We start from the raw sequence: 72089 nt of genomic DNA, 5'->3' as shown, positions 1-72089 counted from the left end.
ATACTAAGAGCTTGTAGGGCTTTGGAGTGTGATATTCCAGAAGGCAAACGAGCTTGTATATAACCAAGAATTTAACAAAATTGAACATCCTCTTTCAGGTGAAAAAATGGATTTTCAATGAAACAGGGGACCTTTCAAACTTTCCTGTTGAAATGACCAGAGCTGAATAGAAAGTTTGATCTTCAAGTACAGGACTCAGTTGAAGCATAGAGAGGGTGGAGGAGAAGGGCTAATTATGAGGGATTTAATGATGCTGAACTACATGAATTCCTATATGGGAAGAAAATACTGGTAAACTCATATGAACCTTCTCATTTATAAGAACAGTTAGAAGGAGCATATATAGATAGGGCATGGGAGGTAGCTGAATATAATGGTATAATATAGTATAAAGATGGAGTCCATGGGTGAAAAAAGGAATGTACTGAAAGGGAAAGGAAAGGTAGAATGGGCTAAGATATTTCACATAAAAAAAGTCAAGAAAAAGTTTTTTTCAATTGATGGGGGGGGAAGTAAGGGGTAATGATTGAGCCTTCATTCTCATCAGAAATGTCTCAGAGAGGAAATAACATACACACTCAATGGGGTATAGAAATCAATGGGGTACAGAGGGAGGGAAGGGAGAGGGTGTAGGTGATAGAAGAGAGGGAAGATCATGGGAGAGGGTAGTCAGATACAATGCACTTCTGAGGAGGGACAGGGTGAAAGGAGAGAGAGAATCAAATAAGTGGGAATGGGGAGGAATAGAATGGAGGGAAATACAGGTAACACTAGCAACCATGGGAAAAAAATATTGAAACAACTTTTCTGATGGACTTATGATAACGGATGCAACCCATTTTAGATACAGAGCAGAAGGTATTGGAACATAGATTTGGTTTTTTTTTTTAGGCTTTTTATTTTTTGCAAGGCAAACGGGGTTAAGTGGCTTGCCCAAGGCCACACAGCTAGGTAATTATTAAGTGTCTGAGACCGGATTTGAACCCAAGTACTCCTGACTCCAGGGCCGGTGCTTTATCCACTACACCACCTAGCCACCCATGGAACATAGATTTAAGTACACTTTTTTTTCCCTCTCACTTCATTTCTCTGGAGATTTCTCTATCTTTTGGGCAGGGAGGGAGGTTTATGAGTACTTTCACAACAAGATTATTATAGAAATGTGAAAAATAATTAATTAATTAAAGAATAAGACAAAAAGAATATTCAAACACACTGGAGCAAATTAAGCAAAAAATATATATTTCATATTTGAAATAAAAAATATTGTATGTAAACACATAAAGAAGAAGAGGGAAAATTCAGTAAACTAATGAACACATTAAAAAAATCAGAAGATACATGTGATGTTCTATAGTACTGGATCTCCTGCCTTAGCAAAGATGCTGGGGGAGTTTCTCATATCTCTTCTCTAGGGCATGTTTTTCTATATTTATGCGAAGCTTTAGATAGTTTTGTGTTTGTTCTTTCTACTTACATTGTTATGATGTTGTGTGGTTCCTTGGCTCTGTCTGTTGCTTTTTGTATCAGTTCATATAAATCTTCTCATGATTCTTTATATTCATTATATTTGTTGTTTCTTATAGCACAGTAATATTCCATCATTTATGTACCATAATTAAGTCAGTAGATTGGAATCTACTTGGTTTCCATGTCTCTGCCGACTTAAAAAGAAATGTTGCTATAAATTTTTTGAAATCGCTGGGGGACTTATTAACGAGCTCCTTGGAATTTCTACCTAGAGGAACCCCTAGATTTTTTTCTGACTCTAAACCTTAATTTAGCCATTAGCACTCCAAATATGAGATCCCCTGTCTAATATTTATTTAGTACCTATGGTGTAGCATATCTTACATTAGGTGCTGGAGATACAGGAAAAATAATAAGGTAATAGATTAATATGTACAAAATAAAAAAAAATACATCTAAAGAGACCTACAAGTAGATATACAACTTGAAAAACAAGCATATCAAGCTCCATGTAAAAATAATCTAGGAGAAGGAAGTTGCAGCCGATTGTAAAACAACTAGCACAAATGCTCTAATTCCAGAAACCATTCCATCAATAAATTCCATTGGCTCATGTTACTTCTAGGAGCAAATATAAAATCCTTTATTTTGCTTTTAAAGCCTTTCATAGCCTGACCTCTTCCTGTCTTTCCAATCTTTTTCATACTTTATTTCCCTTTGTGTAATTTGCAGCTCAAATACATTGGCTTTCTTGCTTCTCCTAGCATGACATTTCATCTCCTGACTCTGGGCATTTTCTCTGACTGTCCCCTCACCTAGAATACTATCCCCCTCATCTTTCCTATTTGTTTCTCTGGCATCTTTCAAGCCAAAGCTAAAATCCCTTCTTCAATAGCCTTTTCTGATCTCCCTTAATTCTAATGCTTTTTCTCTGTTGATTGCCTGCAATTTTTCCTGTCTATAGCTTGTTAGTACATAGTTGTTTGAATGTTGTCTCTTCCATTACACTGAGAACTGTTTAAGAGCAGGGGTTAGTTTTTGCCTTTGTTTATCCTAGAGCTTAGCACAATGACTGGCACATTGTAGATGCTTGGTTGTCTTGATGGTGGCAGAGTTAGGTTTCCAACTGAGATGATCTGACTCCAAATCTACTACTCTAACTTCTGCACCAAATTGTTCCTCACCTTCCCCACCATCACCAAAAAAAAAAAAAAAAAAAAAGGAAAAAGAAAAAGAAAGGAAAAATAAAAGAAAAAGAATGAAAACTTCTGGAAAGATCAATTTCATTTTTGTTGTTTTTGCATCTCCAGTGCTCGGGACTTAGTAGGTATTTCATAAATGTTTATTTTATATTATAGTGCTTGTAATCTTTATCTCCAATAGATTGTGAGCTTCTTGAGAGCAAAAGTCCTATCTCATCCATACTTCGTTTCTCTTCCATTGTTAACTCAATATTTTTTCCAAAATAATGGACTAAAAAATATTTCTTGTTGCTGACACAGAGACATGGAAAGTGGAATGGGTGGGGTAGGAGGGGGGAGGTAGACCACAAGAGGTGATAAAAAGCACCAGCTTCCTGACTTTTTTTTCCTTTTGCTTTCTTTTTTTTTTTTTAAAAGAATAACAGCTCTTGTGGTTTCCCTGAGGCTACCTGGAAGGGAAAATTTGCCCAACCAGCTGCATAGGCAAGAAGTCAAGATTGTTCTTTTCTGGAAGGATTCAGCTATCCCTAGGGAAGGGCCTAGCTGTGCCAGGTTCAGTGTTGAGGGCAGATCATGGGCAAGGGGCCAACATGGGACCGTTGGCCCCAGCAACATGTCCTGATGCAAAGTGTTGCCAGATGTGGTAGATGAGGTTTCTTTGGTTTTATTTTTCTGCAGTCACTTCGGGCCTCTTACCTCACTCCCGGAGACAGAGAAGCAAAATCCGTTTCTACTTATCCACCAACCCACCCAGAGACAAGTGCATAACTCTCTTGGACTGGTCAATCTCAAGTTCAGGATGGAGGTTCAGCAGAAGGACTAAGGGGTCTGATTCCCTCCTGCCTCTGTTGTTTTTCAAAAGATAAAGTCAATCACCTTCCTATTTGTCCATGAAAATCCCCTACACACCCTTCAAGAACACTTCTCTCCATCCCCCTCTCAGTGTATTCAACTTTGAAATGATACTGGTAGGAGAGAACCTTTTAGTCTGGGGAAAGAGTCAAAGCAGCATTATCCAGGGTCTGACTGTGTATCTGGGGAAACAGGACTCCCTTGTCTAAATGGATGATTATTATGAAGAAGTTATAAATTGTGTACCACAAATAGCAAGTGGGAGGATTTAAGAGAAAGCTGCTGAGGTAGTCAGGGAAGACTTTCTGGAGAAAGAGAACATTGAGCTAGGTCTTAAAGAATGCCATGGACCAGAGAAGCAATGAAGAAATTATGTCTGGGAGAAGGGAAAGGGGAGAAGAGGTGGATGGAGTTCCTTGGGTGCAAAGAATATTTTATATGTGGTTCAGACAAGTTTTACATGATTATTCTACTCTTTAGAATCTGGGGTAGAGAAGATGGCGGGGGTGGGCCTTAGGAAAAAACGTTGGAACAAGGCCTGTATGAATAGTCTCTAGTCTTTGAATGCAAGCAGAACCTCGGAATGTTAAGATCTTGAAAGGGACTTTTAGAGACCCTCCAACAGAATCAAATGCTTTGAAGGTAGATACTCTTATTTTTTGGTCTTTGTATCCCCAGCATCTGCAATAGGAATACACAATAGGCAACTATTTAATTGAACCTAGTCCAAACCCTTTATTTTATAGAAGTGGAAACTAACGAATGAGCAGGGAAGAAGAAGCTTGTCCACATTCACACATCTGTTAGGTCAGCGTTGAGACACCAACTTGGGCATTCTGACCATCTCAAAACTTTGATTCAATTACAAATAGCAGTTATTTTATCCACTTAGGCAAAGTTCCTAGAACATTTTATATATATGTATATAAAACAATAACATGATATTTAATTGTACCAAGGCTATTTCTATCTAGACCTAATAGCAAAAAGATAAAGCAAGATGAATAACAATAAAAGAACAGACAAAAAATGGTCATACTATAAATTCAGACCTCAAATTATGATGATGATGGTCTTTTGTTCTCAAAATAGACCGTGACATCAGGGAGGTGATGAAATGGCAAGCACATGAATTGGATTTGAGTGAGGGGAGTCTGTGCTAAGCTACCAGCCTCACTTTCTCCTTTTGAGTCAACTGGATCCAGTGGTCAGATATGAATTAGGACAACTGGAGAAATGCCTTGGATGTGAGACAATCAGGGTTATATGACAATATCACATAGTGTGTCAACTGTCTGAGGTTGGATTTGAACTCCTGTCCACCTGACTCCAAGGCCAGTGTTCTATCCACTGCCTCATCTAACTGCCTTAAATGGAAAAAAAAACTACATCAGCTGTGTTACAACAGGAGAATGATCTCTCAGTCAAACATCCAGATGGAAGGAACACCATTTCATAAACACTTTAGAGTAAAATTTTAATTGATTCTGCCAAACTAAATACTTCTCTTTTTTCTTAGCATTATTTAAAAACATTTTTATAATTACACGCAAAAGTAGTTTTCAACATTCATCCATTTACAAGTTTATGAGTTCCACAATCTTTCTACTACCCTCCCTTCCTTCTCTCCTCCCCATGGCATTGAACTATCTGGTGTCAGTGTAATAATAATAATAATAATAATAATAATAACAACAATAATAATAATAATAATAAGTTTTTACAACCATATATTCCTGGTCAAAGGTTGATTTTCTTGCTATTATTTCCTCCTTTAGACTTTGAAAGGAAGACTTTGTCCTGCCCTCCTTAATCCAGGAAAGAACTGTGTTCCCTTTTAGATTTGGAAAGGAGTATTTGTCCTATCCTCCTGGTATTTAACCTCATAAAAATAATGTAACCTCCCTCAGGCAAGATAGCCTCATAGAAAGATGATTCTCTTTGATATCAAATGATAAAATGAACTTCAGGGAAGTTTAAGGTTTTATCTACTCTTGTTATGTATATTCTGTCTCCCTCTCCCTTGCTGCTGTATAAGTATTCTGATCTCAAAAAAAAAAAAAGGTATTCTATCTCCCTCAACCTGGCCATTAGAATGGCCTCCACCTATAGACTAATGGGAAATCCCAGAGAATAAACTTCATGTCTAACTTATATTTTCTGTCATTTAATTTTAACCCTTTTTAAAGGTTTGCAGTTTTTAGGGTTCAACAATACCTTCATTCAGTTACAAAAAAACAGTTACTTTATCCTTCTATGTAATAGCCTAAAGAACATTTAACATAAAAGAATATTGTTATTGTATAGTCTTCTCTGACTCTTTGTACCCTCATTTGAGGTTTTCTGGGCAAAGATACTGGAGTGGTTTTACCATTTCCTTCTCTAGCTCATTTTCAGGTTAGGAAATTGCACTGGGCCAATACTCTAGTACTAGCAATTAATTTGACTTGGACCTATTATGGATTTCTTGTCATTCTAGATTTCACTTGTTCTTGTATCAAAGGAAGAAGGTACAAATAAGGTATATCTCATTATAGACAAAAGTTTACCTAATAAACTATGTACTTCTAGGTGTTCTGAGAGAAAAGATCCCAAGTCCTCTCTACCACCACCAGCCCATAGCTATTCATCCTCCTCATTTGAAAACAATGCTAGGCGGTATAGTAGATAGAGCATTGAATCTTGGGTCAGAAGGATCTGAGTTCAAATCCAGTCTCAGACACTAACTGCATGACCCTGGTCAAGTCATTTAACCCTGATTGTCTCACACACACAAAAAAAAACAACTCTCAAAAACAACCAGAATGGAAAAAAAAAACAGTTTCCCCTCTGGAGTTTTTTATATGCATTTTCATTTGAAACATAGCAACCAACAACAAGATCTCTCCTTCACGCAGAAAGCAGATAGGAAACAGTCATATAATCCATGTGCATGCTCTGAAGTGGAGAACAGGAACCCTCTTTTATATATGGCTGGGTGTCAGTTCATCCAGCATCCATAAAGATTGCCTCTTCATTTTCTAATGACTAGGTTGTCGTTGGTCTTTTTAAAGTCCTCATTACAAGAATAGCTAGTCAGTAGGTGACTCACCCCAGGACTGGTTTTTTTTTTCCGGAACTACACCAAATAAAATGAGAATGGAACACAATAGCAGTTTTTATTTATAAAGGATTTAAAAATTTACAAAGTATATCACCATACACACACACACACACACACACACACACACACACACACACACGTGTGTGTGTGTGTTCTTGAATTTGCTTGTAAGTAGACTGTGATGTTTGTGAGATAATGTATGACAGAAAAGGGGATTCACTCTTGTCTTCTTTGTATCTTCAGTACTTAGTCCAGTAGATAGAGCTCAATAATGGACTGCACAGGTGGCATAATGGATAGAGTGCCATCTTCTTGAGTTCAAATCTGACCTCAGACACTTATTAATTATGTGATCCTAGGCAAATCACTTAACCCTTTTGACTCAGTTTCCTCATTTGTAAAATGAACTGGAGAAGGAAATAGCAAACTATTGTAATATCTTTGCCAGGAAAACCCCAAATGGGGTCATAGAGAATTGGATATGACTGAAATGATTGACCCACAACAAAGAACTTAATAAATGCTTAGGGTGGATAGAGCACCAGTCCTGGAACCAAGAGCACCTGGGTGCAAATCCAGTCTCGAACACTTAATTACTTAACTGTATGACTTTGGGCAAGTCATTTAACCCTACTGCCTTGCAAAAAAAATCAAAAAAAGATTAAAAAAAGAGAAAGAAAAAATGCCCATGGACAGACTCTTTAAGAGTAAAAGGGTGGGAGTTGAGATGGGGGACAATTTCTCTAGGTCACTTTCTCAGAGGACAGACACATGGCTACAGTGCCAAAGGGTCTGGACTGGTAGTATAGGGGGATTGCAGTTCTAACTTTGATACCAACTGACTTTCTGATCTTAAGGGAGTCCCTTTCCCTTTCTAGGCTTCAGGCTTCCTCCTGTGTAGAATAAGGGGACTGGATGAACTCTTTTCTGATATTCTGAGAAGCTAAGATTTGTCACTCACAGGCTTAGGCTGGGGTGTATGTGTGTGGGGGGGTGTCACTCTCAAAGCTGCTGCAGCTGCCACCTGGTGGCTATAAAATACATAGCCAGTAGGAAGCCTTCAGAATCCAAAGGTCAGATTTACAAGTTTTAGAAGTAACCTTAAAGATCATTTTACTTCAACTCCCTCTTTTTTACAGGTAAGGAAACTGAGGATCAAAGACATTAAGTAACTTCTCCATGGCTTCACAGCTACTAAGCCTCTGAGAGGAAAATTGAACCCATGTGTCTTGAAACCAAGTTAAATAGTCTATTAAACTAGTTTGCTTTTTTATTCTATTTGCCTCATGAAAGTGGACTTTTGGAAAATCAAATTGGAACTACCTCTTCTCTCTAACTTCTATATTATTTCATGTCTACATCTTATTCCACCACCATCCCTTCCTCTTGTGTATACATATGTATGTATTATTTGTAAGACTTAAAAATTTAGGTTTAAAATAAAATGCCCCCAAATATAGGTTAGACATGAAGATTTTTCCATGAAATCTATAAGTGGAGGAGAGAAAATAATATTTATCTATAAACAAAAGATATAGAAATCATTAACCTACTTTTAGACCTGGCTATTAAGTTGCACAATTTTACATTTAACAATTGCTCATCAAAGATATCATCCTTGTACAATGTCATCTGATGAATTGTTATTTCTTCCTGGATTTGTAGTATAAGGAGGGCTGGACAAGTTTTCTAGCTTCCTATTTAATTGTCTTCCCGAGTTTATAATTTACCTATGGGGAGATAACATTCCATTTATTCCAACAGAAAGAAATCAGGTTTTTTTTTTTTAACCAGGAATATAATGATTTGAAATACTCATTAAAATTTCTCACTATGGGGGTGGCTAGGTGGTGCAGTGGATAGAGCACTGGTCCTGGAGTCAGTTCAAATCTGACCTCTGAGTTCAGTCTGAGTTCAAATCTGACCTCAGACACTTAATAATTACCCGGCTATGTGGCCTTGGGCAAGTCACTTAACCCCATTGCCTTGCAAAAAAAAACTTAAAAAAAAGTTTTTTCTCACTATGTATGCATGTATGCATGGATACACACAAACATTATAAATATTCATTTCTGGTAGAACCTTTTCTCCTCTGTGGTTTACTCTTAAAATTATAAATTAGAGATATCAATTGATTCTGTATTCCAGGACATTCCCTCCTCTTCATTTCTTTTTTCCTATTTATCCACAGCCTCCCCATCTCATAATGAGAAATTACTGTTTCTTCTTCTGCCACTCATGGACAGGGTTAGGGTTTATCTCCAGCTCTTACCTGACCATTGTCTTCTCTCTCTCCACTCCTAGGACTATGCTCTATAGCACAGAGCTATATTGCACTATCCTGTCCATGAAAAAAATTGACTGAAAAATTGACCATGAAATATTAATTTATCAGCTTCTTTTTCATCCCCTTTGCTGATGAATCTATAGCCCCTTTGGGTTTCCTCATTTCTTTTACTCCCTCAGTTCATGTTCTTTTCTTTTTCATAAATAAGCCTAGAGATGTCATTGTTTTGACTTAAAAAAATTATTTAAGGTAATGGGGTCAAGTGATTTGCCCAAGGTCATACAGCTAGGTAATTATTAAGTGTCTGAGGCTGAATTGGAACTCAGATCCTCCTGACTCTGGGGCCAGTGCTCTATCTACTGTGCCACCTGGCTGCCCCTGTTTTAACTTTTCTTAACAATTATGCTTACTTTTTTTTTAATGTTTCTCTTGTGTGAGGTGTTTATAAATTGAAAGTCTTACTCTCCATTGAGTTTTGGTTTTTTTGTTGTTTCTTTGCAGAAATGCTTCAAAGGCCTCTTTTGTGGGAAGGTTCTATATTTTCATTGGTGATTAAGTTCAGCCTTGCAGAATATGCAATTTGGGATTGCAGCTTGAACTCCTGGGTCTTTTGAGACTATCTATCCCATCCTTGGCAACTAGGTGATTTGATGGAAAGAACACTGACCCTGGAGTCAAGAGGACTTGAGTTTAAATCCTCACCCCACACCTATTAACTATGTGACCTGTGTAAGTCACTTAAACTCCTATTGAGTCCAAAAAATAAAAATTAAACTTTTTTTTAAATGAGACTTTCCATTCAATTCTTTTTTTCCTGATTCTTAGGAAAATGAGTTTTTTGAATCAATGTTCCTTCAGAAACAAGTCAAGTCAATAAGTCTCTGCTATGTATCAGGAACTGTTCTGCACACCGGGAACATAAAAGCAACTAGTTCTGTATTTTTGAGTTTCAGATCTGTTGTTTTTTTTTTTTTCAGAGCCTCTACTTCTTTGGAAAGATTCTCCAGTGCTTGTTTTAAATTCTCTACCCTATTGTTTATTTCAATTAATTCTAATTTTTTGCCTAATTTCCAAGAGAATGTCTTTTAAAAGTTTTTGTTTTTCTTTTGAACCATTCTTGAGTTTTTTGCTCTTTTGGGGAGACTAGAAGATTTTTTTTTTTCAATTAATTGTACTTTATTTTTAGTTCCAGATTTTCTCCCTGCTCCTCACTTCTCCCTCATCCATTGAGAAGGCAAGAAATATAAAGCCTATTATGAATATGAAATCATGAAAAATTCTCAATTTCATTGGGATTTTTTTCATTTTCCTTTATCTATATTATATATTCAATGTGTTAGGGTCTTTTGGAGGAATTTTTATAAATTTATCTTTCTGTCTTTATGAATCTCACCATTAGTTTGTCTGGGAACTAGGCTTATATTTAGCCTTTTTCTCTTGGAGTTGTTAATCTTTCAGCTTTTATCTTGTATTTCTAATTTTTATTTCTAGCTTCCCATCTCTTGCTTCCTGCTTCCATTCCTCCCATTTCCATTGCTTCACAGAATCTTGAAGTTGGGTTGTCTTTGACTTCCTTGCTAGAGGCAGAGAGAGTAGATAATTCAAGCTTGATTGGATCCTCTCTTGAAATAGACTTGATGGGTAGAGGACTGATCCTAGATGGAATTCTATCCTTTTCCATGATAGGAATAATCAAGTTCCTATAGCCTGTTAATAGGAAAATGTAGGAAGAATTAGTGGCTAATAGAACCCCCCCCCCCCAAAAGAAGCCTCTTTCAGCCTTTATTAGATGGATAGGTATGGCAGGAAAAAAAGAACACTGAGGAGAGACAGGGAAGTGATGAAGAAAGTTGGTAGAAAATGAGGGAAATGATACTGAACAGAAAGGGGAGCCACTGTAAATGAGAGGGCAAATACTGGGGGGAGGGAAGGAGGAACCCTGACAGAAATGAGAGACAACACTGGATTTCTTGCTTCCTAAAAACACTGTCAAATAACAACAAAACTTGAATTCAAATTAGTGTCATTTGATTAGGAAATGAATCAATTCATTACAATGTAAGAATATAGTGGAATAATATTGTGTTGCATAACCAGGGGATGTATCTATGGAGTAAAGTTTGACTGGGTCCTTGCTATATTTCTTTCTCTCAGGAATTTGGGAGGATCTAATTCCTGCCTGAACACATTCTTCTCCTCTTACTCTGTAGTCCAAGAGACAGATAGAATCTTTCTATTGGTCCATACCTCTACCCCTTTCTCCTTCAGGGATAGGAGGCTTGTCTGAGGCAACCAAAATCTCAGTCAATTAATCTAGTTATAATAATGTTTCACTTTCTTTTAGCATTTTTCCTTTTCTAACACATATAGACCTCTTTCAGCTATTTTGTGGAATAAAAATTTTTAAAAAGAAAAAAAGGAATTTAAAAAAACAATCACCATATTCTTAGAGTTTTAAGGAAGTGACTAAAATATTTGGACAGAGATTTAAATCTTTGACCTGATTTAATCCTGTGTATTTTCAACTATTCATCAGCATCATCCTTTCCCTAACATGGAATAAATGTACAAATGTGTAATATCAAACAATCATAATTTACCACACATTCTATGCTAAGGGAAAACATTTTAAAAATACAAATTAAATCAGAGGTGATGACTAGACTTAAAGAGCAGAAAAATTTTGTATTAAATGTTTGCCATTTTCAGAAAATAATGCAGAAGAAGAGCATAAGTTAAAACATATTACTGGTTTACTCAGCTTTTTGGAGAGACATGATTCAACAAGACCTCTTGGGGAATTGGAAACTCATTCACAAGAGAGGAGACTGCATGGAACAGAGTTCAATTTTAAATTTTTTCACCCTTGTCACTGCAGCACTGCTGCCACAAATTCTTTTCTTCTAAAATAAAAGCAAAAAGTCCTTCTTCCCTTCTGATGGGAGGTTCTTCAGTTTGCTAATTCCCATTGGCATGAGGCAACAATTTAAGACCCAATCCTTCTTCTGTTCATAATGCAGATCACAGAAGCCTGACCCAACTTTCAGGCTTTCTCAACAGCAATAGTTCCAGGTGGTTTCCATAATTATTTTCCTTTGGTAGAATTTGTGTTGGGTGATACACTAAATAGCTAAACACAGATACTAATACTAAATACTAAATAGCTAATACACTGATAGCTAAACAAGGCAAAGAAGACGAGAAATTCAGAGAAACATGGGAAAATGTCTATGACAATGTAGAATGAAGAAACCAAAACCAGTAGGAAAACATACATTGAATACAGTAACATGTATTTTGAGACAACTCAAAAACAATTCTGAACTTGAATTACTTGAATGACCAAACTTTATTCTGGAGAAGAGAGATGCTTGCAATACACTTAGGGTCATAGATCTAGAGCTAGGAGAGACCCCAGAAGTTATCTGGTCCAATCTCTTCATTTATCAGTTGAGAAAGCTGAGGACCAGCACGATTAAGTCACCTGCCAAGGGTCTGAAAGGTACTAAGTGTCAGAGGTGGGATTTGAACCCAAATCCTCTGATTTCAGAGTGGTGCTATTTATTTCTTCTGCATGTTTTTTTTTATTTTATTTTTTCTGCATAGTTCTACTTCCTCCATTGTACCTTTCCTCTGGAGAGATGAGGGATTGTAAGAACAGAAAATTGTGTGAGAGATTTTTCAGGCAAGTTACCTTTCAATTAACTTCATGAGCTTTTAGAATAGTAAGACTTTTGTCTAGGACTTCCTTGTCTTGATGGGTATGGGGATACAGACATAATTATCAGCATCTTGTTAAGACAAAAGAGTAAGTTTCAGTGACTGGAGGTTCTTTCAGTGACTAGGACTTAACCCACATTGAAATGATTAGCTTGGACTCCCTGGAGGAGAGACTTGTTGCAAAAGCCTATAAAAACAACCTTCACTGAGAATTCTGGCTTCCTTTTCCCTCTTTCCCTTCTGCTTCTCTTTTGCAGAAGGTGATGCAGGAGCTTAAGAGAAATTAATAGATACTTTGGTACTGTAGCTCATTGAGTTAACTATGGTTGTCCAGTCTACCGGAGGAGAGAGCTCCTAATTGATTGTCTTTCTTTTTTCCTTCCTGAGTGCAGATAAGAAACCTGGAGATCTGATATAGATTATCCTAACTCAAGAGTCAGCATTTATTAATCACTATTGTACCACTATCCTAAGTGCTGGAAATTAAAAAAAAAAAACAGATAGAAAGATAGTCCCTATCCTCAAGTTGCTTAAACCTTAAAATGGGAGACATTGAAAAGGCAGCTAAAAAGCTGAAGGGTGGGGGCAATCCCTGGGTAGAATAAATAGATTTAAAAAGAAGAAATGGTAGGAAAGCTCTCAGGAGTATATCTGTAGAGGAATATATATTTAACTGCCCTGGGTATCTTCCTTAGAATGGAAGTTTGGGACAAAGAGACCTTAGAGGCAGATGATATTTCCAGTGTCAGAATTTCAGAGTGAATTTCCAGAATGAAGAGATTTGAGTAGCAAAGTAAAGGAAGTCTAGGGAGTAAGCAGGACAGCCTGTAGAGGAGCAGTGTTAAGGTGCACTAGAAAGGTACATAGGGGCTACCAGTACACTGTCACAAAGCCTGAAATGAGAAGTTTGTGGTCAGTGTCTTCCTGAATCCCTGCCTCCTATCTGGAGGAGATAATACTGGGGATACTCAAGGCTGCATGATCCCAGACTCTAGCCTTCTCCCCTGAGGAGGTAAATTTCCCAAGCAGGTGTTCTATTTTTTCCCCCAATTACATATTGTAAAATTTTCACATTCATTTTTACAAGATTTTGAGTTCCAAATTTTTCTTCCTCTCTTCTTTCCCTCCTGAAAATAGTATATATTATTTATGTTCAAAGTAAGATGATAAATCTGGACTGGAGAAGATTCCATGTAAAAACTCATTTAAGGAACAAAGAATGACTCACTTTGGAAATAAAAAGATATACTAGGGTATTTATAACTGTCTTTTAAATATTTGAAAGACATATGGAAGAGTGAATTTTTATTTTATTCTACTTGGATTTATTCTACTTGGCCCTAATAAGCAAAACTGCATAAGATGTATAATTTTCAGAGAAATAAATATAGTCTATTTTAAAATGAAAAAAAGAATTTGCATAAATAAAATACTGAAGCAAATAATTTAAAATAATTTAAATAAAATAATTTAAAAAACAGACTAGGCTGGGGGGTGGGGGGAGGGAAGTAAGAATAGGGGTAAATTTGTAAAACCCAAAATAAATAAAATCTTTCATCAAGAATAAAAAAAAATCAGACATGCAAAAATTAACTGAAGAGAAGAAATCTTTAAAAAGCAGAAGTGACCCAATGGAAAAAGAGATACAAAAATTCACCAGAGGAAAAACTCTTTAAAAAAGTAGGATTGGTCAAATGGAAAAGGAGATACGAAAACTCATTGAAGAAAATAATTTCTTAAAAATTTGAGTTGAGTAAGTAGAATCTAATGATTCCATGAGACATCAAGGAAAAATAAAATAAAATCAAACGAATGAAATTCCGGAGCTTCCAGGTTAAAGATTTAGCAACTACTATATTAAAGGAGTGGAACACTTGCAATATGATATTCTGGAGGGCAAAGGAGATAAGATTGCAGCCAAGAATAACGTACCTAGCAAAATTATGTAGAATCCTTTAGGGTAAAAATAGATATTCAATGATATAGAGGACTGTTTAAGTATTCCTGTTGAAAATATCAGAGTTGAGTAGAAATTTTAACTTTAAATACAAGAGTCAAGAGAAGTATAAAAAGATAAACAGTTAAGAGAAATCAAAATGGATTCAATAAGGATAAAAACTATTTACATTTTTATGTTGGAAGATGATACTTGTAACTTCGAAGAACTTTCTCATTATTAGGGCAGTTAGAAGCAGTATACTGAAGGGTTAATACCCATTCTGATCCTGGTCAAGGCCAAATGCTGGTTCCCCCACCCAAGGCCCCCCATCACCTTTGCATGAACTTGGTTGGTTCTGAATGTGCCAGATACTCCCTCTATGAACTAGCCATTCCTGGAGGTTGAATCCTGGGAGGGTTGGCTACCTGCCCAGAGGTTCAACGTTTAATTAATTTCAGAACCTTGGCCGCAAGTCTTCCCAGGTCATGCATGTACTCTTCACATGGTCATGCGCGTACTCTTCGCATGTCCTGGTTAAGTTCCAAAAAAGCATATATAAACCTATTGGCAGTGTGCCACCTTTGTTTGGGACCCCTTAAAATTCCCTAGCATTGAGCAGCCCCTTGGAGTTTCACCCATGGAAAGGATGCTTTGCCTGGGATGTTTTTCCAATCGGGACTCTGAAGGTTGTACCCCCTGTAACTACCCAGCTGCTGTTGATTCAGACGTTGGTGCTCTCCTGATTGGTGATGTTTTCTCTTTCTTTTTCCTCTATACTTATGGTTATCTTAATTATCATAGTGGGATTATGCTGTGCTTTTAGAAAGTGTTCTATCCCATGTATGTTATGATATTGCTTCAGTGTCTTTAATAAATTCATTATTGATCATTTAAATTGGTGAGCATATCATTTTGTGGGAGTGAATACTGAATCCTTAATCAAACATATACATAGAGGACACCAGTGTGAGCTGGTGGGGCAATATCTAAAAAAAAAATGAAATTAAAAGTTGAGAAGTAATACACTAGGAGAAAGGAAAAGGAAAAGGCACAAAAGAGGCACAAAACAGCTTTTTCAGTGAAGGAGAATATGGAGGAGGAGGGGTTAGTACTTGAACCTTATTGTCAACTTTCTCTCATTGACTTTTGATGATAGAGAGGGTAAAAGGAGAGAGAATAGGATACATGGGTTGGGGGGAGGAGAAATGGGATAGAGGGAAATATGCAGTATAAGCATAAGTGTGAAAAAGATTTTATAGTAAGTTTCTATGAAAATGCCTTATTTCTCAAATACATGGAGAACTCTATTAAATTAGTAAAAAATAAAGGTTGTGCCCCAATTGACAGTTATCATAGAATATTGTCATAAGAAAAAATACTCTATATCATTATTGATTAGAGAAATGCAAATTAAAACAGTTCTGAGGTATCTTCCTACAAACATACCTGTTTGTATTGATTGACTAATATGAAAGAAAAGGAAAATGACAAATCTTGGAGGGGATGTGGAAAAATTGTGTCATGAATGCATTGTTGTGAACTGATATAACCCTTTTGTAGGGCAATTTAGAACTGTACACATAGGGTTATAAAAGCTACATTTTTCTTGTCTTTTTTAGTCCTTGTTTTTTCCCCTTACAAAATGACTTATAAGGAAATATATTTTGCATGACTGAACATGTAATAACTATATTAAATTGCTAGGCTTTGCAATGGGGAAAAATGGAGAAAGGGAAGAAAAAAATTGGAACTCAGAATTTTTAAAAAATGAATGCTGTAATTATTTTTCATGTTATTGGGGAAATAAAATATTAAATGAAGATTTGCATGATTTTATTAGTAACCTTATTTTCAATTTTGGATTAGAAACTGATTGTTTTCATGGTAGTAGAGAAAAAATGAGAAGCATGTTAAGTGCAAATTTGTGGCGTGATTGGTATGCTAGGTACTTCACTGGCCTTGTTTACCTTACAATTTTAGAGTAAAGAACTCCTTATGCATTCATAGCATATTTTCTCTGTTTGCCTTTAAAATTCAAGTTTTGTGTTTCAATTATACTCCTAAAGTATAGTGCAAATCCTCTGGGCTCTGAGCCCAAGTATACTAAAGTCAGTAATGTAGCTTCATGAGAATGTAAAGGTAAAAGATATAGCTTGTGCTGGAATATCTGCAGTTGCAAGCTTTGTGTATATTAATCTGTGCATGAAGTAGATATCCCTGAGAGATTATTTCAAGTTAGTGCATCCTTCACAATCTCCAGCTGTGAAGGACAGAATGTCAGAAGTGATGTAAAGATCTCTCCAGTTTTGGCTCTTCCAACAGCGACAACTAAAATTCTAGCAACTAAAATCCCCTTGGTTTTCAGAAGGCAGACAAGGTTGAGATGTTTATATCTGTATGTCCCATGGGTGTTGTGGTCCACTCTGGGCAGCCGGGTCTCAGTCTCTTCAGGGAGCTCCGCCGGACATGTCCTGCATGTTCAATGATGAAAGTCAGCCAGTGAGAGATAAGCAAGGAGTTTATTGCAGGTATATGCTACATCTCTAACTCACATAGTTGAAATAAGGGTATATATAAGTCTAGTCCCCTTGTATCAGCATTCCTCATCTCCAGGCCTGTGAAAGTATAACAGGCATGCCACAAAAGGTCTGTATCCTGGAAAAATGTGGAATCTTCAACAAGATAAAGATGAAAGGTGGAGAGATAAGGACCAGAACTCCTTCCTGGGACACTTGAACAAGATGAGGATGAAAGGCAGAGGGATAAGGACAAAAGGTCCTTCCTGAGAATATTCAACAAGATAAGGATGAAAGGCAGGAGAACAAAGAGAGAGAAGGGCCAGAGCTCCTTCCTGAGTTCAGAGCACTCTGGTATGGACATTCCTGTTGTCCCAGGTCTCAGTGACTCTCAGGATGAACTCCTCATGGCCACATACTCTATTATCCCCTTTCACATGGGTGTCAAGTTATCTTAGGGCCACATTAAAATAAAATAATTATTCAAGGTCCACACCTAGAATAAAAAGTACAGTATACTAAAATAATAGTTAATTTGCAGTCTTACCTTTGTTAGATTTAGCAAGTGCTACAAAAGTCATGATACTTTTAACTTATTAGAAAGTGAGGGAATGTGAGTCATCAAAAAAGACAGGCAAAAGCACAAAGTGTGAAAACAAACACAAAACAACAAAGTGACAACATAACAGTATAACAGACCAGAGGTTCAACATTTAATTGATTTCATACTGACTAATCTGCATTGCATAGACAGAATGCATCCCACAGATTGATTGAAAATTCCATGTGATATGTTCTGTTCATAATACTGCTTAAAAATACCCATGAAAATTAACATCAACCAGATTATTTATTAGTGATGGAATTTTAAAAATTTAATTCATACAAGTCATTAATATTTTTTAATTTTTCACTTGTGAAAATTAAAACCCACAGGTGGGCCACATAAAATCACACCATGGGCCACAGGTAACCCAGGGAACATATTTTGGACAGTCCTGGTGTGCAATATAGTGTCCTTACAACATCATCTAACACAGTGAATGGTTAAGATTCAGGTTAAAAAATGCTTAGTTTTAAGAATTTTATTTGCTATATAGTATTTATGACATTGTAGATTTCATGTTTTATGAAAGTCTGAAATAAATTTTTAAAAATTGAGGTCCTAGAATTCAAGGGAATTACTAACAAAGAAAAATGTTTTGCATATTATTAGAGTTATTTTATAGGTGTTAGGAAAAGTGCATATTATCAGAATTAATGTTTTATTATATGGAATTGTATGCATGGGAGTGCATTTTCAGCAATCTCTAGAAAAAGATTACAGTTTTGGTGGTCACCAGAACTTAACTCCCCATTTCCCATGAGTTCAATATATCGACATTAGCATTTCACTTTCACTCTTTTTTTCTACGGACATTATCCCTTCAAAACTGGAGGATTGATTGTATTTTTTGTGGTCACTCTCAAGAATGACTGAGTTTATATAGCCCAGAGCTTGATACCCACAGGACACAGGTTACAATTGCCTATCATAGAGGTTGCATATTGCATAAAATGAGGTCACATTTGTAAAGCACTTGGAAAAATTTTAAATGCTATCTTAAAGACTAACAATTATGACAATGATGTCAGTTTTACTTGGTTGTTCTTATTTTTTAAAATTTATTCCAGTTATAAGAAAAGTTCAATTAGTGATGTAGGTGGGGAGGTTATATTATATTTTGGGAGTGTTTAAAAATGAAAATATCAATACAACTTTAAAAATAATTAATAAAAATAACTGACATTTACATATCACTTTGCACTTTGTAAAACACTTTACCTAAATGACCCTCTTTGAGTTTCCCAAATTTTCTGTTAAGTACCTTTTGAAGGTAGTACTGCTCCTTCTGGTTGCCCATGATGTAGACCTTGGAATCTTTTTGACTCATTCCTCTTTTCAGTACTCAAATCCACAGCCTTTTGGGCTTATTGATTATATTTCGATAACAATTCTTGTATTTGCTCCTTCTCTACATATAGATCTTCTGTATTAGTTTGGGATCTCATTCTCTGTTACCTACCTGGACAATTGTAAAAGGCTCCTGCTTGATCTCCTTTTCTCCAATCCTTTCCTTCTCTCCAATATATCTTCCACACAGCTGTCAAATTGATATTCCTAAAATAAAAGTTGGCATGTCAACCACACACTCGAATATCTTCAGTGGTCTCTCTATTGCTTCTAGCAGGGGGAAAGCAAAATATCCAGCCTACCATCTACAATCTGGCTCCTACCTGCCTTTCCATTCTTGTTCAATTGATCAGTCAGTTGGCATTTAATAAGCACTATGAGCCAGACTGCACTGTTATTTACTGGGAATATAATGAAAACAGTCCCAGCCCTCAAGATGCTTACACCCAAATACATGCCACAAGAATTGGAAATTGAGGGGATAGTCATCAATTGGAGAATGACTGAACAAAATGTGGTATACGAATGTTATGGAGTACTATTGTTCTATAAGAAACAATGAATGGGCTAACTTTAGAGAAGAATGGAAAGAATTCTACAAACATGCCTACTGAAGGGAGCAGAACAAAGAGAACATTGTATACATTAACAGCAACATTGTGAATTAATCAACTATGGTAGATGCATTATCCTCTCAGCAGTTCAAAGATCTAGAAAACCCTAGGAAACCTGTTATGGACAACTCATCCACATCCTGAGGTAAAAAACAACAGAAAAAGAAATAAAAAAAACCTCCCCATACACTAATATATTGTTTGTGGAGCTGTGAAGTCATCCAACCTTACTGGAGCACAATCTGGAATTATGCCCAAAAGGCAATAAAAGTGTGCATACCCTTTGATCCAGTAATACCACTCCTCAGTCTATACCCTGAAGAGATGATGAAAAAGGGTAAAAACATCACTTGTACAAAAATACTTACAGCAGCCCTGTTTGTAGTAGCAAAGAACTGGAAATCAAGTGACTGTCATCAACTGGGGAATGGCTGAACAAATTGTGGTAGATGTATGTTATGGAACACTATTGTTCTATTAGAAACCAGGAGGGATGGGAATTCAGAGGAGTCTGGAAAGACCTGCATGAACTGATGCTGAGCAATGAGCAGAACCAGAAGAATGTTGTACACCCTAACAGCAACTTGGTGGTGATGATCAATGTTAATGGACTTGTTCATTCCATCAATGCAACAATCAGGGACAATTTTAGAGCATCTGCGAGGAGAATACCATGTGGGAGAATACCCAGAGAAAGAACTGTGGAGTTTAAACAAAGACCAAAGTCTATTACCTTCAATTTTTTAAAGTGTCTTATGTACTACATAATTTTACTATCTCTAATATTTTATTTTCTCCTCAAGGATATGATTTCTCTCCCAACACATTCAATTTAAATCAATGTATAGCATGGAAACAATATAAAGATTAACAGACTGCTTTCTGTAGGGAGATGGTGGGGGGGAAAGGGAGGATGAGAGAAAAATTGTACGATCCATAACCTTACAGAAAATGATAGGTCGAAACTACTATTGTATATAATTGGAAAACAAATAAAATATTAATTTAAAAAATCTCCCCATAGAATCTGAATGGACACTCTTCATTTTTTTAAACTTTTCTTATGTTTTTTTCTTCCTATCCCATGGTTTTCTTTCTTTTCCCTTGGTCCTAATTCCTCATACACAAAATGACTAATATGTGGGCATGTTGAACATGAGTGTGTAAGTACAACTTTTAGTGGACTGTTTTCTACTGAGGCAGGGAGGTGGTGTGGAAAGGAAGGGTGGTGGAAATATGTGTAAATTATGAATATGTTGAAAGGCTTTCATGATGGATAGCTGAAAAAATAAAAATAAAATATCAAAACAAACAAACATTTTTAAATACATGCCACATTGGTGGGAGATAACTTTTTACAGGAACACACTAGTAGTAGCTGGCAGAACACAGAAGGTGATTGAATTTGAAAGGAAGCCAGGCCAATATGACCAGAAAGGACAATGATCATTGTTGGAAGAGTTGTGGGAAATCTGGGACACTATTACATTGTTGCTAGAGCTGTGAACTCATCCAATCTTTCTGGAGAGCAATTTGGAGCTATGCCCAAAGGGCAACAAAAATGTGCATACCCTTTGATCCAGCAACACCGCTACTAGGTCTATACCCTGAAGAGATGATGAAAAAAGGTAAAAACATCACTTGTACAAAAATATTCACAGCAGCCCTGTTTGTGGTGGTAAAGAATTGGAAATCAAGTCAATGTCCTTCAATTGGGTAATGGTTTAGCAAACTGTGGTATATGTATGTCATGGAACACTATTGTTCTATTAGAAACCAGGAGGGATGGGAATTCAGGGAAGCCTGGAGGGATTTGCATGAATTGATGCTGAGTGAGATGAGCAGAACCAGAAAAACATTGTACACCCTAACAGTAACATGGGGGCGATGATCAACCTTGATGGACTCACTCATTCCATCAGTGCAACAATGAGGGACAATTTGGGGCTGCCTGCAATGGAGAATACCATCTGTATCCAGAGAAAGAATTGTGGAGGGGGTGGCTAGGTGGCTAGGTGGCGTAGTGGAGAGAGCACTGGCCCTGGAGTCAGGAATACCTGAGTTCAAATCCGGCCTCAGACACTTAATAATTACCTAGCTGTGTGGCCTTGGGCAAGCCACTTAACCCCATCACCCTGCCAAAAAAACTCCCCAAAACTGTGGAATTTGAACAAAGACCAAGGACTATTACCTTTAATTTAGAAAAAAAAACTGATATCTTATTGTCTGATCTTGCTATCTCTCATACTTTATGTTTCTTCCTTAAGGATATGATTTCTCTCTCATCACACTCAATTTGGATCAATGTATATACCAAGGAAACAATGTAAAGACTGACAAATGGCCTTCTGTGGGGGGAGGGAAGTAAGATTAGGGGGAAAATTATAAAACTGAAAATAAATAAAATCTTTATAATTCAAAAAGAAAAAAAAAGGAAGGAAGCCAGGGATTAAAAGAGGATTAGGTGAGGAGAGATCATTCTAAGCAAGGAGGCCAGCCATTGAAGAGATATAGAATTGGCAATTGGAGGCTTGTATGTGATAAACAATAAGTAGAATATAGAGAGGGAAGTAATGTGAAAGATTATTGGAAAGATAAGAAGAAATCAAATTGTGATGAAACTAAGGAAAAGAGAAAACCTTTGGAGTTTATTGAGGAAGGGAGGTGACATGACCAAACCTGTGTATAAGGAAAATTATTAGGACAATTATATAGAGAAGACATAAAAGCAATATGTACCATTTTATAGCCCTTTGGGCATAGATCCAACTTGCTCTTCAAAATGGTAGAATCAGTTCAAAACTCCACCTACAATGCATTTGTGTCCCATTTTTTTCATATCCCCTCCAAGAGTTGCCACTATCCTTTTCTTTTATGTTAGCCAATCAGATAGTTGGGGGGCAGGGACGAGGGGATAGGGAGGAAGATAACCTCAAAGTAGTTTTAATTTGCATTTCTCTAATCAAAAGTGATTTAGAACATTTTTTTATGTGACTATGGATAGTTTTGATTAGTTTATCTGAAAACTGCCTGTTCATATTCTTTGACCAATTTCCATTTGGGGAATGGCTCTTAGTTTTATAAATTTGATTCAGTTCTCTATATATTTGAGAAATAAGGCCTTAATCTGAGAAACTTACTGTAAAATTTTTTTCACAGTTATGATTACTGTGTATTTTCCTTCATCTCATTTCTCCCCCTCCATCCCATTTCTCTTTCCCATCCCATTTATTCTATTTTCTCCTTTTTTCTTCTATCCATCCTCAAAAGTGTTTTACTTCTGACTACTGCCTCTGCCAATCTTTCCTTCTCTTCTATTAGCCCACCTCTCCATCTTTTATCCCATTTCCCTCCTACTTTCCTGTAGGGTTAGATTTTTATGATATAATATTCCTTCTTTGAGTCAATTCCAATGAGAATAAGGTTCAGGCATTCACTCCTGCCACTTCTTCATCTTCCCTCTCTCCTGTAAAAGCTCTTTCACACCTCTTTTATGTGAGATAATTTATTCCATTCTACCTCTCCCTTTCCCTTCTCCCAGTGCATTCCTCTTTCTCATCCCTTCCTTAATTTTATATTTTTAGATATCAACCCATCATATTCAACTCACACTCAAGTCCTCTGTCTTTGTATATACTACTCCTTCTAACTGTCCTAATAATGAGAAAATTATTAGATGTATCATATTCTCATGGAAGAATGTAAACAGTTTCACCTCATTGAATTTATTATAATTTCTCTTTTCTGTTTAAAGTTTTATGCTTCTCTTGAGTCTTGTATTTGAAGGTCACATTTCCTATTCAGTTCTGAGCTTTTTATCAGGAATGCTTAAAAGTTTTCTATTTCATTGAATAACTATTTTCCCCCCTAAAGGATTATACTCAGTTTTGTTGGGTAGGTTATTCTTGGTGGCAGTCTTAGCTCCTTTGCCCTCCAGAATATCATATTACAAGACTTCCATTCTTTTAACATGGTAGCCGCTAAATCTTTTATTATCCTGATATATATATATATATATATATATATATATATATATATATGAAATATCCATGATATTTGAATTGTTTTTGTTCTGACTGCTCACAATATTTTCCCCTTGATCTGAGAGTTCTGGAATTTGACTATAATATTCCTGGGAGTTTTCATTTTTGGATCCCTTTTAGGAGGTGATTGGTAGATTCTTTAATTTCCATTTTACCCTTTCAGAACTTTCTTGAAATCTAGAATATCTTTCTTGAAAGATGATGTCCAGGCTCTTTTTTTGACCATGGCTATCATAATTTTTAAATTATTTACCAGATTAGTTGTTTTTACAATGAGATATTTCACATTTTCTTCTATTTTTTCATTTTTTCATTTTGTCTTATTGTTTCTGACATCTCATGGAATCAATAGCTTTTAGTTACCTCATTTTAATTTTTTTAGGAATATTGTCTTCAACTTTTGTTCCTCCTTTTGTATGTGACCAATCCAGCTTTTTAAGGAGTTCTCTGCAATGGGTTTTTGTGCCTTTTTTTAAAAACTGTTTTTTAAAGGTTATTTTCTTTGGTATTTTTTGTGCCTCCCTTACAAAGCCATTGATTCTTTTTTCCTGTAATTTTCTTGTATCATTCTCATTTCTTTTCCCCAATTTTTCCTCTACTCATTTAATTTTTTAAATCCTTAAAAAAATTTTCTAGGCATTGTTTTTGGTAATTGGGACCAATTCACACTTTTCTTTGATGGTTTGCCTGTAAATATTTTGACATTGTTGTCTTATAACTTTGTGCTTTGATCTTTCTGTCACCATAGTAACTTTTTAAGGGTTCCTTTTTGGGGGGTTTCTTATTTTCCAGATTATTCTTGACTTTTCATTTCATGTTAAAATTGGGCTCTGCTCCAAAGGTGGAGGGGGACAATGTCCTAGTTTCAGGCTGTTGTTTTGAGAGATAGTTCTGCAGAGGACAGGTCTATGAGTTTTCAATTCTTCAAAGCTCTAGTATGTGCCAGTGCTCCTTCTCACCCTTGGACTTCAATAAAGGATTGTAATCTCTATCCATGCATAGGCAATGAAACAGAGTCCTGCACTTAGTACCAGCAAAGGGATCTTCTGACCAATTGTCTGATCTTCTTACTGTCTGTGAGTGAGAGCTCCAGAAGTCACTACTGTAGATTCAGTTACCCTAAGACCAGCTGCTAATTTGCTGGAGTGAGGTCTGCTCTGGCACAGCCTGTGTTTGACTATGTGTCACTCTCACCCAGTGCACCAGACAACATTTTAAGTTGTATTGAACAAGAAAATTTTTTGATTTCTTCCTTTTTGTTGGTTCTGCTACTCCAGAATTCAATTTAAATCAGTATCTAAAATTGTTTGGAGAAGAATTTGAGAAGGCCCAGGCAAGTCCCTGACTTTTCTCCACCATCTTACAAATCTAATCAAAATAACTTCAAACTGGGGGCAGTTAGGTGGCGCAGTGGATAGAACACCAGTCCTGGAGTCAGGAGTACCTGAGTTCAAATCCGACCTCAGCCACACTTAATAATTACCTAGCTGTGTGGCCTTGGGCAAGTCACTTAATCCCATTGCCTTGTAAAAACTAAAACAAAAAAAAACCCTTTAAACCAAAAAGGATGGGGAACAGAGAAGACTGTCTATGTATATCACCAAAGCTAGACCCCAGAGAAAGTTAGTATAGTGCAAGAAGACTACTGTAGTTGTTTCCAGAATAAGACTAGAAGTGGAGACCCAGCATTACAAATAATAAAAACCAAGAAAGGAATGAATTAGTTGTTTGTTTGTTTTTTGGCAAGGCAATAGGGTTAAGTGGCTTGCTCAAGGTCACACAGCTAGGTAATTATTAAGTGTCTGAGGTCAAATTTGAACTCAGGTCCTCCTGACTCCAGGGTCCATGCTCTATCTAGTGCACCACCTAGCTGCCCAAAAGGAACTAATTGTAAAACCATGTCTCAAAACTTTATATGCTAACACCCTAAATCCAGGCAACAAGCAAGAGGAATTAGAAAGGTAAAATGATACTGTAGAAAAAACACTAGCTCTAGAGTACTAACAGCAGGATTCAGTTCTTACCTTGGACAAATCACTTAACCTACACAGCTTTGGTGTCCTTATCTGTAAAAATGAGTGGGTTGTACTCAAGTTCTAGATATATGAGCTAGTATAATGTAGATATTTTAGTGTAAAAAAGACAAATATGACCATTGATCTTGGTGGGATGTGACGCATGACCAGAATATTACTTTGTATGCATACCTTATTCAAAAGAAATAGGTAAAAAACCAGAAGTGTCAAGTAGAGTTATATATCAATGAAGAAATCCAAGAACCTAATATAGGTAAACATAATGGAGAACATTTGGTTGAAGGGCAATAAAGGGTGAATCTCAAGTGATTTTCTTTTTGGAATACACTGCAGACCACTAGAAGGAATATTTAGATAAGGAGTTAAGAAACAGATAATCCTGGCACAGAAACTTCAATCCAGTTGTTGCTGGAGTTCTCTCTCTGGAAAAAGCAGAAGAGCTGAGAACTTCTTAACTTTTTTTTACTGTTAATCTTCAAAAAGTGGAAGAACCAACCATGGTTAATTCTGTTCTTGATCTGATTATCACTAACAGGGAAAAACCTGTTGCTGGGGTGGGGATAATAGAAAATCTATAATCAAATGACCAGTTAGTTCCTTCTAGAATTTGTGACAGAGGAGAGGACATCTGGTCTCTGATATGCAGCTTAGATTGCAGAAGACCAGATTTGAAAGGATTCAGAGAAATCCCAAACTTTACCTTCACCCTTGCTGCTGCTCCATCCCAAAGCTGTACTCATCACCTCTGCTCTTCTCAAGCTTCTTGGCTCTCATCCAGTGAAAATTTCTCTCTATTCCTTTAAGTAAGTGTTGTTTGCGTTTCAGACCTCCCAACCTACATGTCAAAGAACTATTGTTAATGTTCTTTTAAAATTGGTTTGTTTGTTTTTAAACAATATGCCTGGGACTATTTATCATAGTCTTTAGTCCAACTTTTTGGGGGATGGTAGTGGTCCTTTTAACCTCAGAGCTCTACCTTGGGGGTACACAAAAGAAGGCCTTAGATAGTTGCTGTGGAATACTTCCTTACCCCTTTACCACAAAAGTTCTCCATTTCTGACTCATAGCTAGGTTGGGGTAAATAACTTTCTTTTACTTCTCCATCTCAGGCTCCAGAGGTGAAAATGAGGCTGATGATTTAGCATAGGACCCCCTCACTCAAATTCAATCCACTTGCATATCATAGTGTCACCTCCCTGATGTCATGGTTTTCTTCAAGAATAAAGGATCCTCATGAACAGGCAATGTGCCTTTCTAATTTATGTGAGCCCTTCGCCTATACCTTTCTGAGCTAAGAATCTGCTTATCTGTCTCTCTGTCTCTCTCACACACACACACTCCCTTGGTTGAACCTTTTTTTTCAGTTGATATATTTTGACCTCTTAAAAGACTCCAGGATGTGCCAAAATGTTAATGAGGTAGGAGCAGGAGACATCAGCAAAGAGTTTTCTGCTGATATTTTTATTATTACTGGTAAGTCCCTTTTTGTTTACTCAAAAAATTACATAACATAGTCTGTAATCTTAGGAAAATTATAGTCAGTTGGAAAGATGACACATGTTGGTAAAAAAACAATTTTTTAAAGAGGGATAATGCAAGTGAAAAGGGACTTAAACTGGAAACCACCAACCCTGGATTCATATCCCAATTTCCAGTTCTGGATTGTTTCCTACTATATTCTCTACCCCTACAAAAAGATACATTTTATAAATCTAAAATGACTAGAAATATGATGAAGCAACATTTTTTGTGGTTTTTCTTTCTTTTTTCTTTTTTTGTTGACATTTTATTTGTTTTCCAATTATATACAATAGTAGTATCTACCTATCATTTTTTGTAAGGTTTTGAATTTTACAATTTTTCCCCCCCCACCCTTCCTTCTCCCCCCACCAGCAGAAGGCAGTCTGATAATCTTTACATTGTTTTTATGCCATACATTGATATAAATTGAATGTGTTATAAGAGTAAACATAAACCCCTCCCCGCTTCCCCCTTATCCCATCCCTTTCTTCTCATTTTTCTCTAGGGTAAGATAGATTTCCTCACCCTATTAAATTAAATTATATTTCTGATGAGAATGAAGGCTCACTCATTCCCCTTTGTCTTCCCCCTTTCCACTTCATTGAAAAAGCTTTTTCTTGACTCTTATGTGAAATTTCTTAGCTTTTCTTCATCTCCTTTCCCTTCCTCCCAGTACTTGCCCCCATCACCCATTGACTCCATCCCTTTACCACATCATACCATTATATTCTGCTCCTTCTTATATCCTATCTATAAATGCTCCTTCTAACAGTTCTTATAGATGAGAAAGTTCATATGAATTATCAATATCTTCTTCCTGTGCAGGAATACAAACAATTCAACATCATCAAGTTTCTCATAGTTAGTCCCTCTCTTCCACTCCCTCTATGGTTCACCAGAGTCCTGTACTTGGAGATCAAACTTTCTGTTCAGCTCTGGTCATCTCAAAAGGGAAGTTTGAAAGTCCCCTGTTTCATTGAAAGTCTATCTTCTCCCCGAAAGAGGGTGTTCAGTTTTGCTGGGTAGTTGATTCTTGGTTGTAAACCAAGATCTTTTGCCTTTCAGAATATCATATTCCAATCCCTACGAGCCCTTAATGTAGATGCTGCCAGATCCTGTGTAATCCTGACTATGGAGCCTCGGTAGTTGAATTGTTTGTTTCTGGCAGCTTTTAGAATTTTCTCTTTGATTTGAGAGTTTTAGACTTTGGCTATAATATTCCTGGAAGTTTTTCTTTTGGGATCTCTTTCAGGGGGTGACCAGTGAATTCTCTCAATTTCTATTTTACTCTCTGCTTCTAGGATCTCAGGGCAATTTTGCTGTATTTCTTGAAAAATGAAGTCTAGGCTCTTCTTCTGATAGTGGCTTTCATATAGCCCAATAATTTTTAAATTATTTCTTCTAAATCTATTTTCAAGGTTAGTTGTTTTTCCAATGAAATATAATTTTTGGCTTTTTTGGAAGAGTTTTATTTCTTCCTGATTTCTTGCAAAGTCATCAGCTTCCTTTATTTCCATTCTACATTTGAAGTAGTTATTTTCTTCAGGGAGCTTTTTTATTTCCTTTTTCAGCTGGCCAATTCTACTTTTTAAGACATTCTTTTCCTCATTTGCCTTTTGTTTTGCTTTTTCCATTAGGCCTAAACTGGTTTTTAATATATTATGTTCTTCAGTATTTTTTTGTGTATCTTTCACCAAGCTATTGATATAGTTTCATGATTTTTCTGCATCGCTCTCATTTCTCCTCCCAGTTTTTCCTCCATCTCCCTTAATTGCTTTTCAAAGTCTTTTTTTTTTTTTGAGCTCATCCATAGCCTGATTCCATTTTCTATTTCTCTTGGAGGTTTTGGATGTGGAAGCTTCTATTTTGTCATCATCTGAGTATGTGTTTTGATCTTCCTTGGGACTAAAGCAATTCTCTATGGTCAAATTCTTCTTTTTCTGTTGTTTACTCATTTCCTCAGCCCAAGACAGCACTTCCAAGGCTTTGGGTTTTTGATTTTTTTGCGGGGGGAGGGATACCCCACTGGGACCTTTATTCCTCCAAGGTCTTATGCTCTCTTGCCTGTGCTTTGATATGATGGCCCCCATACTTCCCTCTTCCCTGGAGCTGTAAGGAGGAATCCAGCTTGTATACTTAGTATGGAAGCCCAAACTGCAATCTGGATTTGAGAATAGGCAAACCACAGGCAGAGTCCTACCCAGAGGGAGAGCAGAGAAATCTCTTCAGACTTCCTTCCTTTACTGTCTCTGGGGGTGCAGGCTGCTTTCTCCAGATTCTTGCTGCAGATTCTGTGGCTGGTACTCCCTCACTCCACACTTATTCTGGTGTAGCAGAGTTCTCTTGCTGTCACCTCAAGTTGTTGCTGGTCATCTCTGGGCTGGGCTGGGCTGGGCTGTGCTGCACTGTGGCCTTGGCTTTTTTGCAAGCCCTGGTCCTGGTGAAACACACCTTTCCTGTGGAACTTCTACGTTATCTTGGACTGGGAAAATGTATCACTCAGTCTTTCTGTGGGTTCTACCCCTCTAAATTTTGGCTAGAGTCATAATTTGTTTGGGGGGGGAAAGGAATTCCCAGGAAATGCTGCCTTCATACCACCATCTTTGCTCTGCCCCAACAACATTTATTTATTTATTTATTTATTTATTTATTTTTTAGGATCAGCACATGATTTATTATGATCCATTTAGGGAAAGTTACCATACCCCAAAAAAGCAAAATAAATACCATTTTTTAAAAACTCTCAAATATTTATACTGTTCTGTCCAGTTTACTAAAATGTTTATATATAAAATAACTGGAATATTTCTTTGAAAGTGTCATTTTCCCTTCATGTGGCTTGGATATCTTGAAAGACAATACTGGAAAAATGATTATGCCCTGGTTTTTTTCTGCTAACCTCTTGCAAATAAACATTTTTTTTAAAAGATCATTTCAAAGACTTGACAGTTAAGCAAAGTTCACATAATTTATACATTTTACAATGCATTAGATTCAAATCTGCAGTTTAGAATATTAGCAGACAAAAAATATTTACATAAACAATTATAAAGGGCATATTTCTGAACCTAGTTAAGTAATGAAAATCTATACCAGTAAATGTTGGTTAACACCCCCCCCCCATCAAACTTCCATTAATGAATTGTCTCAATTGCAAACTTTGTTGATAACTACTATCTAGGAAGTTCAAATTGTCAAGAATTCATGTTCTCTTCAGGTACCACTGTTAATGTTAATTCCAATAGAGGTTCCAGTTGTGCCAGGAGTTTGCTTGAAGTCCTCTTACTTTCATTAGTTACTATCACCAGCATTTTGTAAATAAAATCTTTAGTCTTTATGGTGCAACTCCTAGTTCTAATAGTTTCATTTTTGACCTTTTGAGTTTATAAAATTCCATATAAAAAGAAAATCCATTTAATTTTCAGGTAAGTCTATAAAATTTGTTTATCTTCTTTTTAGACACTTTTATTGGAGTAGAGATCTTTTAAAGTTTTTAATTCTTCTATTAAAGTTTTATTTTGATTTTCCAAGACCGCCACTCAATTTCCCAGACACTTAACATATTCTTTTTTTCTTTCTATGGCATTCTCGAGCAGCTTCTCTATTTTTCATGAATCTTATTTCTCTTTTCATCTGAGATCATCTGTTTTGGTTGTCTGAGATGTTATAGTGACTGGAGATGTCATAACTACAGTCTGTGGAAGGTTAGTATTTGCTGGTGTAGAGTACGAATCTGATAAGTCTGCATATCTCCTGATACAGTCTGTATAACCACTCGGTTGCTAGGGACAAGTATCTGCTGTCCATCAGATGTCTGTGCATACTGAAGAATTGTTGTTCCTTGTTGAGTATTGCCTGCATTTGTCATTGTTAATGCTTGCAGCCCCTGAACTCCATCTGTTCTTGGACCGGCCAGCTGTAAATGTTCCATTTGAGGCAATCGCAATGTATTGTCCAGTGCTAGTCTGGTAGATAGGAGTTGGGACAGACATAGATGTGACTGTTGAAACTCCAGGGTTTTCTCCCTCTCCCTTCCTATCTCTGGTGTCTTCTGAAGAAAGATCATTCAATATTTTTTTATAAGATCCCCCGAGTTTTCTGTGAAGAGCCTATGCTGTCAGATGAATCCTGAGAATCTTCACTATCTGTCTGTACTTGTGGGGGATGGATTACTGAAGACGACTGAGCAGTCTGGATGACCCCCTGACTTTGTACTTGTTCTCCAGGAAGATGTACAACTGTCATTGGTGCAGCTCCTCTTAGTGACATCTGTTGAGCAATGTGAGAGATATGAGCACCCTGTACTGTTGTACCTGGTTGTGGTGCTGTCTCTGAACTGTTACTTTTGTGGGAATCTTCCATAATCAACTGTAATCTCTACTACAAGGGGAAGCTGGAGTTGCAGACTGCTTGAACTTGGGAATCCTGAAATGCAATTGGGCTAAACTCATCCTGACTGAAGTCTGCCTCAGCGCGGTGAGAACCTGAGGCCACTCCCGCGTCAGCGCTCGGCTTCCCGGGGCGGGAACGTCCCCTCCGCCGAGAATCGAGCCCCGAGGCCGGCTGTCTCCCGCCCGCCGCCCGCTCACCCGCACGGAGGCCGGGCCGGCTCGGAGCTGGGCGCCGCCGCCGCGCTAAGCCCCGGCACTCAACGTCTCCAGCGCGGCGGCATAGTCCGAGGCTGGGGGAGCCGGGAGGAACAACATTTATTTTTAATGAATGTAAATAGGGCTTTGGTACATGCTCAGATCACCTAAGATGATCTAATGTAGGAAATGCCAAGTATCTTCTTCTGGAAGATATTCTCCATTTGCCTACCTGGTAGCCTCTTTCCATTGCCCACATGCTAAGACCTGAGTAGTCTATTTGAAGATTAAGGTGATTTTTAAATTTCTCTGAAAGAGGCATAGTCATTCTCTATAACTAGTATTCAGGGGTGAAAGTCTCATTCACCCACAGCAAAGGCACCACGCAATAAACTGAATCTTCCCTTTCCCCTTAGACTCTGGATCAAGAAAGAGCTCGGTGATTTTGTCCTTGAGTCTCTTTTTTCAATTCCAAATGAAGGGAATAGTGTCCCAGATCTGAAGTTCAAATCACAAGAATCTTGAATCTCAAATTCTAGACTAAAAGTAGGGTGGAGCTGCAGCAGAGAAGGAAAAGCTCAGGGAAGCCTACTGGAACATCTCAGAGTTGAAGCTACCCTGTTGTATCTACCTATCTCTTAATAACTGCTAATGATAGTTAGCATTGTACTAAGTACTTTGCAAATCTCATTTCATTTGATCCTATCACCTTGTAAAATAAACATTCATGTTATCCCCTGTTGATATAGTCAAGGAAACTAAGGCACACAGGAGTTAAGGGATTTGCCCTGAGTCACATATCTGATAAGTGTCTGAGACTGGATTAGAATTTTAAGTATTCCTGAATTTAGTTCATAGTCCATATCACTACCTAGCCGCCTTGCTATTTTCTCCAGGGACTAGGAGAAGTTCCAAGAAAAAGTCTACTCCTCCCCAAGATCTATTTCCCAGTGTCAGTCTATGGAATAGAAATTGTAAAACATATTTTACTTGTTTCTTTGCCTAATGTTTCTTGCAAGCTAATTTTTTGCTTCAACCATAAAGGCATCAGAGGTGAGCAAGAGATAAACATAAACACAAATTACTGCAGAGATCAAACCTCTGCCTAAATTGGGGTGGGGAACATTTGGACGGCTGCAGTATAAGGCCCCAATCTGGTGCTGCCATGGCAACTGTAGGCAGGACTCAAAATTCAATAAATCTAGGAGCTTTTTAGGGGTGAATTAATTAATTGTTTGACCAAATATAGCAGGTAAATGATGTCATAAACATCCAAAAGGCCCTTGGCAGAAAACATTTTCCTCACTCAGCTTAAATATTAGGGATTTTCCTATTTTAGGAATATAAACTTCATAAGTCAGCTGTGGACTTGAGGGAGTATTTTATTTCCCCAGGTTAAAACATGAACTAATTGTTGTTAATAAGTTGTTGATGATTACATGATCAGAGACAAAGGAGGGAGGAGAGGGTAGTAAGGAATTCTGCAGGTTAATGGTGCCATCCTCAATGACACATAACCATCAGTGTTACATTGGGATAATGGATAAAGGGAAATACTTGTATAGAGTGAAAAGGGGAAGAATGGGAAGTGAGAAAAGAAGAGAGCACAGACAGGATAGAAAGAACACTAAAAACACTGAAGGGACATCATTGGGACAAAAGGGAAGAATCTAGGTAGAGAGAGGGACATGTTAGATGGATAATAGGAGAAGGGAGATTGAGATGGGAGAAAGAAAGGAGAACATGATAGAGAAAGAAAGAAAAATAAGGAAAGACTGAAAGATGAGGAAAGGAGGAGAGAGAGAGCCAGAGAATGAAGTGAATATAGGGAAAAAGAGGTAATACTGGAGAAGACAGAGGACCCTGGGAGAAGTAGGGGAATATTAAGTACATAGGAAGACTATGAGGGCATGGAGTATTAAGAGGGGGAGAAAGGGCAGAGATTGAAGGGGAAAGGGGAAAGATTGAAAGGTGAGCAGTCAGGTGACTCAGTGGATAGAGTACCAGTCCTAGACTCGGAAGGACCTGAGTTCAAGTAGGGGAGACATCTTTGCTTTAAACTTACTTTTGTGGAATTGTTTTTTTTTTTTTTTGGCAAGGCAATGGGGTTAAGTAACTTGCCCAAGATCACCTGTCAACTCTTTCCCCTTCTCCTGAATGCTCCCCCTCTTAATATTGCATGTCCTCATGGTCTTCTTGACTATGTACCTAATATTTTCCTACTTCCCCAAGCCAATTATAAAATGACTGAGGTTGGATTTGAACTCAGGTCCTCCTGACTCCAGGTCTGGTGCTTTATCTACTGCACCACCTAGTTTCCCCTGGAATTGCTTTTAATGTTCCTCCATTGTATGTTATATTGCCTTTGGTTTAAGGAAGATTTTTTTTATTATTTTAAAGAAAAATTCTGCTATTCCAGTTCTTTTGGAGTTTTTTTAAAATGCTACATCATATTCATAGATTTCCTGATGGGTACAAGTCTCACATATCAAATTTAAAGCCAGTTTTGACACAGTGAATACTTTTTTGAATGTCTTGTTAGATAATATTTTATTAGGTATGTTCATTATGAAAAATTATACTTATGTTCACAGCATTGTTTTAAAGATTCACAATCTATTATTTTTTGCTTTTATACAATAGTTTATTATTACCTTTCAATTTTCATGGAATTTTGTAGTTTTAAAATCATGTTATTTTTTATTTCATTCTTTTTTATTGCATTAAGGTCTTAAATATGGTGTATGCAATTCCAATCCTTTTTTAATTTGAAAGAATGTTTATTCTCTATTCCTCCATTTTTATTTTCAACACATATTAATATGTGAATTCTTTATTATTAATTCATTTGATTTGTCGTCTTCTGATAATGATATGTTGGGGTTCCATAACCCTATTCCTTTTTTGATTATTCTTGTATTTTGATTTATATTTCTTTTAGATACTTAACTAATTCTTTGGTGTATATGGATAAAATTATTACATATGCTATTTATTTTTTCATCATTTTCTTAATTGAATTTTACTCTTTCAGCATCAGATGCTTCAAATGACACTCCTTTCTTTTTTAACTTGTAATTAATTGTTTTATGAGGCAATTTTTATCTGTCTTTTTTGCATTGAATGTATTTTCTGCATCTTATATTTTGATAGGTTTGCTTTATTATCAACATATTCTAATAACTCTTAGCACTGTGCCTCATATTGAAGTTGAGGACTAACTCTAGAAGGAGTTTCTCCCAACATTTGGGAGAAAAGGAAGATGTTGCAAAGAGAAAGGAGTATAGGAATGACAGAACAGGGGAGAAACATGAGTATCACCCAAGGTTGTGTGCAGACTCCTCTCTTTCTACATTCTCTTCCTTGGTGATTTTCATAGGTTTCTATGAAATTTATTTTCACCTCCCCAAACCTCCCAGATGTATAAATCTGGATTTAGTATCTCTTGAATTCCAGTTCCACATTCTTAGCTGTCTGTTGGATATCTTCACTTTTGCCATCATTTCAAATTCAACCTGTAAAAATTTTTCTCTTGGTATCTCATCTACTTCTCAAAATAATCTTTTTTTGATCCTATCTCTCTAGAGTCTCCAAAACCTCTTTGAAAGAACCATCCTTTCTTTCTTCCTTAGAATCCCCATCTTCTTATTCAACCTTCAGTGATTTCATTGCTGTACTCTAATAATTCTCTGTAAAGTCTTTTCTTACTTAAACCTTAACTGAAAAATCCAATGGTCTTTCATCAGTCCTCACTCTCTTTAACCTCTCTGCAGCAGAACACTATTATCATTTTCTTCTCCAGGCTGCTTTCTCCTCCCTCAGATTTCATGGCAATGCTCTCTTCTCCCCCTACCAATTTGACCCCTTTTTGTATCTTTTTTTGACAATTGATCAATCTGCTTCAATCCACCTGCCATGGGTGTCTTCTACAATGATCCTGGGTGCCCTCCTCTCTCTCTCTCTATTCTCTCTTGATGATGTATTTCATCTGCTATTTATCCAGCCCCAAGTCTATCCCTGGAATGACAGTCTCACCTTTCTAAAAGACTTCTGGATATTTTACCTGAATCTCTCACTAAGTACCTCAATGTTAACATGTTCTAAAACTTGACCCATCATTTTCTCACCTAAACCTCTCCTTCAAATTTCCCTATTTCAGTTCTTCCAGACCTTCCTTACATTTTACTCCCTTTTTTTGCAGTCCATGGTCAAGTCAAACCTATCTTCTTGCTTTTCTTCACACACAACATTCATCTCTGTGTCCAAGAACCATCTTCTGTGTGAGACTTTTCTAGTGCTTCCCCTCCCCTCCTGAAGTTATTATAGTGGGAGAAATTAGGGCTGAACTAGTACACTTTACATGTTTCCTTTACCATGTGTTCTGTCTCAAACTCCTCAATATAATTCCCAATAACATGGAATACATTTTGTGCCTAATCAATGTGGTTCACTGCAAGGATCTATAATAGGATTAACTTCAAGGGAAGTTTAGCTAATCCAGCAGATCAAAGAGGTTTCCTGATTACCCCTGCCTGGTATTTCTTTATTATACTTAATATTATTATTATATTACCTAGTACTTACTTATTATTAGATATTTATTTATCTATTCTATATGTTATTTGTTTCAATAGAATATAAGCTCCTTGAGATCAGGGATAATTCCATGCAACCCTAGAGTTATTCTTGGTTCTTCTTTCTGACCCTGTCTTTTTCTATATCTGCATTCCTTTCTGTCTCTTTCTCTCTGTTCTTTGTCTACATCTCTCCTCCCTTTTTTTTTTACTCTGTCTCTCTGGTATTCTGTCTCTCTTTCCCTTTCTCTCTGTCTCTGTGTCTATCACATTACCCATGCCCAATCAGTTGCCAAGTCTCATTGATCTACTTCCACAGTATCTTCCTCATATGGTCCTCTCTTTCCATAAGCACTGGGTCAGCATTCTAGTTTAGATGTCCATTATCTCTCATCTGCATTATTATAATAGCCTTCTAAGTGACCTTCCTCTCTCCAGCCTCTCCACCTCTCCAATGAATCCTTTACATTGCTACCTGGCTAATATTTTCAGTTGCATATATGTAAATAAATCCTCACTGACCCCTTCCCTGTATGATCTTCCAAATAAGATCTTGCCATTGAACCTGACTTTGTCATTTGAAGCCCATTCCCATTTGGCTCCAACTGACCTTAATTCTAATGCCCTCTCTCTGCTGATTGTTTCCAATTTATCCTGTATATAGTTAATACATATGTTTCATGTTGCCTAACCAATTGAGCTCCTGGGGTCTGTCTTTTGCCTTTCTTTGGATCTCCAGGGTCTCCCTTCACTTTCTCACAAGCTGCACCACTTCCCCACCCTATCTTCTTGTTCTGTTATACTCTATGCCTTCACTTACACTGTCTTCCAGACTCAGAATGAACTCGACTCATCTGACTATTGAAATTCCTTCCTCTTCCTTCAAAGCCTCATTATATGCCACCTGCTCCAGGAAGCCTCCCCTGGCCTCCCCATCTTTGGTGAAAGTCTCCTTCCTCAGATTTCATACAGTTCTTTGTCTGAACCCCTCCTTGGCTCCCATGCCAGTCTCCCTTATTTCATACTCATTTGCATACATTTTTGAAAACAAGAATTGTTGTTTTTATTTTTTGAGTTCACATCACAGAGCCTTGCTTAATAAACATTTCTTGAATTAAATTGAGAAGAGATACTGGGGATGGATGGAAACACCAGAGATAGGGGGAAAAACTTAAAGGAGAAGAGGAATGATGGAATGAGACAGGATGTCTGGGGTGAATGGAATATTAAAGAAAGAAGAGACACTGGAGAAGGGGAGGGGAAACTTTGGAGATATAAGAGTGGAAATATCTAGGAGAAGTCAAGTAGTTAATGAATCATCTTGGAGTGAATCTCTAGAAAAGTAGTTAATGAATCCTCTTGCAGTGAGCCTCTAGAAAAGTAGCCCAGGAGTCATTCCTTGGTCACAAGCTGCTAATTATTTTTATCAACAATTTGGATGGTGCACTGATGCAATGGAGGAGGTAGCTAATATGCTGAAATGTAGAACTGGACTCTAAGAAGATCTCAGCAGCTCAGAAGGATGGGCAGATGAAGATGATTCCGCTACTCCAGAAGATCCATCCATTCATTCAGACCAGGACTCCCTCTATGGATGCAGGTTACAATCATCCCTCAGTAGATGGTTTCTTTCATCAGTGTCCATGACTAACATTTGTAACCTGATGGTCATCCTTTCAATACCCAAATGCCACATTCTGATAGACAAGTGTTCAGATATTAGGCTTGTATTTTCTAGCTTGAAACAGTCCACCAGAGCTTATATTCCACTGACATAGCCTTCAAGGTTCCACAGTGCATAACACAACAAAAAACTGAAGGAAATCTTTAGTAAAATAAAATATGATATTTAATAGGGATAAATGTAAAGTACCACATGGGTTGAGAAAGAAATATCAGCTGTACAAGTACAGGTTGGGGAGGTATTGATGAATGAATGAATGGATGGATGGATGAGTGAATGAATGAATACTTTGTACAGAAATTTTAATGCACTAAGCTCATGTCACTGAAAAAAACTACTAAGGAAATACCTGACTTTAGTATAGAACTACTTTCAGAACAAGCTATTTTTTGGGGCAGAGAATGCTCCCACAAGATAAAATATTGCAACTCTTCTGTAACATATTGGATAGTAATAGTATTTAAGATTTTTTGTGGGGACGGCTAGGTGGCACAGGAGTACCTGAGTTCAAATCTGGCCTCAGATATTTAATAATTACCTACCTGTGTGGCCTTGGGCAAGCCACTTAATCCCATTGCCTCGCAAAAAAAAAACCCCTAAAACCAAAAAAAAAAAAAAGAAAGCAAGAAAACAAAGTCTACCATTCATTTAAAAAAAAAAGATTTTTAGGGGCGGCTAGATGCTGCAGTGAATAGAGCACCAGTCTTGGAGTCAGGAGTACCTGGGTTCAAATCCAATCTCAGACACTTAATAATTACCTAGCCGTGTTGCCTTGGGCAAGGCACTTAACCCCAATGCCTTGAAAAATCTAAAAAAAAAAAAGATTTTTTGTGAACAAAACATTCATCACACCCTATCATCTACTTGGTGGTACCTTTTCCACACTCTACCAAATCAGGTCCTCTAGACACTTGTCCATTTATTTGCTGGGCCTATCCGGGAAGCCTTCCTAGCTTGGTAGAAACTGAGAGAACTTGTACTGTCCTCCTAACAACCTTTGAGAGTTTGTGGATGCCTTGACATCATGAAAAAGTACCTGGGGTTAACCTGGAGGGAGGACTGCAGTTTTATGCTGACTTCTTTGAAGACTGTTATCCAGAGCATAAGACTACCACTCTGCTGAGGTCCCCCATCTAATACAAGGGATTGAGGGTTGATCAAGACCCCAGGGGTTATCTAGTTTAATTCCTTCATTTTATAGAAATGAAGGCCCAAGAGGGAAATGGCTTATCCAGTGTCATACAGTTAAGACACAACAGAGTTAGGATTTGAACCCAGGTCCTTTGTCCTCCAAATCATAGAATCCTGTTCACTGTTGTATTTAATTCTGGGGTCATCTTTTGTAAAGGAAATCAACAAATTGGGTTAGGTCCCGAGGAGGGATTTAGGATGATAAAAAGACTGGAGACTGTCATAGGAGAATCAACTGAAGAAATTGAGCTTGGAGATAGGGAAGATTTAGGAGGGACGTGAGAGTCATCTCTTATGTATGAGATTAACTAAGACTTGCTCCACTTGAACATTTTTAGAGGAAGTAGGAAGAAAGCAGGGTCATCATTGAGGGAACATTTCCATCCATTGAATCTGTCCCAACAAGCTGAGCTATCCCAAAGTGGAATGTGCTGACTCAGAAGGAGCTGGGGTCCTCATTCCTGGAGATCTTTAAGTGGAGGTGGATGGTCTCTTCTGGGAATAATGGAGAGAAGATTCCTGTTCAGGTAGATAGCCTCCTGAAGCTTGCGCCATTTCCAAGACTCAAGGAACACTGAGGAGAGAGGACTAAATGAGGGATACAGGGGACAATGAGGTAACTCTAGGAAGACAGTTAGGGGTCATTGGAGATAAGGAACATTAGCCAGGGTTTTTTTTTTTTAGGTTTTTGCAAGGCAAATTGGGTTAAGTGGCTTGCCCAAGGCCATACAGCTAGGTAATTATTAAGTGTCTGAGACCGGATTTGAACCCAGGTACTCCTGACTCCAAGGCCGGTGCTTTATCCACTATGCCACCTAGCTGCCCCAGCCAGGATTTTAAGTATAGACTGGATGGTTACTTGTTAGGGATGGCATTCCTGTTCAGGTATAGGTTGAATTAGTTGATTTCAGACTTTCTCTTCCAACTCTAAGACTCCGTGATCCTGTTATTCTGGGAGAAGTAATATGGGGAGGAAGAGGGAGGAAGTCTGGAGGTCACTCAGAGAGAATGACTCATAACAGAGACATAGGTCTCAGAAACATGGAAGTGATTGATTGTTGGTATGGAAGCCACAAAGCTCTATGAATGATTGGTTCCTGACCAATTCAAACACAGGCTCATCCAACCTCAGGCAAAGATGTTCTTGGAGTTCATGATTTCTTTTGTCAGATTGGCCTCACCATCCAACATCCACTAGCATCAAAGGCTAAACAATTGAAGAGAAATATTAGGTATGGAGAAGAGAAATGTAGGGGAAATCTGAGAGGAGTGGGAGAAGAGAAGAGAAAAGAAAAAAGGAGAAAGAGAAGATGGAGAGCTGGAACCCTAAGGATCATTTCTCTGTTTTGAACCATGACCACAGGAAAGATTTCTGTAGGTACAAGGTGAGGATTTCATGGAATTGAGACCTACAAAGTAGTTAAGAGATCTAGTCCAATCTATTTATTTGATAAATAAGGATTCTGAGTTCCAGATAGGGAAAGGGACTTACCTAGGGTCACACAGACTGGAACTCAGCAAATCCAATGCTTCTTTTCACTATTCCTATTTTGACCCTTTTCTTTAGGTCTCTATCACATCTCGGAGAGTTGAGGTTTCCCTTCCCAGACACTGTCTTCACAGCACAAAAGTAACAGGAGAATTTAGAATTGAAAGGCCCATGAAGGTACAAAATGAAAGCTTGGTGAGGGAAAGAGATCATCCCAAGGTCACACAATGAGAAGATTTCAGAGAAAAGACTCAATATCCATTTGTATACATGCATGTGCTATACCAGATCTCAGGTTGGCGCGCACACGCGCGCACGCGCGCATGTGTATGTGTGTGTGTGTGTGCATGTAGCTGGAAAAACATGAAGCTGAGCAGAGAAAGAATCTAGGGTCATAAAGGATGATTAGACTTGGAAGTGGGAGGAACCTAAGAGATTCCAGCTTTTGGAGACTGAGAGAAATCAACGCATCCTGGATAAAGATTGAATGTTAGTGACTGAGTCAGGATTCAAATCCAGATCCTATGATCCCCAAGTCCATTGTCCTTTTCACTATACTCATAAACATTAGGAACAACACTGCTAGGGGTCACTTCTCATCTTTGGCTTCCTCAGTCATTTTCTTTCCTGGAGGGGTTATTTTCTATAACATCGGAATAAAGTACTCTGCTATTTTCAATGCCAGAGTATGAGCTAGACCAAAGACAACCAGAGGTCTCTTGTCTACTGGATAGAGGTTTCCTTCCCTAACCCAGATGCCCTTACCTGGTCTTCTTGGCTCCACAGACCTGCTATTCCAGGCACTGGGGCCATCAGTAGTTCTTGCCTCCATTGTTGACCCTCTTGTCCTTTAAGATCACATAGGGCAGCCCCACAGTCCATTCATCCAGAGGCCAGTAGTGAATTTCCATACAGTTATCCTGCCTCTCATACCGGCCTTCCAGAAAAACTAAGACACTTACTATATATGGGACCATAAAGCTGATAAAGATGTGCCTAGAGAAAAGGTAAAAAGAAGTGAGGGCATTCCCAAATTTTTATGAATTCAACCCCTTCTTGAAGACTCTCCATCCCATAGGACTTCTTCCAAACTGCCATAATTCCAGACACTCTGAATTTCTCCTGGTACTCCTGAAATCTTACAAAACACCTTTCTCCCAGCCACTCTAGTAGGCTCCTTCCCTACCCATTCCTAGAGACTCTTCCATATTTGAAACTTCTCAGATTGCTGAGATCTCATAAGGGACTCCCCTATTCCCGACCCTAGTCCCAGTTTGACCCTCACCAAAAGCTGTGCAAATAGGTGAAATTGAGCTGTTGCCAGAAGGTGCAGAACAGCCGGTCACATATCCAGATGGACAAAGCCAAGGACCACCACATCACACATATCTTGATCAGATGATTCACTTGGGTGTGTTTCCTGGAGACCATATGGAGATCAGGCTAAATAGTACCCATTCCTAGAATGTAGCCTCCCCCAACCAGAGGTAAAGGAAGGAGTAGGGTGGGGGGAGGACTCACAGTGGGAGAGGACAGAAGTCCTATATGCAGGAGGATGACTGCCTTGGGAGCAGGTGTCAACATCTAAAGATCTGCATGTTTCTCTATCACTGAAGGGGGTTGGGGAGAGGGGCATATGTGTGTCTGTTTGTCTATCCCCTACAGATGAAGGGGTTAGATGAAATGACCTCTTGGACCATTCCAATTTAAAATCCTTTATTCCTGTCAGTGCACTGATGAGGTCTTTGTATAGGTTAGTGTATTGACAAGGTGGGGGAATTTCTGGGGTTGGGGTCTCAGAGCACATAGTTGCGGCCCCTTCCTTCCTTCCCTTCTTCTTTCTTCCCTCCTTCTTGTGCATCCTCCACTCATCAACTGGCTAGACCAGGTCTTACTCACTTTTTGTACTCTAGTCTCACGAAGTAGCAAATATGTACAGCAACACAGTTGAGTGCGTAGGCATTGATAGTTGGCTTTAGGAAGGCCAGGAAGGTGACCAAGATTGAGATGATCAGGATCATGTAAGTGAAGTAGGACCTGCAACCCAGAGGAGGAAAGATGAGGTCAGTCAGGGCAGAGGGCAACGACCCAAGCCGGCCACCTCCTTTTATACCTGTCATTCTTCAAGAAAGCAGGAAAGTAGCAGCGGGGAAACCAGAGACAATAGCATGTTGCCAGCAGCCAGAGGATGGCCAGCTCATCCAGCATCTGTCCCATGAAACTCAGGGTCATGTGGAAGTACACAGAGAATAGACCTAAAGCCAACAAGATTCAGAGGTCTGGACTCAAGCCACTTTTTGGTCCTCAGAGAAGTGTTTCTTGATTCCCATTCTTTTCCCCTACTAGGACAGAATTTATAATTCCTTTTCATTGGGAGAGTGGTGAGGTGGAATGTTTCCAGACTTGCCAGGTTCATAATATTGATAGGACCATGGGACTTAGAGCTTATCACTGAAAGGGACTTTAGAAATCTGAACTCATTTTACAAAGTAGGAACCTGAAGTCCAGAAAAAGGAAAAGCCTCCAAGGCAACAAATGGCAAAATAGGGATTTGACTATAGATCTTTTACTCAAATTATAAGTTTATTTTCATGACTAATAACCAAGTATCACCTGCCTGGGTTCTAGCAATCCAAAAGCTAGAGAAACACTGACTCTGACCCCAGATCCAGGGAAACTCTGATTTATGGGGAACTAAGAGTCAGAGTGATATGGATTGGGGATCTCAGGGTCAGGGATATACTCACCATGGGAGCCCAGGATAAAGGAGATGCTGACCAGAGGATCCCAGAGCCAGGCAGATACTAATCAGGACTAGAAAGATGATAGCTAGGGGCCTCTATGTTGGGAAAATGTTAAGAAGAAGCTCCTGGGACCGGGGAGACACTGATCAGAAGATCCTACAACCAGGGAAATGGTCAGAATGGGGTGGAACTAACATACCTACTAACATGAAGAGGACCCAAGGCAGCTGTACGATGAGAGAGCATTTCTGGGCATAAGGATGCATAAGGTACATCATGATAGGTCCAATGATGAAGAAGGTGACATTGCTGATCTGTGAAATAATAACCATAATCAAGGTTAGGTTGGGAGGCCCAGTCCCAAAATCCTTCCACTCTCCTATCTCTCAAAACAGAAATCTGGCTATCGAACTGTTAGTTATGTCCCAAATCATCAGTTTCAAATGCATTTCTCAATCTATTAACATTCCCTTCTTTCTTGCTTTCAGAATTTGGCAACAGTTTCTGAACCTTGTTACCACATTAAATACTAGTTAACTTGAATGGGAAATTAAATAAGGAATCTGTGTGTGTGTGTGTGTGTGTGTGTGTTGGTTGGAAGATAATTCAGGTTAACAGTCTTGTAAAAATACTTGGGTAGATTCATGCCTGTGTTTAATGAATACTTCTCACAAGAAAAAAAGTTGTTATACAACTTCCCAGGATAATGCAACAAGTATGTGAAAGATGAGACTTGAACCCAGATTTTCTTATTCCTGAAACTAACTCTCTCTATATATTAAACAAAGTAGCTTAAATAATTAACATTTAAAGTATACCTTAGGGCAGACAGTGAATGTCCTGGAGTCAGGAAAGCTCATCTTCCTGAGTTCAAATTTGACCTTAGACACTTCCTATTTGTATAATCACAGATTGGGCAAATCACTTAACCCTCATCTATAAAATGAACAGGAGAAGGAAATAGCAAACCACCCATCTTTCTTTGCCAAGAAAACCCAAATGAGGTCACAAAGAGTTGGACTTGACTGAAACAACTGACAAATAACCAGAACCGAGAGGGTAATTAACCTATCTTCTGTAATACTCATAGTGTCTAAGACAAGATTTAAACTCAGTTTTTCCTTGCTCCAAGATGGACATTCTATCCACTGAGACACCTAGCTGACACATGGACATGAACTAAAACAGATTGCTTGTATTTTTATAATGTCAATGGTGGAATAACTTCATTTTGATATTCTCCCCACAGTATCCAAGGTACTATGTAAAGATGTGCAAATGGTACTCAAAGAGACCCAAGATGAGATTGGGAAGAACAATTGGAATTTATCAGATTCATTCAGAAGACATTTGTATTGGAGGAAATAGGACTTCAAAGTCATGCAAGGACTGAATTTCACAATTATCTCAAAGAAGGAGAGAATTTGAAATACCAGAAAAAGATCACAGACAACAGATATTTTCATGCAGAAAAAAAGGTGATGCAGAGGACTGTAACTATCAATTCATATGCCTACCTTTTCATCTCTAGGAAATCTTTCTGAGGATGATCTATAAAGGCATCAAGGATATCTTTGATGAAAACATGAGAATGAACCAGATGAGACAAGTTTTTGCAGATGACTTTCTACAACAGACTGCAACTAACCAAGAAGTGTATCTTTTATTTTATTTTTATGAATTATCAGAAAGCATTTGAACTGGTGGCATAAAACAGAGTTTTAAAAGTCTTGGGGTGGCCAGGTGGCACAGTGGGGGTGGCTAGGTGGTGCAGTGGATAAAGTACTGGCCCTGGAGTCAGGAGTACCTGGGTTCAAATCCGGTCTCAGACACTTAATAATTACCTAGCTGTGTGACCTTGGGCAAGCCACTTAACCCCATTTGCCTTGCAAAAAAAAAAAAAAAGGTCTTCAGGCAAACTCTCTTCCATGATTACATTGAAATCAAATGGGAATTTTATGGGAAAGAGAAATCATATTCCCTGCCTCTTGGTGGAGGACTATTGTGTTGGAGATGTAAGTGATTCATGTTTTCTGACATGGATGATTGTGTAAATTTTTTTGTTTGATCACATTTATATATCACAAGAAAGGGAATTTTAATTTTGGGGGGAAGATCAATTATAGGAAGAGAGAGAAAGTAGTGATGGTGATGACTAAACAAAAGAAAGAAATAAAAGAAATCAAACATTAAAATATATATATATGAAACAAAGAGAGCATTAGGACACAGATCATGGAAAGGCCCTGACAATGGACAATGAACTGGGACTAGATTGAATAGAAAGAGATCAGGTTGGATGGGAATGGCTGAGTATTTTTAGTGATCTCAAGGGGCTTGTTGCCACAAAAACTCCTCTCTTTAAACTGTGATACTCTTCTGGTAATGCCACATTTCCACAAGCAGTAGAATCCCATGGTCTCAGAAGAATCATATTTACATCTTTTCCAAAGGGCAATTAAGCCCTTTAATGGGTTTAAGCAGGTTTACAAAGAAGATTGAGAATACATTCTATATATATTATATATATATATATATATATATATATATGTTCATATGTATGTGATCAAACTCTGAAGAAAAGCTGAGAAAGCATATCTTTTTTCTTCTTTTTTTGAAAAGGTCTATGGGTATAGAACATTGCATATACTGTCAAATTTGGTCATTGTGTGGGTTGCTTTTACTATAACTTGTTTTCTTTAGAGGATAGGAAAGAGTGAGTGAGTTAAAAGACAGGTGTATTTGAAATGCAAAAACAATAAAATATTAATTTAAATCAAATAGTTAAATTATATGCTTTTCTGTGGCCAGAAAAAGAGGTGGGTTGCTTATTTAGTGAGAACAAGAGATAATAGATGAAGGGGTGGCTAGGTGTCATAGTGGATAGAGCACCGGCCCTGGAATCAGGAGTACCTGAATTCAAATCCAACCTCAGACACTTAATAATTACCTAGCTCTGTGGCCTTGGGCAAGCCACTTAACCCCATTTGCCTTGCAAAAAAAAAAAAACCTAAAAAAAAGAATTAATAGGAAAATGCAGATTAAGAATCTCATACAAATGAGAAGTGGACAAGAATGCATCTTGATGAGATGTAGAAGGGTTGTAATCTACATTAGTAGAAGAATCAGAGACATCCATGAATCCCAGATCTGCCAGAATAATAAGTGCTAGGTTCTTTTTTTAAAAAGGATTTTTAGGGGCAGCTAGGTGGTGCAGTGGATAGAGCACTGACCTTAGAGTCAGAAGTACCTCGGTTCAAATCCAGCCTCAGATACTTAATAATTACCTGGTTGTGTAATTTATTTTAAGGCAATGGGGTTAAGTGGCTTACCCAAGGTCACACAGCTGGGCAATTATTAAGTGTCTGAGGCTGGATTTTAACTCAGGTCCTCCTGACTCCAGGGCCGGTGCTCTATCCACTGTGCTACCGAGTTATCCCAAGTGCTAGGTTCTTAGTCATCTCCAAAACTGCTCTGGTTCTAAATACTAAAGTTCTACTCTCTCTCTGAGATTCTTTCCAGCTATGAGATTCCTACTTTCATGGTTAGGAGTGAGAATGAGATTCTGTGCCTATTCTTACCAGCCATGGGCACATGCCAGCCCCAGCAGCATGCCAGGAAGCAAAGAGCTTCTCCTACAAGAATAGCTGGTATTTGAGCCACTGAGAAACAAGAGAAAGAGAGCAGCAGACCCATCAGCAGCCCTGGGATCTCAGATCTATGATACTATCAGCTTTCACTGGGCCAGGTCCTAAGCCAGCCTCCAGAGTCTCAGATCTAGGTCAGGGATTGGCCATACTCTGATGCTCAAACTGAAGTGGTTTATTTCTTAAGACTGGCATTTAGGGTCCTTTGTTACCATAGCCCCCAATTCTTCTCTCACCCAGTCCTTCCTTACTCTAGGTTTAGACATGCCTCCCTCCCCATCTTTTCTCAGGTTCTGCCCCCCCCCCCTGTAGAGCACACCTCTATCCTTACTAATATATAGGATCATAAGATTTAGTGCTGGAAGGGAACTTAAAGACTATCAAAGTACTTCATTTTACAAATAGATAAACTAAGACCCAGAAAGGAGAAATGACTTGACCAAATGACTTGTCACACTGTTAATAAATTCAACATTGGGATTTGAATCTATGTTCTTTACCTCAATCCTTTCTATTAAGCCAAGCTTAATAAGAGTTGAAAGAGATATCAAGTCAGTGAAGTCAAACTTATATGTAATGCAGAATCTCTTCCACAGTCTCCTGGAGAAGGCAATCTGTCCAGGATCTTTCAGTGAGAGGGAAGTCCAGTCCACTGTGAGATAGTTCTAATTGTTTTTGGTTTTGAGGGGGTTTTTTTTGGTGGCTACAGAGGATATCACCAGTTTTTCAAGTCCTTCCCCCTTCAGGAAGGCTTTTCTGAACTTCCTGGACATATATTTATTTCTCTCTTTGGGTTCTTTCTGAGTCCGGTCCCTGGCCACTAGTCTAAGAAATGTGTGTGTGTTTGGTCTCCAGGTTACTGAGGATGGAGAGTACAGTTGGCTTCATGTTATCCTTTCCCACTCCCAGCTCATACTATCACCAAGCTCTGTCATGTCATCTGGAAGGTTGAGGACAAGGGAAGAACTGAAAGTGAAAGGAGAGAGGAGAGGAGAGACAGCAAGAGGTCACAGAGGAGAGTTAATGATTAACTGTTCACCTCCTCTCAAGCTATAACCCTATTGAAATAATGAAAAAGAATATTTTGTCCTCACTTTACAGAAAAGGAAAATGAGGTCTAAAGAGGAAGTGATGTGTCCAAGATCGGGCCTTAGAATCAAGACTCAAATCCAAGTTTCCTGACATCCAGCCAGCCCTAAAGTATCTCTGCCATACAACCTCCAGGGTTGAAAAGGACTGAGGTAAGAGGCTTCAGGTTTTAGAAGCTTCCCCAAAGATTAGAGATGATGATGATAATAATAATAATAATAATAATAATAATAATAATAATAATAATAATACAAAGTTCTAAGGACATCCCTATACACTGCCAATGGATAGAAATGGTTTTGCTAGCTCTAGGTGTACTTAACAGAGGTCTATGGGTAAGCACTAGGCCTAAGAAATTATCATTTATCCTGGCCCAAAAGACTGGAAAAGAAATTTCTCCAGATAGAACTGAACCTTTCTGGGAATGGTTGACTTAACTCCCCCATATCTCAACCCCCTAATGTCCATTGATCTCAACAACCCTCATCCAACCCTATTTCTCTCTTTTGGGATCCATATGTCTCATATAATATTGGAACCAGTAGGGAGAAACAGATTCAATGATCTCTAAGGGCTCTTCAAATGGTCCTTAAAAAAATTATATTTTGTGATTTTATGAATCCAGGTTTAGAGAGAGGAGGAGACATGTCCAAAGTCACATAGCCAATAAATGGAAGAGCTAGGATTAGAACCAAGGCTTCCTCAAGTCATTCTAGTTTTTTTCCCTATATACTACTCCTCCCTCCCCCAGCTCAGACCTACCCTTACACTCAATTCCCTCCCTGGTGCCTGTTATACCGAAGTACCCAAGAAACCCAGGTCAGATTAGGACATTCTAATCTGTCTTACTCAGAAATAGTCGTAGGACACCAGTTTCTAAATAGATGGCATCCTAAACTACCTTGTATACCCCAGGCTCCCTCACCTGCTCTACCATCAGAATGGTTTGCCATCCCCAGCCTCACCGTGTTGTAGAACTCAGCCACCAGTTCTGAATGCTGGAAGTTGATTTCACACCAATCCACTTCGGAGCTCTGATAGGAGAATATGTTGTCCATGGCTCTGCTGGGTTGCCTTTGGCCATGGAGGCAGAAGCAGGTGAGTCTCTTACAAGTGAGTAGTTAGGGAGGAACCCATTGGGAGGGATCAAGGGAGGCGGCAAGGATGGAAACTGGGCTTGACAGACATTAAGAAGAAAAACCTGATCTTCTGGCTCCCTTCTGATCATACCAATATCTCAGAACCTAGCAGCTCCAGGACTATAGAATCTTACTATGGGTCCAGTCAGGAATCAGGAGCAGGGAGTCACATTAGCAGCAAAGAGACTAGGTGGAAGGGGAGGAATCCCTAGGGGGAAAGACTCTGCAGATAAGCGTCAGAAAATGTGAGGTTTTATTAGTTTCTAATCCAATCACTCTTCATTTTATAGAGAAGGAAATTAAAGCCCAGGGAAGTGACTTACTCTCCATGGTCTTTATTTTCTATATGTTTTATATGTACTTGTCTGTGTTGGTGTTATTTCTCCCCAGGTTTTGTTTCTACATCTCCAGTGTCTGGCACACAATAGTCATCAAATACATGCTTTTTGAGACAGCACTCAAAACAAACCAACAAATCCCAAAATAAACACTGCAAAATAATACTGTCCAAGTCTGGATGCAAGGAAGATAGGAGAATGCACCTCCCTCCCTTCTCTGAAAAGGTACTTTGGGTGTGTAAAACTGTATATAATATCAGATTTGATCATGTGCTTGTTTTGCTGAGCTGTTTCTTTATTCTTTGTTATAAGGGATAACTTTTTATAGGAGGATGAGATCTGGAGAGGGGAAAAGTCTGAAGAAAGTGAATGAATTAGCTAAGAACACAGAGGTAGTAAGTAACAGATTAAGGATTCAAACTCAAGTCTCTCTGACTTAAAATTCAATTCTCCTTCCAGGAGAGATCCAATCCTTGATTAGTAATCTCACAACTGGGGGTGGCTAGGTGGCACAGTGTATAGAGCACCGACCGTGGAGTCAGGAGTACCTGAGTTCAAATCCAGCCTCAGACACTTAACAATTACCTAGCTGTGTGGCCTTGGGCAAGCCACTTGACCCCATTGCTTTGCAAAAAAACCCTAAAAAATAAAAAATAAACATAAAAAATAATAATCCCACAACTGGCTGATTGTCATGGACCGGTTCTTCTACAATCCCTCTTCTCTGTTCTTCCTTCCCCAACATTCTCCATCCTTAAAGAATAAACAATGTCCTTGCCTGGGAACCCTCCCCAGGAATGTAACCTTAATTGGAAAATTCATGGCTGTTTCTGAACTTAAAAAGTTCTTTGGGGGTTTATGTATTAGACTTTTTGAGATCCTTCAGTATATCAAAATCCTAAGATACTTTGCAATTCTAGGCACATAGAATTTTGAGTTGGACAGAATCCTAGAAGTCATTTCCCCTACTGCCTTCATTTTACTGAGGAAATGACTTGGGCTCAAAGAGTTTACCTAGAGTGACCAAGTGTTATATGGAAAGAAGGCCCTCTTCCCCTCCCAGTTCCAAATGTCCCTTGAAGGAAGAAGAAGTTACTTCTCCCCCTTTTCCACAGTACTGCTGAGTGACCCCTGCCAGGTCAAACTCCCAACTTGAAGAGGACAAACAAAACCTCACCATATGGTTTAGCCTTAGAGGTCAGCACTGCTTGGGGGACTTCGTTATGAGTGCCATTCTTTTCTTTTCTTTTTTTCTTTTTTCTTTTTTTTAGGTTTTTTTGAAAGGCAAATGGGGTTAAGTGGCTTGCCCAAGGCCACACAATATTAAGTGTCTGAGACCGGATTTGAACCCAGGTATTCCTGACTCCAAGGCCGGTGCTTTATCCACTACGCCACCTAGCTGCCCTGTGCCATTCTTTTCAATCTCTAATTTATGAATTCTTGATAATCTCAAATTTAGCATGGGGATCTCCAAGCACTTATAGCACTTCTAGAAGGGGAGATTTCAAAGATCCTTTCATGCATTTAAGGGTACTGAAGAGGACTTCTTTTAATTTCAGGAAATTTCTCTGCAAAATGATCCTGTGGGGCTGGATAATTTCCAGGATCCCTCTCAGTTGTATATCCTATGATTTTAAGCCATCAGGACGGGATCTTAGAATCACTGTGGGATCTCAAAGTATTTAATGTTCTAAAGATCTGAGAGTTCTTTCTAGGGCTGTTATGAGCACAGCACAAGATACTCTATCTGCCTGGCAGAGAGAAAGGTATAGATGGGAGATTTCTTCACTTGCCCCAGGTCCCAACTATTTGTCAATCTGCTTGGTAAGTTATTTCTCCTGGTGGATAAGGAGCCCCACCCTGAATGTGATAGGAGCAGAGGAAGGCATCCCCTAATTCCTCTATTTCAGTGGGTGTTTTCCCATTGATCTGCCAACCTCTATTGTTCCATTCCTCTAGTCCCTTCCTCCAAAGCCCAACTTTACCCACCCTGAGACTTGGGGCTGGCAAGCTTCATCCTTTGCTGAAAGAGGAGCTGAGGGTTTTTGTAAGGCACTGTGGGGCAGTAGGAAGAGAATTGTCGATAGGTTCATGAGGGCTGGCTAGTAAGTCCTGGCTCTGTCATTTTCCTCTGGGACCTGATCAAACCACTTTTCTCTGGAGATCAACTTTCCTTCTTTGGAAAATGAGGAAAGTTGGACAAAATGAAGTAGTAGTAAGATATAATAGAAAAGAGTTGGAATTGACACTGAAAGATCTGAATTCAAGTAGTAACTCTTTAAATGACTAGTTCTGTGACCTTTGAAGTCTTTTCTCCACTCTAGGCTTGAAGTTGGCCATTTGCAAAATGATTTGGCCATGGTTTCTAAGGCACATCCAGCTCTGACACAATGAGATTCTTTGGTGCTTTTGGCAAGGAGCTAGACTTTGAGATTAAGAAGATATCCTTCTGTACCACCACCCTCCTGAATTTCTACCCTGAACCCCTTCTAGGGTTAACTTTATGTGTGTGTGTGGGGGGGGCTTCTCAACCTGTCTCTCCTCCAGAAGATGGGGTTTTGACCTACTGGGAGCTGGGGCTCTGACCTAGTAGGTGTTGGACCTGCCTGAATAAATCACCCAAGCCAACAGCATTAGGGAGGAACAGGGAGAGGAACCTCCTTCCTTCAAAGAAGAGGTAAGAGATGTAATGCTGGAAGGAGAGGAAGACTTTGAGACTGACCTCTTTCTCTTACTTGAACACTTGGCACCATTGTCAGAATTTCAGTGTCTTTAAAAAAAAACAGTTTTATCCTAAGGACCTCTAACCTCCTTTGTCTATGAATAATTCTCCTGGGTCAATGCTTGAAGATTCAGGCAGGAAAGCAATAGAAGGAGGATAAAGGGCAGGCAACCTCAGGTTATAAGAAAAGCAGAAAAGGTAGAAATATGCTGGAATAAAAGTTATGGAATGAAGTACATATTCTTAGACATGGTGAATGTATGGGTTTGTTTTATTTGCTTATCCTTTCTTATTATTAGGGAGTATTCTATTGAGAGGTAGAGAGGAGAGGAAAAGTACTGAGGAAGAAGGAAGGAAGGAAGGAAGGAAGGAAGGAAGGAAGGAAGGAAGGAAGGAAGGAAGGAAGGAAAGGAAAGGAAAAGAGCAATGAGAGGAAAAGAAGAGAGAGAAAGAAGGAAGAAGGAAGAGAAGAAAGATGTAGACATCTGCTTGTGTTGAACTCTCTGATTTCCTAAACTCTGAACTCTGATCAAAACAACTTGCCTGTCCTTTGTCAGAGCTTCTCTGGAAAGTGATCTCTTGCCTATCTGAACCTCTGGCAGCTACCAAGGTAAAAAGATTTTTGACTTGAGAATCATAAAACCAGATTCTATTTCTGGTTCTGTTGCTTAACTCGTAAAACTTTGGGTAACATTCCTTCCTTTCTCTGGGCATCAATTTCCTCACTTGTATTGGGGAGGGAGCAGACCAGATGACCTCTAAGGTCTTTTCCAGGTCTGATAAATGTTCTGAGTTCCCTTCCAGCTCTAGCATTCTCTGATTCCATAGTTCTGTGATTATTTAGTTTTATATACTATAATTTGATTTTCATGCATTTTAATCAATCAAGAAGCATTTGCCATGTGTCAACCACTATGCTGAACACTAGGGATGCAAAAAAGGAGTCCAGAAGGTGAGAAGAGAAAAACCCTGACCCTACAAAGCTATATTCTAATCAGGAAAACAATTTAGAAATAATTAGGTATGCAATAAGACATTAACAAAGTAGGTGAAAGTTATTCTCAATATAACAGCTCAGAGGACAAAGAAGAAACTCTATGAATCCTAAAGGAATCCAGGGAAACTAAAGGGTAGGAATGAGGGGTAGTATATTCTAGGGGTCATGTGTGAATTCTGTGTAGCTCAGTGAGCTATATGAAAGAACGTATTTGAGAAAACTAATAGGCTAGAAAGATCTTTAAAGATCTGGAGTTCAGTAAACAAAGCTATTTTGTGGAAATCATGTCATGATCCTTTCTAATTAAATTAGAATAATAGAATCCCTGAATGGCATCTGATCTTACCCATACTAATTAGGAAACCCTAACAAGTGGTCATTTGGCTTCCTCTTAGAGATCTTCATTGATGAAAGTCATTACTTTTCCATTCCATTCTTTTTTTTTGGCAAGGCAATGGGGTTAAGTGACTTGACCAAGGCCACACAGCTAGGTATTATTAAGTGTCTGAGGCCAGATTTCAACTCAGGTACTCCTGACTCCAGGATGGGTGCTTTATCCACTGCACCAACCTAGCCACCCCTCCATTCCATTCTTAAAACAGCATTCATCATTAGAAAAATTCTGCTGCATCATTTTCCTAGAACTTATTCTAATTCTTCCCTTCACAGTTATCAGGGATGATGGGGAAGGTTATTTTTGCCCTTTGGGCCTTCTAGGATAGTGTTCACAGATTTGAAGACAACCACTGGGTCTTCCTTAAGTCTTCTTCAGTCTAAGCCTTGCTTGGACCAATCCTTGTATGACCATCCTAGTTTGTCCCTTTCAAAATATTCTCCAGGCTGTCAATGCCCTTCTTCAAATGTGGCACCTGAACTGAACATCATATATCAGATATGACTCGAATAAAGCACAGTGCAGCAGGAATCGATTTCCTCTATTGTTCTGGACATTCCATTTCTTAGTTTGGTCCAAGAATGCATTAGCTTCTATAGCAATCATACATCATGCTGAGTTATCAATCATTTGTGAAACACTTAGGGTCTTTTCCCCAGGACCTGTATCACAGTTCTTATCCCTTCCTACTCTTACATGATTTCTTTTTTGTTATTTTTAATTTTTTTTTACATTTCTACACCAAATGAAGGACTGCATTTTCCCCTAGAATGAAGGAGAAACAAAAATTAAATTTCATTTGTTAGACTTGGTCCATTGTCCAGGCTTATTGAGATTTTTTTTTAATTCCAATTTTGCCTTCCAACATGTTAGCTATCCTCTCAGGTTTCAGGACCTCTTGAAATTTTATATGCTTGTCTTCTATGCTTTCATTCAAGTCATTAAAAAAAAAAGATTATCAAAAGACCAAAGACTGATTCCACTAGAGATCCCCTTCCTAGTTTGACATGAATTCATTATGACTACTCTATGAATAAGGTCACTCAATCAGTTCCAAATGGTGCTATTACTACTTGTGATTGCTATGCATGGTGATGATGACCTTGATCATTTGATTGGGGTCACATATGATTTTACAATAGTACAATAAAAAATGAGAGCAGGATACTTTCAGAAAAATCTGGAAACACATGAACTGATGCAAAGTGAAGTGAACAAAACCAGGAAAACACTATACACAGTAAAATTGTGCAATGATAAACTGTGGGGGCAGCTAGGTGGTGCAGTAGATAGAGCACCAGCCCTGGAGTCAGGAGTACCTGAATTCAAATCTGGTCTCAGACACTTAATAATTACCTAGCTGTGTGGCCTCGGGCAAGCCATTTAACCCCATTGCCTTGCAAAAAAAATAATACAGAAATGATCTGCATGACTGCAGTAACCTATTATGAAACTGCTTTCCTTCTCAATAAGGGTGAGGGGGAAGAGAGAATTTGGAATTCTAAATTTTAAAAAGCAAAGATTGAAAATTGTTGTTATATGTAATTGGGGAAAATGAAATATTAAATGATGTGTTTGCAGTTGAAATTCAAGGGATCTATCACTATAGAGTCTGGCACTATGTACAAATCTGGATACCTCTAGGAAATGATAGGGAAAATTATTTTTTTCTGGGTGATGGAAAGAAGACTATATAACAGTATGGAAAAAATATGTTCTTGAACATAAATTTGAACATAGGAAAGGAAGGAGGGAAGCAAGGAAGCAAAGGAAGGACAAAATGGAGGAGAGAAAAGGAAGGAGAGAGGGAGAAAGGAAAGATTAAATACTTATTATGTGCTTATCATTGTACTAAGTACTTTATAATTATTATCCTCTTTGATTCTCACAACAACCCTGGGAGGTAGGTACCATTATTAACTCCATTGTACAGTTGAGGAAAGAGAAGCAGACAAAGTTAAGAACCTTGCCCAGGATCACATAGCTAGTCTTAGACTGAATTTGAACTTAGGACTTCCTAATTCAAGGTTCAGTACTCTAGCTACTGAACCATTTAGCCATCTTTTGTAACAAAAGGCCTTCTCTATGAACTAAGTGTTAGTATAGCTCTGTACTATGAAACAATAGGTAGAGTACAACTTCTAGGTACAACTTAAATTTAGTTTGTAGCATAGAGACAATGAAAACAGTCTTAAGTTGAGAGGGAGAGGAAAGACTTGACTGGATGCTTGAAGTCCAGGAAATTATGATGAATTGGTTTTAATTATATCCAAGAAGCCTGAGGAACTGGCCCATGGTTCCGGTTAGCCCAAAAGGGATTTTGAAACAATAGAAATGTACATTAACAATGCCGGAAAGTTCTCTTCTGATCTTCTATTGTAGATCTGTAGAGATAAGTAGATAAGTGACTCCTTTTCTCCCTTATAACAAAACCTTGAAATATATTTATAATCTTCAATTCATGGTAGAGAAAGGAGGAGTGTAGAACTAGTGTGTCAAGGAATCCCAAATCCTTAAAACTTAGAACACAGACCAGCAAAGACAGTAGGAACCTTAGAACATAGAATGTCAGAACAGAGAGAGTCCTTAGAATACAGAATGTCGGAGTTGGGAAGGACCTTAGAACACAGAATATCAGAGCTGGGAAGGGACCTTAGAACACAGAACTGTTAAAGCTGGGAGGTTCTTCAGGGACCATCAGCATATAATCCTATCCCACTTCTAACACTATTTTGTTCCACCTCCATTTTATAGATGAAGAAATCAAGACACAAAGAAGGAAAGATGTTTTCAAGGTCATATAGCAAGTTGGTGACAGAGTTAGGAAAAGAACTCAGCTCTCCTGAAATTTTTCTCCTATACTAGTCAAGGGAGGTTATGAATAACTAAGACTAGTTTTTTCCCTTAGGTTTTTTACCTACTACTAGGGTGTGTGTTAATGGGAGACTCTTGAGAAAAGGAAGAGGCAGCCAACATATAGGGTGAAGAACACTAGACTCAGAATCCCAGTCTTTCTTATTTGTGCAAACTTGGTAGAAGCTAATAATTTATATAGGTATACATATGTAATAATCTCATATATTGAGTCACAATATCCCCATGAAGTAAGTAAAATTGGAAATTGCCATTCTATTTTATAGATGAAACTGGGACCTTAGAGTTGTGACTGGGCTAGTCAGAGAGATAAGTTTCAGAGGTAAGATTCTGTTTCTAACTCCAAAGCTAGCATTTTATCTAGCAGATATGTCATGCTTCCTTATACAATCTTGACAACTCAGGACCAGTTTCTTCTGTAAAATAAGTAGACTAGATCAAGTAACTTTAGGTCTTCATGGTCTAGGAGTGGGAGGGGCCTCTTGAATATAATTAAGACCAACTCACTGGGTACTAAAATCTCCTTGTCTTTCTGGGCTAGTTGGTAAGATTCCTTCCTTGGATTTCTCATTCTCTCCTGTAACCTTCGTAATGTTGATGCCAGTCCTGGAGAGAAGAAATGGAAACCATTATCCCTTTCATAGGTGAGGATACTGAAGCTCACAAAAGGGAATAGAAAGAGAGAGCGCAGAAATGGGACTATGATCTAGGTGCCTCTAGCTCTCAACCTGGATCCTCAAAAGATGAGAGCTGAAACCTAGAGAGTTCTGGCAGAATGGACAACCCCAGTGACTACTCACCATTGGTACGTCATAGGGAGTGTGGCCCTGCAAACTTCTCTCTAGGTCTTGCTGAGTGGATTGAGAAGCAGAGGTGCAGATATGATTTGGAGATGGGAGTCAAGTCCCTTCTTTTTGTCCCACAAAATTAGTGATATTACCTACCTCCTATCCCTAGCCATTCAAGGAGACAATGGAGCCCCAGAAGGGGTTATGTGCTGATAGTTATGACATGTGGCCCATTGTGCTGCTTACTCTGAAGGAACAGGCTTACTGCATTTATCAACAACAACAACAATAATAACAATTAAAAAAAAGAGCAGGACAAGGGAGGAAAGAAATAGGAAAAATGTCCCTGCATTTGGTCATCTCTATATATTTATATTTTCATGGGTAATTAATTGGTTCAGGTGTCTGAGTGTGCGCATTATATTTATCTGTGAGCCGGTAAGGAGGGTAAAATGGAGGCTTATTCATCTTTGTGTCCCCCTCTTTGTGGCCTCTCCTCCAGTTCCTCCCATAGAACTCTCTACATGGAGGAGAAAAGTTTGTTAAATGCTTGTAGATGAATGAAAGAAAATTTAAAAAGTGATGAATGTTGAGAAGGGAGATATAGGGAACAGGAAGGAGAGGAGGAAAGGGAAAGAAGGAAGAAGAAAGGAGGACAAAGAGAAGGAAGGAAGGGAGGAAAAAAGGATGGAAATTAATAGAGCAAAGGGGAGAAGGACAGGAGCAGAAAGAAGGCCTTGAGATAGGGAGGAGAAGGTAATGTCACATCAGATGCCAGTGACCTCTAGTCTCTAAGATCTAGACTTGTGGTTGTGGGAGAACTTGCTGGTCCTGTGTGTCCACCTTGTTTGCAATCTCCTTGGCTGAGTGACAGCTATGTTTAGTCATTCTGGAATCTGGGGCAGCCTGTCACAGCTTCACTTGCCTGGGATATTAAACCTTATCTAGTCCATTCTAAAAACTGGACTAGGAAGGTGAGTAGGAGAAAAAAAAACAGACTCTCAGTTTGTTTGGAAGATAAGACTTAGACCCTTGGCCCAGAAGAATCACCAGACTGTGTACACTCAACCCTAAAAAGGCAGACCAAACAGGCAGGGTGGGACTGCTCACAAAAAAGGAAGAATTTCTCCAAAACACTAGGTAGAGGGAAAGAGGTTAGAGAAAAGGTTTCTTGATGAAGGGAAGACTAGAATTTGACCTTGAAAGATGGGGAAGACAGTGAAAAGGAGGGCATTGAAGATACAGGAGGCATTGCCACTATAATAGCACCTGCCACCTCTCTGCACCAAAGTATACTGCCTCCATAATTGTTTCAACCATGGGGGCAACTGGAGGATGAAAGACAAAAGAAGCCCCTAGAAGAGGGAGCATGACCAGAGCAGATAAATAGCTAGCTACATGGGGAAGAGACTATCATCATTGCCTTGGTGAGAACTGGAGACACTCTCTGTTTCATGATCTGGTTCTCATATGGAATCTAGAAGTAACACTCTTCATTTCTTTAAGGAGTCTGTTGACCTTCTCTTTTTGCCAGATGTTCCCAGAAACTATCCAATTTCTTGACTATGTGTTCATTTTATACAGATGAGTCATCAGGGAAAAAGAAATAAAAGCTGTAAGCTGAAGGTTTAGATCATTCTGGGACAGAACCATGGAGGAGATTCTCTTTATGGTTCCTGGCGTCTCTACCAGAACAGAGCTCCAGGTAAAGTAAAAAGATTTTTATTGATAGCCTCTTATTAAATTCAATATACTCAGAAATCAAAATGCATATGAAATTCATTCATTCATTCTGAGAATTTTGGGATCCTCTTGGGCAACAATGAAAAAACAATGTTCTAGAAAGAGAAAGCTTGGTAAGTGGAAGTAGGAGGCTTTTCCTAGAAGCATGATAGTCTTTTCCACTGTAGGTAGATCAGGCTTTAAGAGCTCAAGGATCAGAGGTGAGGCTGGTGACTAAAAGGAAAAAGGTGACCTATATAGGGACCCTTGAAGGGAGTATAAGTCTATCCACCCACATGTATTTAGGGGTCAGAGAAAGGGAGGAACATGTTTTACTCTTCATCCCCCAAAAACAAAATTTAAAAACCCTTCTATACATAACCCTCCCCACCCAACACAGACATATTTACCTCAAAAGGTATAATCACAACTATACAAACTTCCTCCCCCAATATGTAGGAGGCATAATCCTTCTCTTCCCCCTGTGTGCCAACCCAATCTCTGGTGAGAGGAAAGGTATTAACTTCATATCTTAGCTCAGTTCCTCAGTTCCAAAGTCTAAGATTCCATTCCAACCTCCCCATCCCCTTGAGTCCTAGGCATTCTGGTTTCTTAAGGCTTTCATACTGGTTTGACTGACTGCACCATCTTTTTTTTTTTAGATTTTTCAAGGCAATGGGGTTAAGTGGCTTGCCCAAGGCCACACAGCTAGGTAATTATCAAGTGTCTGAGGTCAGATTTGAACCCAGGTATTCCTGACTCCAAGGCCGGTGCTCTATTCACTGTGCCACCTAGCCACCCCTGACTGCACCATCTTGCCAGTAATCCTGGCTCCAATGTCTCCTTGAACTAACTTCTGGTACCTGAAGTTAGGGAGGAGAAACAACAGAACAGAAACAGACACCTTGTTTGCAAACAAATTTTCAGGATTCAGAGTAAAGGAGGGAGAGCAAGGGAAGGAAAGTTCTCTCTCATCTATTCAGTTCATGGAGACCTTGTTATGTGTGAACCGTGATCTTTACCTTCCAGATGCCACAAATTGAGATGTTGAAAATGTAACAGAAGATCAGTGGGCAAAGATATCAAAAAGGTTGTCTTGCCAGGCAGTTGATTAAAGGGGGTTACCCCTACCCACATGGTAGGAAGTGAAGTTAGGGAAAATGGGTATGTTCAAAGGCTCTTTGAGATGATCTTTGGGCATGTCTAGAGAAGTTCAGGTTACACAGTTTACATTATTTGAAATTTGCCATCCCAGGAAAATAGGCAGAGTAATAAATAAAAGGTTTTTTTCACAGTCCTCATTCCAAATTCCAACCATTTTTCTATGGTCTCTTAAGTGGCATAATCAATGTTCTTTCATTAGCTTCCAGTGTCATACCATCAAGTTTCAAATATCATGGCAAACCCATATGAATAGATGAAAATCATGATATTCTCAAAGTACAAAGTTTTATGGACTCACAAAACAAGAAAAATTTCACAAAGTTCCCCAAATAAGCCAACAACATAAGCAATTTATGACGCTTACTAAATATATTTGCTTCACTTTCACCTTATAGTATCTTTTCATTCCTCAAGTAAAAGAAAGAACCAAGACAAAGAAAACTAGTTCCCAACTTAAACAGCAAATGGGGTTAAGTGGCTTGCCCAAGGCCACACAGCTAGGTAATTATGAAGTGTCTGAGACTGGATTTGAACCCAAGTACTCCTGACTCCAGGGCCCATGCTTTATCCACTGTGCCACCTAGCCACCCCCACACTAATCTTTCTAAGCTACATAAAGCTCTCCCCACAGGGATATGCAAACTTGGTTTTGCCCCTTTCTCATATGGAGGAAACTTCTAGATGGAAAGTTTTCCAATGAGTCTTTCAGTTCATTAAGGTCATACAGCTGGTATCTGCCAATACAACGCATGTTAAAATTATCTTGGTGTCCTTCTAGCATATTTGATCCCCATAGAGGTCTAGGCAATTTCCTCTGAGCACTCTCAAATCTGATCTGGTAGATGGCCTAGGCTTGCTAAAATCTTTCTTAGATGCTGTGGCTCATTTCTGTATCCCTGAGATCTCCATATCTGAATACTAAACATATAAACACGTTTTTAAAAAAGGCTGAGAATTAAGGTCAAGAACAAGTCCTACAATGGGTGGGAAATGATGAAGCCGGCTGCCAGATCCCAAGATGAGGGAGGCTGAAGGGGTGAAGGTCAAAAAGGTTGTAAACCTGAGTAGATAGAAAGATTATGGTAATTTCAAAAGAGATAAGGAACTTCAGAAGAATAGGTTTGAGGAAAAAGACAATGAATTCTATTTGGGGGATTTCCAGTTAGAAATGGTTTGAGGCTATTCAGTTAAAAATCTCTAATAGGCATTTGGTGATTCAGGACTAAAGCTCAGGAGAAGGGAGCAGGGCTGCAAATGGAGATCTGAGATTCATTTGTTTATATATATATATGTATATATATATACATATATATATACATATATATGATATAGATATAGATATATAGATATATAGATATATATGCTATTTAAAACCATGGGAGCTAAGGGGATCATCAAGAAAGAGTGTAGAGAAACAAGAAGAGAGAGGGTCTAGAACAGAACCTTGAGGTATAAGGGAGGAGGAAAATCAAGAGGAAATAACATCATGCAAATCCAGAGAAAAGAGACATTAACCAGGAGGAAAGAGTGGTCAATAGAATCAGTGCTATGGAGATATTCAGAAGAAAAAGAATACAGAAAGGGTCATCAGATCTCACAATAAAATGATCATTGGTAACTTTGGAGAGAGCAGTTTCAGTGGAGTGATGAGATTACAAAGGATAGAAGAATGAGTAAAGTGTAGGAAATGAAAGTAGCAACTTTTTCTAAAAGTTTAGGAAAGGGAAGATAGAGATAGGATAACAGTTTGAAATAAGGATAGGGTTAAGTAAGAGGTTTTTTTTTTTTTTAAAGATAGGGAAGATATGGGAACCCAAAAGGCAAAGTACAGGAAGCCACTCAACTAAATTGTCTCAACATTCCCCTCCAAACAAATTTAAATAATTCCTCAATTCAAATTCTTTCGTGACAGAGTTAACAAAAAAGGTCTAGAGTGAGACACCTTTTTAGCCTAAGACAATGTAAGGTTACTAGAAGAGGTCTGTGACACCACTGTGGGAACCAGGTATATAGAACATGCAGTATCAACAACAGTATCCCGACTAGGAGGCAGCTGCACCATCAGCTTCAGGAGGTCTAGGACCAGAGATGCTAAGGGGGTTAGACAACTGTTCAGAGAGATTACAGGGGACTGTGTGCAACACCCTGTATTCTGTTGCCTATACACAGTCCCAAGTTTCTATTCAAGGGTAAAGAAGGGTCCTAGTGTTTGCAACTGCAGGAGAGGAGGGGCTCTAGTCACAGTTCCAGGGTCAAAATTAGTACAGCACTTGTGGTTACAGAAGAACAAATTCCCTTTTTTGGAAAAAAAACAGATCATAGGTCAGGGGAGCAAGTGACCACACCTCTCCTTGGATCATACCACTTTGAAAGCAATGAAAACTTACAGATCCCCAGAACTAGCTTTGAAAACAGCAGGGCAAACAACCTGAAGTTTGGGAAATGCCCTTTCCACCCCCAAAGCAGAGTTTAGCTTTAACATAAAATTAAAGAAATAGTCTGGGGAAATGAGCAAAGAACAACAACAACAAAAAAAGAACCTGACCATAAAAATCTATTATGATAACAAGGAAGATCAAGACAGCTGGAGCAGAATCTACTTTTGCTTTAGTTGAAGGGAAAAAAAAAACCAAACCAACCTCTGAGAGTACCAAAAAAGTTACAGAGGCTAAGAATGTTCCACCACAGGCTGGGGACAAATAGTCTATGTGATCATTTAGGGTGGATTCTCTAAATTTGCATATCTGTCATCTCTTTTGAACTACTTCGATTCTTCTTTTCATGAAGCACAGCACTTTCTCTGATCCTGTGACAGTGTCTCCCATGTTGCACAATCATATCCAAAATTCTTGGTTTTTTGGGGTTTTTTTTGGTTTATTTTTAGGATTTTTGCAAGGCAAATGGGGTTAAGTGGCTTGCCCAAGGCCACACAGCTAGGTAATTATTAAGTGTCTGAGACCGGATTTGAACCCAGGTACTCCTAACTCCAAGACCGGTGCTTTATCCACTGCGCCACCTAGCCGCCCCTATATCCAAAATTCTTAAGAGAGAGACCTTGAGAATGTCCTTGTATCAGTTTTTCTTACCCCACTGTGAGCACTTGCCCTGGATGAGTTCTTCATAAAATAATCTTTTTGGCAAGAGTATGTTTGGTATTTGAACAATGTGGCCAGTCCATCAAAGATGCACTCTCTATAGTAACATTTGAATACTTGGCAGCTTAGCTTAAGAAAAGACCTTAGTGTCTGGTATCTTATCCTTCCAGGTGATCTTCATAATCTTACTAAGACAATTCAAAGGGAAGTGATTCAGTTTCCCGTTATAGCACTGGTAGACTGTCCAGGTTTCACAGACATATAACAATGAGGTCAATACTGTGGCTCTGTAGACCTTCATTTTGGTAATCTGTTTAATATCTCTACTCTCTCATACTTTCCCTCTGAGCCTCCCAAACACTGAGCTAGCTCTGACAATTCTTGGGTCAACCACATTATCAATGTGTACATCCCTGGAAAGTATACTTTCAAGGTATGTTAACTTATCCAAGCGATCAAAATCGCTCCATTTGCTGCAATTGATGGTTCCACATATGGATGGCTGATGGAGCACCTGTATTTTGGGTGTTAAAATTAGCCAAAATTAGCACAAGCTGCAGTAAATCGACTCATACTTTTGTTGAAAATATTTTGCATGATTTCACATGTATTATTGATATAACATTTTTGACCTTCTTTATGGTTGGGGAAAGAGTGGGAAGGAAAGAATTCAGAACCCAAATTGAATATTTTTTAAAAAGTATATTTTTAAATATTACAGGGAAGACTTGAATACATATGTAAGGCAACAAAAAAAACCCCAATAAATATAGGAAGAAATTTAAAAAGTAGAGAGGCAGAGAGGGAATGATTATGGGAACAATATCTTGCAAAGAGACTAGAAGGAAAGATTTAGTCATGAGTAGTGATGTTGATCTTTGTGAGGTTAAAGTCTATCTCTTTATCAAAGACTGGAGTTGTTTTGTTAGTCCTTTGTTCTCAAAGAGGACCATGACTTTAGGGAGGTGATGCCATTGCCTGCAAGTCAAATGAATTTAAGTGAAGAAGGACTGTGCAAAGTCACCAGTCTCACTTTTTCTCCTGAAGTCATCTGAGTTCGGTGGCCAGTTGGAGTAAAAGAATAAAAGAAGAAAGAAGGGGTTTGACATATAGAGAAATAGGACTGTGAATAGTTCTTAGTTGAGATGATGGAAAAAGAAAGTAATGGTTTGGAAGGCTTGAAATGGGAAGCTTAAATAGCTGCCATGATAAGGCATATAATAAAGAATCAATTAGGAAGTAGATGGCACAGTTTGGATTGGATAGCATAAATTTTAATTAAGCAGTCAGCATTGTTAAGTGATTTTTTCTGAGTGATTTAATAAATTTAAATTAATATATTTAGGGCGGCTAGGTGGCACAGTGGATAGAGCACTGGCCCTGGAGTCAGGAGTACCTGGGTTCAAATCTGTTCTCAGACACTTAATTACCTAGCTGTGTGGCCTTGGGGAAGCCACTTAACCCCATTTGCCTTGCAAAAAAAAATAATAAATTAATATATTTAATCAATTTAACTCTAACCAATTCATTGATTAATTTAACTAAGCAATGGTTCTTGTCCTTCATTATTGAAGAAGACCAAATTGACGTTACTATGTTTGAAAAAAATTATTGTACAGAACTCTCACTGATGAGGGCACACCATGCTGGGCCAGTGTCTCCCAAGTTGTACAGTCAATTCTAAAGTTCTTCAATGAGACCTTCAGGGTGTCTTAATATTGCTTCTTATGGCCCCCTTGGGAGCGCTTGCCCTGTGTGAGTTCTCCATAAAATAATTTTTTGGACAAGCATACATCTGACATTCTAACAACATGCCCAGACCATTGTAGTTGCCCTCTCTGTAGTAATGTTAGAATGCTAGGCAGAACCAATCAATAAACATTTGCTAAGCACCTAAGACAGTCTCTGCCCTCTCGGAGTTTACAATGATACAAGGGAAAAACATATAAACATATATAGAGAGTAAAAAATATACCCAGAGAAAACTATATACGGGATGAATAGAAAATAAGTAGCAGAGAGAAGGCATTAGAATTAAGAGAGGTTGGGAAAGACTTACTATAAATGGTGGGATTTTAGTTTGGTCTTAAAGGAAACCAGAGAAATCAGTGGGCAGAATTAAGGAGAGTGAGCTTTCCAGGCATAGGGAAATGCTTTGGAGAGATTATTTAACAGTATATGAGTAGATGTGAAGAAGGTAGATGATGGAAGTAATCCAATTTGGGGATTCATAAAAGCACGATAAACAATAAAATAAGGGGATAAGGGACCTTTAAAGGACATTATAGCACTGCAATGGTTAATCATTTAGTCATTATGGAGAATGAGAAAAGTCAAGTGAGAGCAAAGGGGATAGTTTGGAGAAAGCACTGAAGAGGTGGAGGGAGTGGAGCTCTAGGTGAAGTGAAAGAACAGGTTTCAAGAGGTGTGAAACATAAGATGCAATAATGGTAGAAAGCCATGATCAGATTAGAATTTCAGAATTCTTGACCTTTGAAGTAGAAGCATTTGTGGGTGCTTGTGAGATCAAGAGTGTGATTAAATTCATATTTAGTTCAGACTAATTAGAAAAGTAGGTTATAGAAATTGAATTGAGGGGGCAGCTAGGTGGCATAGTGGATAAAGCATCGGCCCTGGAGTCAGGAGTACCTGGGTTCAAATCCGGTCTCAGACACTTAATAATTACCTAGCTCTGTGGCCTTGGGCAAGTCACTTAACCCTGTTTTGCCTTACAAAAAAAAACCTAAAAAAAAGAAATTGAGGTGATGAAGGCTAAGGAGGTTATGAAGAAATTCAGCAATTTGTTGAAGAAATGAAATAAAAAAAAAGAAAGCAAAGAAATTCAACAATTATGTTGAAGAAATGAAATAAAAGAAAACAAAGACCGAGCATCTTAAGTCCTTAGCCATTCTACCAAACCAATTCCCTTTGTGGTTGTTGAGTCATTCATGTCTGACTCTTCATGACCTCATGGACCAAAGCACACCTTCTATCCCCCACTTTTTTCTAAAATCTGTCAAAGCTCATATTCATTATTTCCATGATATCATTTACCAATCCATCTCATCTTCTGCCATCCCCTTCTCCTTTTAATCTTTCCCAAAACCAAAGATCTCTTCCAATGAGTCCTGTATTCTCATTGTGACATTCCAGTAAATAGTCTGAGTTAATTTAAGTATTGACTGACTTGATCTCCTTGCTGTTCAATGGACTCTCAAAAATCTCCAGCACCTCATTTCAAAAGAACCAACACTAATACTCAGCTCTCACAGTCAAATATCACTCTTGGAAAAAACAGAGCATTACATATGTGTCAACAATGCGATGTCTCTGCTTTTTAGTATGCTATCCAGATTCGCCATAGCTTTCCTTCCAAGGAGCAAGCATCTTTTAATTTCATAGCTGCAGTTACCATCAGTAGTGATCTTTGATTCCCAAAACAGAACACCTGACACTGCATCCACATCATCTCCCTCTGTTTGGCAGGAAGTGATGGGACCATTTGCCATGATCTTATTTTTTCACACTAGCTTTTCATTTTCCTGTTTTACTTTGTGCATAGGGAGATTGTCAGTATTTCTCCCAGTCACATTAATTTTGGTTTTTGATTTGTTCAGTCCAGTATTTCACATGGTGTACTCTGCATAGAAGTTAAATAAATAGTGTGACATTTAGCCTTGTCATACTCCTTTCCCAATCTCCAACCCAATCAATTGTTTCATGTTTGCTTTTAATTATTGCTTCTTGACCCACATGCAGGTTCCTTGGGAGATAGGTAAAATGATCTGGTGCTCCTACCTTTTCGAGGATTTTATTTGATGCACAAAAAGGTTTCAGTGTAGTTAACAAAGCAGTAGTTTTTTTTCTGAAAAATTCCTTGCTTTCTCTATAATCTAGCTAATGTTGGCTAGTTCCTCTGCCTCTTCAAAATCCAGCCTGCTCTCAGTTCACATAGTGCTTTAGCATAGTCTTGTTGGTGTGTGAAATGAGTACAATTGTTCAGTAATTTGGATATTCTTTGGTATTGTCCTTCTTTAGGACTGGAAAGTAAACTGATTTTTTCTAAAGTACTGCAGAGTGGAGTTTTCCAAATTTGCTGGCATATTGAGTGCAGCCCTTGGACAATGTCATATTTTAGGATTTTAAATAACTCTGCTGGAATTCCACTAATATTATTAGCAATGCTTCCTATGGCCCACTTGATTTCACTCTCTAGAATGTCTGGTTCTAGATCAGTAATCACACCATAATGATTATCAGTGATGTTGAAGAATAGTTCTTCTATATATTCTTGCCATTTTTGTTTTTATCATGCCCATTTTCACATGAAATGTTCCATTGATATTCCTAATTTTATTTAAGAGATCAATGTCTTTCTCATTGTATTGTTTTCTTCTATTTCTTTGTTTTGCTCATTTAAGAAAACCTTATCTCTCCTTACTATTTTCTGGAATTCTGCATTCAGTTGGGTATATCTTTCCCTTCCTCTTTTCTCTTTTACTTTCTTTCTTTCCTAGTTATTTGTTAAACTTCATCAGATAGCAATTTTGCTTTCTTGCTCTTCTTTTTTCTTTACAATATGTTTTTTTTGTTTGTTTTTTGCTATCTCCTGTACAGTATCCTGAAACTCTGTCCATAGTTCTTCAAGTATTTTACCAGATCTAATCTCTTAAACTATTCATCACTTCCATTTCATATTCATAAAGGATGTTATTTAAGTCAGACCTATTCCATCTGATGGTCTTCCCTACTTCAATTCAAGTCCAAATTTTGCAAAAAAGAAACTTATGATCTGAGATACAGCAGCTCCAGGTCTTGTTTTAACTGACTATATAGTTTGTCCACCTTTGACTGCAAAATATAGAACTGATCAACATTTACCTCTTCAGCATCAGTGGTTGGAACATAGATTTGTATTACTGTGATGTGAATGTTTTGTCTTGGATATGAACAGATATCATTCATCATTTTTGTGATTATTTCCAATACTATTTTTTTACCTTTTTATTGACTATGAAAGCTATTCCATTTTCTATTGTTTTCTTTTGCTTTTTATTTATTTTTAAATTCATTTTAAACATATAAAACAGAAAAAAAGAACATTTCAAAGCAGAATTTAAGAGAAAATTCAATATAAAACAATAAATTTCCATTTAAAATGTTTTACTTTTTGTTTTTAAATCTATATAATAAACACTGCACATTGTTTTCAAAGCTACCCAACTTTTCTACACTTCCTTCTAGGTTTACTTTTGTTTTCTGCTATGTACTTTTTATTTTTTTTCCCTCCCTCCTCACCCTGCCCTAGAGAAGGCTACAATTAAACATGAATATATATATATATATATATATATATATATATATATATACACACATATATATATATATATAAACATACACATAATCATTATACACACACACACATGGAAGACTATACTATGTATTTTCTATTTGTGATTCTTTTTTCTGGAGGTGGATAGCATCTCTCTTCATAGGTTCAAGTCTTTCCATGTTTTTCTAAATCCATTGGCTCATCATTTCTTGTATCACAGTAGTATTCTATCAGAATCTTATACTATAACTGGTTTTAGTCATTCTCCAATTGAAAGGCATCTATTATTTTAGTCAATCTGATAGGTATATGATATCTCAAAGTTGTTTTAATTTGCATTTATTTAGTCAATATTGATTTAGAACATTTTTCATATGATTATTGTTTCAATTTCTTCACTGAGAAACTGCCTGTTTTTATCCCTTGACCATTTATCAATTGGGGTAGGACTACTATTCTTATAAATTTGACAAAAATTCTTTAAATATTTGAGAAATAGGACCTTATCTGACAAATTGTCTCTGAAAGCTTTCCCCAGTTTCTCTGCTTTCTTTCTAATCTTGTCTACATTGAATTTATACAAGAATTTTAAAATTTAATATCATTGAAATTTTCCATTTTACACCTCAACAATGCTATTTCTTGTTTCTTCATATCATATTCTCCTATTCATGAGTCTAATAGGTAATATGAGCCATATTCTAATTTTCTCGTGCTATCTCTCTTGTATCTCATGTGTTCATTTTGATCTTATGTTGGTACATGATTTAATGAACTGGTCTATGCCCAATTCCTGTAAATCTGCTTTCAAACTTTCCCAACAAGTTTTAGCAAATAATGAATTCTTATTCCAAAAACTTGAATCTTTATGTTTCTCAAACATGAAATTATGATAATCCTTTCCTATATTGGATGTATGTATATTGCATGTCTTCTATGTTCCACTGATCTACTTTTCTATTTTTTAGTTAGTATCAAATAGTTTTAATATTTACTGCCTTATAATATAGTTTAAGGTGTGGTTACTGCTGCTGAACTCCTTCCTTTACGTTTTTTTAAAATAAGTTTCTTTGAAATTCTTGATCTTTATTCTTCAAAATGAATTTTATTATTTTTTTGAACTCAGTAAAAATAATTTTTAAAGTAATTTAATTAGGATGACATTGAATGAATAAATTAGTTAACTAGAATTGTCTATTGCCTTTGCCTATCTATGCACAATGAATATTCCTCCAATTATTTAAATCTGACTTTTATGTATATTTTGTTCATGGAGTTCCTGTGTTTTGTTTTAGCAAGTATACTCTAAGGTATTTTATACTGTCTAACTATTTTAAATGGTCTAGAATAATATTGATGATACAATGTAGTTTCCTTAGTTTTCTCTTTTAATTAAATATATTTTAGCTTTAATTTTGTCTAAGGTCATGACTGCAACCTCTACTTTTTAAAATTAATTATTAAAATTTATTTAATAAAAGTAGCATTTCCATAACAGTACAATAAAAAAAGATTATTGTAAATGAACCTGCAAATCTACTATATACAACTCGCTATTCCTTTCAAAATTAAGATGTAAATTTCTTTTTTCTTTTTTCTTTCCTTCCCCCCCTCCTGCCCAAGAGATGGCTACCAATAGACACAAATAGGCATATATTATAAGCATACAATGCTCTCTTGGTTCTATTCATTTTATGCTTATTATTTAATACTAGTTTTTTAAATCATTGAGCTCATTATTTATTTTAGCAAAGGTGATATTTCATCAAAATCATATACCACAACTTGTTAAGTCATTCTCCAATTGATGGGCATCCTGGAAAGTTGCACTACAAAGAGAGTTGCTATCCACATTTTAGAACATGTAGATTCTATTCCTTTCCCCCTAATCATCTTTGGAAATAAATCTTTGGATATAATTCTAGATTGCTAGATGGTTGGATCACTTTACAATTCCATCACCAATGATTTTTCACATCCTAAGTAAAATTTGTCACTTTTCCCTTTCATCATTTTAGCTAATTTTATATATGTAAAATATCTCAAGATTGTTTTAATTTGCATTTCTCTAATCAATAATGATTTAGAATATTTTTATATGACTATAAATTATTTTGATTTGTCCACTGGAAAACTACCTGTTTATATCCTATGACCATTTATCAAATGAGGAATGACTTGTATTCTTTTTTGCTTGTTTTTGTTTTGTTTATTTTATGTTATTACAATAATCTTGTTGTGAGAGTTATCATAAACTCCCCCCCAAAAGATGAGAAACCTCAAGAATAGAGAGAGAGAGAGAAAGAGAGTGTGTGTGTGTACTGCAGTATGAATTGCCTTCCCCATCATAACCATCAGAGAAGTTGCTACAATATTTTTCCCACAGTTGCTATCACTAGCTGTAGAGGGATAGAAGGATACTCCACTCTATTTCTCCTCACTCTTATCTATTCCATTCTCTCTCTCCTTTCATCCTGCCCCTGTTCAGAAGTGTGTTGTATCTGAGTACCCTCTCCCACGATCTTCCCTTTCTTCCATCACCTACTCCTCTCTTCATCCCTTTCCTCTCATTTTTTCTCTAGGGTAAGATAGATTTCTATACCCTATGTTTTAAATTAAATTTTTAATTATTATTTTGCTTATTTAAGGCAATGGGATTAAGTGACTTCCCAAGGTCACACAGCGAAGCAATTATTAAGTGTCTGAGGCTGGATTTGAACTCAGGTCCTCCTGACTCCAGGACCAGGGCTCTATCCATTGCACCACCTGGCTGCCCCTATACCCTATTAAGTGTGTATGTTATTTCCTCTCTGAGCCATTTCTGAAGAGGATGAAGGCTCACTCATTCCCCCTCACTTTCCCCCATTCTACTCCATTGAAAAAAGCCTTTTCTTGACTCTTATATGAACTATCTTAGCCCCTTCTTCCTCTCCTTTATCTTCCTCTCAAGTACTTTCCTTTATCACCCATTGACTCCATCTTTTTACTATATTATATCATTATATTCAGCTCCTTCCTGTGAATTGTCCATATATGCTCCTTCTAACTGCTCTTATAAATGAGAAAGTTCATGTGAGTTATCAGTCTCTTCTTTTTCCCATGCAGGAATACAAACAGTTCAATATCATTAAGTTCCTCATAGATAGTCCTTCTCATCTACTCCCTCTATGGTTCACCAGAGTCCTGTACTTGGAGATCAAACTTTCTGTTCAGCTCTAGTTGTTTCAATAGGAAAGTTTGAAAGTCCCTTGTTTCATTGAAAG

The 72089-nt window shown here is 37.9% G+C and overlaps 1 protein-coding gene, 1 long non-coding RNA gene and 1 pseudogene across 2 annotated transcripts; 1 reads left to right on the top strand and 2 right to left on the bottom strand.

Annotated features, from left to right (window-relative positions):
* Positions 1–30376: 30376 nt before the first annotated feature.
* LOC141497264 (cyclic AMP-dependent transcription factor ATF-1 pseudogene) lies at positions 30377–31768 on the bottom strand (annotated as a pseudogene).
* Positions 31769–37507: 5739 nt separating this feature from the next.
* Positions 37508–49358, bottom strand: ACER1 (alkaline ceramidase 1). The gene is made up of 7 exons (XM_074203758.1): positions 49227–49358; positions 43725–43839; positions 42895–43036; positions 42681–42818; positions 42067–42201; positions 41547–41777; positions 37508–39866 (listed from the first exon to the last, which is right to left on the bottom strand). The coding sequence occupies exons 1-6, from the start codon at positions 49317–49319 to the stop codon at positions 41594–41596; spliced, it is 807 nt and encodes a 268-aa protein (XP_074059859.1). The 5' UTR covers positions 49320–49358; the 3' UTR covers positions 37508–39866; positions 41547–41593.
* Positions 48217–50078, top strand: LOC141500536 (uncharacterized). The gene is made up of 3 exons (XR_012471954.1): positions 48217–48413; positions 49177–49359; positions 49791–50078. It is a non-coding gene; the product is annotated as an uncharacterized LOC141500536 (long non-coding RNA).
* Positions 50079–72089: the final 22011 nt, after the last annotated feature.

This window comes from Macrotis lagotis, chromosome X (assembly GCF_037893015.1).
Source record: "Macrotis lagotis isolate mMagLag1 chromosome X, bilby.v1.9.chrom.fasta, whole genome shotgun sequence".
NCBI classification, from domain to species: domain Eukaryota; kingdom Metazoa; phylum Chordata; class Mammalia; order Peramelemorphia; family Peramelidae; genus Macrotis; species Macrotis lagotis.
This window is presented reverse-complemented; position numbering and strand designations above follow the sequence as displayed.

Bases quoted from the DNA above. Each gene is read 5' to 3' on its own strand.
- ACER1 (XM_074203758.1), bottom strand. From the start codon at position 49,319: ATGGACAACATATTCTCCTATCAGAGCTCCGAAGTGGATTGGTGTGAA. The intron at 43,840-49,226 runs GTGAGGCTGGGG...ATTATTTCACAG, and splicing joins TGGCTGAGTTCTACAACACG to ATCAGCAATGTCACCTTCTT. The intron at 41,778-42,066 runs GTGAGGGTCAAA...CCTTTTCTCTAG, and splicing joins ACCTATTTGCACAGCTTTTG to GCACATCTTTATCAGCTTTA.